Below are 72089 nucleotides of genomic sequence, written 5' to 3' on the forward strand. Positions count from 1 at the left end.
GAGAAACATGGGATGCTCAACCCAAGAAGGAGATACAACACAACACGAAGTAGCCCAGACAAACATGATGCGCAAAAACTCCAAATCCAACACTGGGGACACCGCAAGCCACCAAGACAATGCCTTCATGTAGGGGAACGATGTCGTGACAACGGCGTGATCCGATTCGAAGAACCGTACCCGGGGGTTTCCCCCGGTGCTCGAAGAATGGCATGGAAAGAAAGCCATGACAATGCCTCCAAGAAGGGACGACATCCGTAGGTGTCGCCACTTTCAGCATCGGCGTCGAGCGGGGATTTTTCCCTGGCCTATGTCCAAGCAATCCCACGTTTGCCGGATCAGGATTCGGAGTCAAGGACATGCCATTGGTTGGAACCTGCCATCATAGGAGGGGTGGAGAGCGCCTGTCACCGAAGAAGGATGTGACACTAAGCACCGCAGGAACCACGAGCTTTAGATCTAGTAGGGGAAGGACGAGGCATGGAGGTGGACCGAGTAGGCGAGCTAGGTATCTGGAGGCGAGCATGAGCCGCCGGGATGCGGGCGAGCCAGAGAAGCTGGAGGAACGCAGCTTCAAGATCGTCGAGGCCGGAGCCGCGCCAGCACAAGACATCGACTAGCCATGGACATTGGAGAGGACGCAGAGCCAATGTCGCCTAGGTCGGGGCTGAACCAGCGAGGAAGCCGCCACATAGCCAGTCGCGGACCGCATTGCCCGAGCTTCATCTCCAAGACAGAGGTGCCCCAACCAGCAGACCGGAGGAAAGGCCAGCCCAAGAAGAGGAAGAACCGTTGAGGAGAAAGCTTGGACAGAGGACTCGCGCAGGTAACCCATGTTGTTTAGTGAATCTGTGACCTTGAGGTGACGGGTGTTAGTATCTATGAACAATGAAGATGATATGAGATAACGGGAATACATGAAACCTATGCATTGTTTCGGCCATGCGACCTTAATTGTGTAAACAATCATGTCATGGCAACGTCAAAGTAGGACTGTTGGGGAGAAATTTTTTGGCATGGAGGAGTTCGATCACTCAAGGGTGAACTGCATACAGAACAAACAATATACGCACTAGAATCACAATACAAGGCAACTGGTATTACCGTCGCATTGGCACACTTGTTGTACACCGTAATCCGAAGTTTCTGCGTGCCTAACCTCTCTATTACGGACCATAATTTGTTATTTTCAGCCGCTATACTTTATGGTATTTACATTCAAGCTCTTTATTATTCTCGCTGCAACAATCAACTCTTGTACCATCATGGTATATTTATTTCATGGGACAATAATACATTTTGCAAAATTTTAGACATTTACTTCGCACAATACATGTGACAACTTGTGTGTGACCAAGACGCCACTCACAATACTCCCCTCTGCTCTTCGTTGGGACGATAACTATTGGGATACTTACGTAAATGCGTTACGCTACACTGCGTGTTTTGCAGGCCATCATAGCCCGTAGATGATAAGCAAAATTTGTGGACCTCTTTTCTTTTGCTCATAGGGTCACCTTGAAGCAAAAGGAAACTTAGTGCTTCCTTAAACTTGTGTGTGACCGAAATACCACTCACAATAGTCCGATTTGCTCTTCATTGGGACAATAACTGTTAGGATATACGACACGAATGTGTTACGCTATACTGTGTGTTTTGTAGGCCATCACAGTTCGTAGCTAACAAGCAAAATTTGTGGTCCTTTTCTCTTTTGTTCATATGGTTACCTTGAAGCAAAAGGAAACTTAGTGCTTCCTTAGACTTGAAGGTTAGCCTACTGAAAAATCTGTATGAAGCCCATTCATGCAACTATTGTCAATTTCGTTGGGAAGTCAAAAGGTATGCAACTATGCAAGGATCTCGAGCATAAAAGAAAAGGATGGAGGATCTAGTATCACTGACCAGGGCACCAACTATCTTGTGTGACCCTAATAGCTCCACGAAATGTATGCAAAAGAAAAACGAACGTATGCAAGGATCTAAACCGTCTCCGCCCGAGACATGCACCAAGAAAAAGAGAGCCCCGGGGAGTACATTTGTAAGCACATTATTATTATTATTATCGAAAAGAAAAGAAACCAATGGAAGTTGGAGCAGGGCTGCGACTTGACAATTCAGGGCGCAGTTTGAAACCTAGGCGCATCACCGGCGGCAGGCAGGCCAACCGTGGCGGGCCCGGGCGCGCCGAGTATAAAGCCGACCAGCGCTGCGGGGCAGTCATTAGAAAAAGGGCCCGGTGTGCCCTGCGCCAGGGAACACGACCTCTGCGCTGCATGCCATGCCATGCCATGCCATGCCGACCCCCGTTTGGCCCAAGCTCCTCATTGACGCCCCTCACGTAAAGCACGGAGTGAAGGAAGGACCCACGCAACAACGGAGCAGACCTACTGCTGCTGCCGCTGCTGTGATCTATCCATCCTAGGCTGCGTGCGGGCGAGGCACCGATGGAACCGACGGGGAAGGAAAAGGCGCACCTGGGCGCGAGCCACGTTTTGCCCCTCCTCCTCTCGGTCCTGGGTCTGGGTGGAGTGTTCCTGCGCGCGCGTGCCGTGCCGTGCCGTGCCGAGGCGACGAGAGAGAGAGAGAGGAGAGGAGAGGCTGCTGCGGCGCGTGATTGTGTCCGGGGCTGGCGTGTGCGCCGCGGCTCGGCTTTTTGGCTGCCCTCGATCGATTGATCCTTCGGGTATCGCCCGCCACCTTTTCTCGCCTCGTGCCGCGCGCGCGCCGCCCGAGGCCCGACCCAGCCGAATCATTGTGTGCCGCTGCCGCGCGCACTCGTCGTCCTCAGGAAGAAGAATGTGGCCCCGTTCGTCCGTCCGAGCGCCGTAGCCCGGTACCGCTCTAGTCGGGTCTCCTCCTCCTCCGGCGGGGCGCGCGGCCGTCGGCCTGGCCGGCCGGCGGGGCCGGGTCGGCCTCGCCTCGATGGATGCGGGCCGTGCATGGTCGCGTGGACGGAAAGGGTGGTGATTGGCCGAAGTTGGCCGGGGAGGAAAAGGTGGCTTTGGCCGCGGCTCGTCGTGTTGGTTGGTCTTTTTCACGCTCCTTTTTGTCCCAACTCGTATGTGTGATGCATCATTGCGTCCCTCTGCATGTGCATTTGAAGGCACGTCAGGTACTCCTCCTAGAAAGTTTCCCGTTCAACAGGTTTTCTTTCTTTCTTTCTCAAGATCCGCCACTAGAGCAAAAGCGTGCTGCAGGCCGCTTCATTGCATGCGTGCCGCAGCGAACGCCATTTGACCATTTCTCTCGATCAACATTATGCGTCCAGTGTCCCTAAAAAAAACATTATGCGTCCAGTGCACAAAGCGAGAACGTAGTAATTATTTTACGCAGCTTTGAACGCTAACTAATGGGGTGCGGCGGGAAGGGAGAGGTGGACGTGTGACGGATCATGGACGGGCGGACGGGCGGATCACATCGTCGACGTGAATTGGAGGTGACGAAGGCGCCACCGAGGTTCTTTTTTCTCAAATCCGCCACTGGACCGGATGGGATGGGATGGGGTGGGCCCCGCGTGCGCTTGATATCATCACCACGCCATTATGACGTGAGTACCACACGCCTTTCTTGCCCCTCTGCGCCGGAACAAAAATTCCTAGAAAGCACCCTCGCCTTTCCTCGCCCAGAAAAAGGAGGAAGCATGGGAAATTATGCACGTAGGGTGTACTGGTACCTGGCTAGCCTTTGTTTCTTCTTTCATTTTGGAGGAAGAAGATTTACTTGAGCCGTGCACCGGCTAGGCTACGCAGGCCGCAATCATAATACCGATAAATCCCATCATTACTTCCACTGGGGCGGGGGCTTGGCCGCTACTACTACTTTTGAGAGCTTGTTTGATAATTCGGCATGCTTGGGTTTAAGCTTAGTGCCAAGGGGTATGTGCATTCCGTACGCTTTTATGGGCTAATCTATGGTCATGAACTAGTAAAGTTAATTTGAGAAAATACATATAGTGAAGTTACATGACCCGTACAGTCAAGGTACTTGAACTTCTTCCCCGTTGTGGAATTCATTTGACCATGCGGGATTTTTTTTCTTCCAAAAGATACGAGAATTGCGATCATTTTGTTTAGAAAACATTGAGGACAGCACACACACGCCACACTCATATAATGTGCACCAAAAATCAGAGTCGTCGAGTTTGAAGCTGATCAGGTCAACACGGGCGACTCATTTTGAAAAACCTATATTAATTAATTAAAAAGTTTAATGCAATTGTTTCTCACTTCCTTACAACATTCGCCACACGGGGTGAAAAACTATTAGAAAGAAAAGCCATAAGACCTACTTAGCTATCTGGTGAGCCACCACATTGGCCTTCCTATTGATCTTCGCCAGCTTAAAATTTAGAAGTAGCTTTGTCATTTGCCGCCGAAGCCAATTTCCAACAGGTGATGGTCGCTTTAGATTGCTCATCTGTGTTGTCAAAGTTAATTCTCCTATGCTGGATGCTGAGGGACACGGGTCATTGTTTCTGACATCCAAAAGTTGGCGTCAAAGTTTCTCTCAGTTTCCTTTTTCCATGTTAGTCGTCTATGTATGGGGCTGCTCACGCTCTTGCTAGGTCGGTTGTGCGTGAGGCTTGTGCTGCTTGGATTAATGATGTGCCGAATGTCATTCGGCCATTGTCTGCAATGAACTTTAATCGTGATATTAATGAAGTAGTCCATTACCTCAAAAGAGACTTCCTTCTTCAAATCCACGATTGACGACCTATTAAGGTTATCACGTGTAATTAAGGAGAGAAACCACAAAAGAGCCGTCTATTTCCAAAATATCAAAGACCTGTGAGACACACCCGAAGCTTCACTTCATCGACACTGGTACGCAAACCAATGTAGTCCCAAGAGGAGATAATGATTTCGCCTGCCGAATTTCTGGCAACAATCCCCACACTCGCAGCACAAATGCTCTCCACAAATCTGAAGTCCACACTGATTTTAATATAATCCAAAGGCGAAGGTTTCCATACCTCACAGGTACTCAGAGGAGTATTAGCATGCCTTAACCTCATTCTCAACTCCGTTACCTTTGACGCCAGGGAACAACTCTGCATTGAAATGGCAAGACGAGAACGACGTCCAATAGTTATCCACAAAATTAGCAGAGTTTGAAATAGACTCCTTCCCCTTCGCGAAAATCAGATCACCGCGTAAGTGCCAAGCTCTCTAGAACATGAATAAGTTTGTCTCTTGTACTAGAGGGGTTAACTTATCTAACAAGATATGCATATAATTAGGTCCCGAGAAATTGAAAACCTCCCCCCTCAGAATATTCCGCACTTCCCTCAACTGCCTTAGGACAAGTGACCAAAGCATGAAACATACTTTCACCACTCATTCCACAAATAGAGCACATACCCGAAGTAGTCTGATGGTGCTTAACTCTATTAACCTAGACCACCAGGCTATTAGACGTGACTCATTGTTAACGATAACAATGTGACCCATGTGTTTGGGTACCCATGGGCACCTGGGTCGTGGTCTCTAGCCATGGGTAAGGTATGGGTACAACTTAATACATGTGGGCTACCCGTAGGTTGTCTGATTATTATTAGTATAAAATTATATTTTCCGTTGTACACTTGAGAAACGTGATTAAGTAAGTCATACAAGTATGGCTATATTTACAATCCTTATTTGTCACTTGAAGTTGTTCTAATTGAAGGAAATATGCCCTAGAGGCAGTAATAAAGTTGTTATTTATATTTCCTTATATCATGATAAATGTTTATTATTCATGCTAGAATTGTATTAACCGGAAACTTAGTACATGTGTGGATACATAGACAAACAGAGTGTCCCTAGTATGCCTCTACCTGACTAGCTCGTTAATCAAAGATGGTTAAGTTTTCTTACCATAGACATGTGTTGTCATTTGATGAACGGGATCACATCATTAGAGAATGATGTGATGGACAAGACCCATCCATTAGCTTAGCACTATGATCGTTTAGTTTATTGTTATTGCTTTCTTCATGACTTATACATGTTCCTATGACTATGAGATTATGCAACTCCCGAATACCGAAGGAACACTTAGGGCGTGTTTGGTTGCTCGCATGAGGCCCAACCAGGCCCGCGCGGGAAGGGAACTGGCTGTTTGGTTGCCTGGTTTTCCTGTTGGGCCTACATAGCACGAAACTTAAAGCACCTCTGGGCCTGGCTCACTGGAAACGCTCAGATCGGCAGTTTCTCGCGAGCCAGGCCGAGCCGAGCGCAATTGAGTGGGCCCTTGCACGAGTGGAGACGGGAGGGATGCGAGGTGATTACTTTAGGTCTTCTTCAACCTCCAGTAAGCTTCTATCTAATCTCCTCCCTCTGATCTACACAACGGTGCTTCGATTCGAGGTAAGCTCTACACGAAAAAGATGCACCTCGATGCTACGGTTCCATTCAGGCGATCGGTTCGTAGTTTCGTCGGCCGTACGTTCTTAATCTCGTCTTCCCGTTTGGAGCTATTCTGGACGAATTTTGTCAGATTCATCGCGCACGATCGATCATTTGAAATTTCTTTTGACCAGCAGCCTAATCTCGCAGTGCCTCACAACATTCGTATTGTAGTTTTTGGTTTCGACGATCGTAGCTTCATCTCTCTTTGAACAATAGTCTACTGCACTGACGCCGCCATGTTGAGCTCCTCTATCCTCTGCTCAGAGCCCTCCTATTCATCCCTCTCGACGCCGAAGACCTTCCCCTTGATCTCCTTGCCCGCGTGCTACTACACTAGAGTCGTTTCTGGTGTCGCTCATCTCGGCCTACTCTCTGTCGTCCTCCTACTACACTGACATTGCAATGGCGCACACGCTGCTTTCTTGTGTCCTCTGCCTCCGTGCACACTTCAGTTCGCCACGCCGCTGACGGGGTCGATCATCTTCACCTCCTCTCTTTCGCCCTACTACACTGGAGTTTTTTCCGGCGTCGATCATCTCCACCTCCTCTCTCGTCCACTGCACTGACGATACCATGGCGCGAGCACCGCATTCTCCTCGTCTGTCCATTGTCTTTACGCAAGCACCGCAACTAGTTCGCCGACGGGGTTGCTCGCCGTTCCGCTGACGGGGTCGCTCGTCCATGACTCCATGCTTGTCATGTCGGACACGGCGCCACGGCCACTATCCACCGTAGTCGCCATTGTCCGGCGCACACTGCACTTCTTCTCCCCTTCCCTCTGCTAGCTCTTAACCCTGTCTGCTAAGTGAAGTGCTAGCTCTTAATCATACCTCATGCGTGCAACCAAACACCGAGTTCATGTGCCGCTTGGGCCAATGTAGGCAACAAAACAAAGTGCACTTGTGTATTACCTAATGCAGGGACCCTAGATGCAGGCAACCAAACAACTCGCAGATGTCGCATATGAGGCTGTTTTTCCAGAGCCAGGCTGGGTTGAGATGTGTATGCAATGCAACTACTATTCACTACGGAAACCAAACACGCCCAAAGTGTGCTATCAAACATCACAACATAACTGGGTGATCATAAAGATGCTCTACAGGTGTCTCCGATGGTGTTTGTTGAGTTGTCATAGATCGAGATTAGGATTTGTCACTCCATGTATCGGAGAGGTATCTCTGGGCCCTCTCGGTAATGATCATCATTATAAGCCTTGCAAGCAATGTGACTAATGAGTTAGTTGCGGGATGATGCATTACGGAATGAGTAAAGAGACTTGCTGGTAACAAGATTGAACTAGGTATGAGGATACCGACGATCGAATCTCGGGCAAGTAACATACCGATGACAAAGGGAACAACGTATGTTGTTATGCGGTTTGACCGATAAAGATCTTCGTAGAATATGTAGGAGCCAATATGAGCATACAGGTTCCGCTATTGGTTATTGATCGGAGATGTGTCTCGGTCATGTCTACATAGTTCTCGAACCCGTAGGGTCCGCACGCTTAACGTTCGATGACGATTTGTACTATGAGTTATGTCTTTTGATGACCGAAGTTTGTTCGGAGTCCCGGATGAGATCGCGGACATGACGAGGAGTCTCGAAATGGTCGAGACATAAAGATTGATATATTGGACCTTGTTATTCGGACACCGGAAGTGTTCCGGATAGTTTCGGGTAAAAACGGAGTGCCGGAGGGGTTACCGGAACCCCCGGGAAGTTGATGGGCCTTAGTGGGCCTCAGTGGGAAGGGGAGGTAGCGGCCAGGAGATGGCGCACGCCCCCCAAGCCCGGTCCGATTTGGACAAGGGGTTGGGGCGCCCCTCCTCTCCCTTCCTTCCCCCTTCTCCTTTAGGTGGAAACCTACTAGGACTTGGAGTCCTAGCAGGATTCCCCTTCTCCCGGCGCGCCTAGCTAGGGCTGGCCGGCCTCCCCCTCCCTCCTTTATATACGGGGGCAGGGGGCACCCTAGAACACACAAGTTGATCTTTTAGCCGTGTGCGGTTCCCCCCTCCATAGTTACACACCTCGGTCATATCGTCGTAGTGCTTAGGCGAAGCCCTGCGCCAGAAAATTCATCATCACCGTCACCACACTGTCGTGCTGACGGAACTCTCCCTCGGCCTCAACTGGATCAAGAGCTCGAGGGACGTCATCGATGTGAACGTGTGCTGAATGCGGAGGTGCCCTACATTCGGTACTTGGATCGGTTGGATCGCGAAGACGTTCGACTACATCAACCGCGTTACTTAACGCTTCCGCTTTCGGTCTACGATGGTACGTGGACACACTCTCCCTGCTTGTAGCTATGCTTCTCCTAGATAGATCTTGCGTGATCGTAGATTTTTTTTTGAAATACTACGTCCGCCAACAGTGGTATCAGAGCCAGGTCTATGCGTAGATGTTATATGCATGAGTAGAACACAAAGAGTTGTGGGCGATAATAGCCATACTGCTTACCAGTAGCGTCTTACTTTGATTCGGCGGTATTGTTGGATGAAGCGGCCCAGACCGACATTCATGAGACTGGTTCTACCGACGTGCTTCGCACACAGGTGGATAGTGGGTGTCTGTTTCTCCAAGTTTAGTTGAATCGAGTTTGACTACGCCCGGTCCTGGTTGAAGGTTAAAACAGCACACTTGACGAAAAATCGTTGTGGTTTTGATGCGTAGGTAAGAACGGTTCTTGCTAAGCCTGTAACATTCACGTAAAACTTGCAACAACAAAGTAGAGTATGTCTAACTTGTTTTTGCAGGGCATGTTGTGATGTGATATGGTCAAGACGTGATGATATATAAATTGTTGTATGAGATGATCATGTTTTGGAAAAGTTATCGGCAACTGGCACGAGCCTTATGGTTGTTGCTTTATTGTATGAAATGCAATCGCCATGTAATTGCTTTACTTTATCACTAAGCAGTAGCTATAGTCGTAGAAGCAATAGTTGGCGAGGCGACAACGATGCTACGATGGAGATCAAGGTGTCAAGCCGGTGACGATGGTGATCATGACGGTGCTTTGGAGATGGAGATCAAAGGCACAAGATGATGATGGCCATATCATATCACTTATATCGATTGCATGTGATGTTTATCCTTTATGCATCTTATTCTGCTTAGTACGACAGTAGCATTATAAGATGATCTCTCACTAAATTTCAAGGTACAAGTGTTCTCCCTGAGTATGCACCATTGCTACAGTTCATCGTGCCGAGACACCACGTGATGATCGGGTGTGATAAGCTCTACGTTCACATACAATGGGTGCAAGCCAGTTTCGCACACGCAGAATACTCGGGTTAAACTTGACGAGCCTAGCATATGCAGATATGGCCTCGGAACACTGAGACCGAAAGGTCGAGCGTGAGTCATATAGTAGATATGATCAATATAGTGATGTTCACCATTGAAAGCTACTCCATATCACGTGATGATCGGACATGGTTTAGTTGATATGGATAACATGATCATTTAGATGACTCGAGGGATGTCTATCTAAGTGGGAGTTCTTAAGTAATATGATTAATTGAACTTTAGTTTATCATGAACTTAGTACCTGATAGTATTTTGCATGTCTATATTGTTGTAGATCAATGACCCGTGCTACTATTCCTTATGAATTCGATATGAAGTTTTCAAAGTTGCGGTCAAACGGTCAAAGGGCAAAAGCATAAGAGGAGTAAACGAGCTTGGACAGAAACGAGGGTTTTTTTAATTTAGGGGCAAAACACACGGGTGTGACAGAACTAGGGGCTCAAATGTAATTGTCCCTAGAGAATACATGGATCTTCAAGAAGAAGACTGACGCTGACGGTAATGTTACTGTCTACAAAGCTCGACTTGTTGCGAAAGGTTTTCGACAAGTTCAAGGAATTGACTACGATGGGACCTTCTCACCTGTAGCGATGCTTAAGTCTGTCCGAATCATGTTAGCAATTGCCACATTTTATGATTATGAAATTTGGCAAATGGATGTCAAAACTTCATTCCTTAATGGATATCTTAAAGAAGAGTTGTATATGATGCAACCAGAAGGTTTTGTCGATCCAAAAGGTGCTAACAAAGTGTGCAAGCATCAGCAATCCATTTATGGACTGGTGCAAGCCTCTCGGAGTTGGAATATACGCTTTGATAGTGTGATCAAAGCATATGGTTTTATACAGACTTTTGGAGAATCCTGTATTTACAAGAAAGTGAGTGGGAGCTCTGTAGCATTTCTGATCTTATATGTGGATGACATATTGTTGATCGGAAATGATACATAATTTCTGGATAGCATAAAAGGTTACTTGAATAAGGATTTTTCAATAAAAAGACCTCGGTGAAGCTGCTTATATATTGGGCATCAAAATCTATAGAGATAGATCAAGACGCTTAATTGGACTTTCACAAAGCACATACCTTGATAAAGTTTTGAAGAAGTTCAAAATGGATCAAGAAAAGAAAGGGTTCTTGCCTGTGTTACAAGGTGTGAAGTTGAGTCAGACTCAATGCCCGACCACTGTAGAAGACAGAGAGAAAATGAAAGTCATTCCCTATGCTTCAGCCATAGGTTCTATCATGTATGCAATGCTGTGTACCAGACCTGATGTGTGCTTTGCTATTAGTTTAGCAGGGAGGTACGAAAGTAATCTAGGAGTGGATCACTAGACAGCGGTCAAGAACATCCTGAAATACCTGAAAAGGACTAAGGATATGTTTCTCGTTTATGGAGGTGACAAAGAGCTTGTCGTAAATGGTTACGTCGATGCAAGCTTTGACACTGATCCGGATGACTCTAAGTCACAAACCGGATACGTATTTATATTGAATGGTGGAGCAGTCAGTTGGTGCAGTTCTAAGCAAAGCGTCGTGGCGGGATCTACGTGTGAAGCGGAGTACATAGTTGCTTCGGAAGCAGCAAATGAAGGAGTCTGGATGAAGGAGTTCATATCCGATCTAGGTGTCATACCTAGTGCATCGGGTCCAATGAAAATCTTTTGTGACAATACTGGAGCAATAGCCTTGGCGATGGAATCTAGATTTCACAAGAGAACCAAACACATCAAGAGATGCTTCTATTCCATCCATGATCAAGTCAAGGAGGGAGACATAGAGATTTGAAAAATACATACGGATCTGAATATTGCAGACCCGTTGGCTAAGCCTCTCTCACGAGCAAAACATGATCAGCACCAAGAATCCATGGGTGTTAGAATCATTACTATGTAATCTAGATTATTGACTCAAGTGCAAGTGGGAGACTGAAGGAAATATGCCCCAGAGGCAATAATAAAGTTGTTATTCATATTTCGTTATATCATGAAAAATGTTTATTATTCATGCTAGAATTGTATTAACCGAAAACTTAGTACATGTGTGGATACATAGACAAACACTGTGTCCCTAGTATGCCTCTACCTGACTAGCTCGTTAATCAAAGATGGTTAAGTTTCGTAGCCATAGACATGTGTTGTCATTTGATGAATGGGATCACATCATTAGAGAATGATGTGATGGACAAGACCCATCCATTAGCTTAGCACTATGATCGTTTAGTTTATTGCTATTGCTTTCTTCATGACTTATACATGTTCCTATGACTATGAGATTATGCAACTCCCTAATACCGGAGGAACACTTAGTGTGCTATCAAACGTCACAACATAACTGGGTGATTATAAAGATGCTCTACAGGTGTCTTCGATGGTGTTTGTTGAGTTGGCATAGATCGAGATTAGGCACTACAAAAAAAAGACACATCCGTGACATTTTGGGCCGAACGAATTTTTTTTCTGTCATACTTATGACACTTCTATGACAATAATTGTGACAAAACACGGTATCATCATAGATGTGGTGGGGTCCTACTTCTATGACAAAAAATATGATAGAAAATGGGATTTTCGTCCTGGGCGGGCCGGAGACGCAGCTGCATGACATTCTTTGGGCCGCCCATGACGGAAAAAACCATGGTAGAAGCGAGGGCGAGGAAAATATCGGGGTGTTCCCGGTTACGGTGGGTGGTCGGGGCCGAGCGATGCGTGTTTCTCTCGTACACGCACGCGCGTGGGTGCGAGGCGTTGGGCTCTAACTGAACCCGAGCGAGGCGTTGGGCTCTAACTGAACCCGAGCGATTGCACTGCAGGCTACGCGTTACTGAACCCGAGCGATCGATCGATGGCTGTTAACTGAACCCGATTGAGCGATTCCTTCGCTACTGCTGCTAACTGAAGCCGATCGATGCTGCCTCTGGATGAACAGTGAGCGTTGCTGGGGGGTTTGGATGAACAGGACCCCATGGTGTTGCCTCTGGATGAACAGTGAGCATTGCTGGGGGGTTTGGATGAACAGGACCCCATGGTGTTGCCTCTGGATGAACAGTGAGCGTTGCTGGGGGGGTTTGGATGAACAGTTCCCGGTGGGGGTGGATGAACAGGACCCCGCGGTGTTGCCTCTGGATGAACAGGACCCTGATCAATCGAGCCGGTTGGGGCTGGATGAACAGGACCCCGTGGTGGGCTGGATGAACAGGACCGCCCCGTGGAGGGCTGGATGAACAGTAGACGGTGGAGGGTTGGATGAACAGTAGCCTGTGGAGGGGTGGTTGAACAGGAGCCCGTGGAGAGGGCTGGTTGAACATTAGCCGATGGAGTAGCGCGCGGTGGAGGCTGGATGAACAGGAGCCCGTGGATGAACAGTCGCAGGTGGAGGCTGGAGGAGGTCGACGGTGGATGAACAGTAGCCCGTGGAGGCTGGAGGGGGTCGACGGTGGAGATGAATAGTATCCCGTGAAGTCCCGTTTTGCGGTACGCCACACCCCTCCCGATGAACAGGACCCCCGTTTTGACCGTAGCGCTCCAACGCAAGTCCGTTTCCTCCGTTTTGCGGTACGCCACACCCCTCCCGTTCAACAGGACCCCCGTTTCAACCGTAGGAGGTCTGTTTCCTCCGTTTTGCGGTACGCCAAACCCCTCCCGATGAACAAGATCCCGTTTCGAACGTGGTCGGTCGAACACAAGGCCGTTTCCTCCGTTCTGCGGTACGCCAAGCCTCGTTTCCATCGGCTGTTCCGTCGAAGCCCTCCCGATGAACACGACGACGCATTCCGTTCCGACCCAGCCGGTTGGCTCCCCATGAACACGACGATGGCGCAGTTTCTCTGTTTCGACCCAGCCATGTACACGAGCCCTGGCCGTACGTATGCGCGAGTAGGCATTCGAGACCCTGCCCGTATGTACGTACGTGGCCGTATTTTTTTTCTTGCACACTGGCCATTGTACGTACGTGTAGATGCTACGTGCGCGCCTCTACTACGACACGTGCGCGCCTCTACATCGACCAGTGGGTCCCGACTGTCACGCACTTCCTTGCGTGCGAAGATGTAGCTGGTGGGTCCCAGCAGTCATGGGGGCGAATCGTTTTTTTTCTTGCCCGGACGCACTTCCTTGCATGCGGAGATGTAGCTGGTGGGTCCCAGCAGTCAGGGGGAAACGTTTTTTTTCGCGAAATACGGTGGCCCGTGATACGTCCATTTTGCATCATGCTTTTATATCGATACTTATTACATTATGGGCTGTTATTACACATTATGTCACAATACTTATGCCTATTCTCTCTTATTTTACAAAGTTTACATAAGGAGGGAGAATGCCGGCAGCTGGAATTCTGGGCTGGAAAAGGAGCAAATATTAGAGACCTATTCTGCACAACTCCAAAAGTCCTGAAACTCCACGAAAGTTATTTTTGGAAATAATAAAAAATACTGGAAGAAGAATCCACGTCAGGGGGGCCTCCACCTGTCCACGAGCGTGGGGGGCGCGCCCTACCCCCCTGGGCGCGCCCCTGCCTCGTGGGCCCCCTGTTGGCCCTCCGGTGCCCATATTCTGCTATATGAGGTCTTTCGTCCGAAGAAAAATCATAAGCAAGCTTTCGGGACGAGACTCTGCCGCCACGAGGCGGAACCTTGGCGGAACCAATCTAGGGCTCCGGCAGAGCTGTTCTGCTGGGGACACTTCTCTCCGGGAGGGGGAAATCATCGCCATCGTCATCACCAACGCTCCTCTCATCGGGAGAGGGCAATCTCCATCAAGATCTTCACCAGCACCATCTCCTCTCAAACCCTAGTCCATCTCTTGTATCCAATTCTTGTCTCTAAGTCTGGGATTGGTACCTGTAGGTTGCTAGTAGTGTTGATTACTCCTTGTAGTTGATGCTAGTTGGTTTATTTGGTGGAAGATCATATGTTCGGATCCTATATGCATATTAATACTCCTCTGATTATGAACATGAACATGCTTTGTGAGTAGTTACGTTTGTTCTTGAGGACATGGGAGAAGTCTTGCTATTAGTAGTCATGTGAATTTGGTATTTGTTCGATATTTTGATGAGATGTATGTTGTCTTTCCTCTAGTGGTGTTATGTGAACGTCGACTACATGACACTTCACCATTATTTGGGCCTAGAGGAAGGCATTGGGAAGTAATAAGTAGATGATGGGTTGCTAGAGTGACAGAAGCTTAAACCCTAGTTTATGCGTTGCTTCGTAAGGGGCTGATTTGGATCCACATGTTTCATGCTATGGTTAGGTTTACCTTAATACTTCTTTTGTAGTTGCGGATGCTTGCAATAGGGGTTAATCATAAGTGGGATGCTTGTTCAAGTAAGGGCAGCACCCAAGCACTGGTCCACCCACATATCAAATTATCAAAGTACCGAACGCGAATCATATGAACGTGATGAAAACTAGCTTGACGATAATTCCCATGTGTCCTCGGGAGCGCTTTTCTCTATATAAGAGTTTGTCCAGGCTTGTCCTTTGCTACAAAAAGGATTGGGCCACCTTGCTGCACTTTATTAACTTTTGTTACTTGTTGCTCGTTACAAATTAAACTTTCACAAAACTATATGTGACCTATAATTTCAGTGCTTGCAGAGAATACCTTGTTGAAAACCGCTTATCATTTCCTTCTGCTCCTCGTTGGGTTGATACTCTTACTTATCGAAAGGACTACGATAGATCCCCTATACTTGTGGGTCATCAGCCCGTCCGGTGGGACCCCGCTGTCAGGTGGAGGAATAATTATTTTGCGCGTAATAAGGAGGCACTTCCTTGCTGCGGCCGTGGACCCAGCTGTCAGCCTCTCCACGTATAGTCCACGTCCGATGGAAGCCGTTCCTTGACCACGTTGACCACGCCGCACCGAGAGCACCAGGGCGGTGGACGACGGCGAGGCCTAGGAAGGGGACGACACGGAGCCGGGGAAGACGCGCCAGTGGAAGCCCGCGCGGAGAGGAGTACGAGGGTTCACTGGTTCGGTTGCGGTATGAGGCTGTCGTCGCCACAGAATAACAGGGGGTGTGGGTGAGTAGAGGGATGGCCTGGCCAGCGGTGGGAGTAGTAGGGGGCGGTGAGGCCTCCGCGGCATCACAACCAGCCACAGGAGGCAGGAGCACGCGGCATGACCAGCGCTGCTTTGGGCGGCTGGACCAAGAAGACCAGAGGTTGAAGAAGCACTACGGCCGTTGGATGGACATCGTACGGTCACTGCAGCTAGAATCGTTTATATTGACTAAGTTGACAAAGCCCTTAGTACGCGTCAACTTAGTAGGCCCACAGGTCATCCTCCGAAACGGTGCGCCCCAGATGTCAGGAGGAGGAATCAGTTTTTTGGGCGGCTGAAGCAAGAATATCCGAGATTGAAGAAGAAGCACGACATCCGTTAGATGGACATCCAATGGCCACAGCTGCCAGAACCGTGTGTTGTTGACAAAGCCTTGCATACGCGTCAACTTAGGTTTTTTAGGGGACGCGTCAACTTAGAAGGCCCACAAGTGTGTGGCAGAGAACATATAGCCCATTTGCGATTTGTAAGAATGTACAACCCATTTTTTAATTCTAATGGAATTTACTACAACCCATTTACAGTTTGTTAAAAGTACAACCCATTTTTTTAATTCTAATGGAATTTACTACAGCCCATTTACAGTTTGTTAAAATTACAGCCCATTTTCTAGCTAGGACAACGATTAATAATTTCAACCAACCGCTCAAAACAGAATTCAAAAAAAATTCCCACATTTTTATGGGATCCGAAATATTTTTATCCCAAATTTCTAGTCAGATTAAATATAACTTCAAAATAAAGTTGTATTACGTTAAAATCCAATGAAATATTGCGCGCGCAACAAGTAATGAAATTAAAATTTTCAAATTCAAATAATAATATTTTTTTTAACTAATTACGTGTTTGGTGCATTTTTTATAGTTACTGCCCAGTTATTATAATTACATCCCATTTATTATTTATTCAAGTCCATTTTCTTGTTAAGCCTAATGCATACCTCCTAGGAAAGTTTGCAGCCCAGCGGGGCGGAGAATAACAAGTTGACTCGGATATTGTGTACAACTGTCGGCCCAGCTGCATTGCTGATGTTGAAAAAAAAGGCATGTGTAGTACAGTACAACCTAACATGGCTACTCAGCCCACATTCAGCGACGCCGGAAAGGCCCAAACAAGGCTTCTGTACAACTTTTTGAAGTCACTGAGCTCAATTAAGAACTTAAGAAAAAAGTTAGATTACACTGAAACCTAATTAAAAGTTGTCACGAGCAAAGAAATAATTCAACGGGTCCCACTTGTGTGTGTGTGCATGTGTGTGTGTGTGTGTGAGAGAGAGAGACCCATCGGTCGATGCTCGTAAATACATCTTTCAGCCTATGCATTGCTGATGCTCAGTAAAAACTTATATAGTTGACACAATCATATAGAACATCATAGCACACTGAACTTGCATAAAACAAATTCACGCAGGCGGCACAATCAGGATGGAAGCAGTGGATCGCTATGGGTAGGGCTATGTTGAAACCAACGAACTCGTACATAACGGTTCATCGTCTTTATCAATGACAGGGAAATATCTTGAATGTTGTGCAAAGAAAACAGACAGACAACACAATAAGTTCTGCTAGCACATTAAGTTGACATACAGCCCTTTCTAAAAAAAGTTCAGGTACAAAATTAGAACAGGTCACAATCAAATGTACTGGCACATCAGTGCTTCACACCCATAGCTCAGATTTAACTAGTATCTGACAAGATTCAGTTGTTACCTCAAATTAGAGCACATCCAGGCAGCCAGCCCTGCCTCTTCTCTCAAAGAAGCTGTGGCCTCCGCCGCGTGATGGAGTAGGCCCTATGCTATCCATTGTTCCGAGCAACACGGAGAAAGTCTGACGTTGACTCTTGTAATGGACGTCGTCGACGGACCCTGGCACCAGCGGCGGCGGCAGGACTTCGATTGATGGATTGACCACTTCTTCGACATGCACGAACACTCGATACAGGTACATCCCTAACGTGGTCCGCGGCGGCCTTGGTGGCGACGAATAGTACAACCCCGGTTCCTGCACCGGTATCTCAACACCAATCACCTTCGGTATGGTGGACGGCTTCTTCATCCATGCCATAACCGTCAGGGCCCGGCTGTCTGGAGGAAGAAACATACTTACGAGCTCACCTCCAAGGTCGTGGATAAGCTCATTCATGGACTCGCTGTTCCAAGCACGTCGAGGCATGCCGTGGAAGGTAAGATTTGTTAAAAACTCAAGCTCAGAGGGCACCGAGCCCCATCCTGGGTGCCACCGATCAAAGCTCACCAGCGCGCCATCGCAGAACAAACGCTGGGAAGATTCGAACACACGACTGCAGTCGAAAGTTGTCCAGAACCTGACGAACAAATCAGCCGGTGGCGGACAGACTTCGACGAGCAAGTCACTTATTTGGATGATGTGCGCAATGCCAAGAGCTTTGACAAGGTCGTCCGGCGAGACGGGAGGCCGGTCACCGTTGATGGTTACCATCAGCACTTTGCCGGCAAACTGGTCGTCAAGTGCCGCCATGCCACTATTGAGCGACAGCATGCAGCGACCGGAGGCAGGACGGACCTCAGCATCTCCGGCTCGGAGATCCGCGTTGACCGGCGACATGATAGTGAGCTTGAGTATAGGGAGTACAGGAGGGGGATTTGGGGGAACTGGAGTAGGAATCGAGATTCCAGAGGTGGGGGAGGGGCGGGAGATTGGGGATGAAAAGGTAGCTTGAATTTCGAACACGCGCCAATATGCTCTCGGCGCGCAAGCGCACGAGAACACCGGTGGCGCCCACATGTCGGCCTAAGAGTCCTTATTCTTTCTTTTTTGGAGAGCCCGACCTTTTGTTGAGGATCTTTTGAGAGCCCGGCCTGAGAGTCATAATTGACCTGTTTGGCATTGCATTACTACTCAGCCCATATTCAATGACACCTCACTGGCCCAAACAAGTGTACATCATCGAAAAGACACTAAGCTCAAATTATATAACTTGAAACCAGGAGATACACTCTGAACACTGGAGAATGGTGATGCCCTCATTTAGCCCACCAGTAGTTCGAGACAATAAACAGTTCGAAACAACGATATATACAACATTCAAACACTGACTAGTGACTACTATTGACATAAACAGCAAGGCATGATAGTTCATAAGAAGTCTTGCTACACCACCAAAACGCACCCATCTGCAGCGCTCAGACTCTCGTGATCCAGACGAGAATGACATTCTAAACAGAGCCAACTATTACATAGTAAGAGTGACATAGACGAGGATGACCAAATGACAAGGACTATGCATAACAAAATTAAGAACTACCCATCCAGAACAAGCAGCAAAGACAACAAAGTCATTCGAAGAGATGATCCAACACCATCATAATTTGCAGCCCCGCTTCAGCGACCAATGATCTGGAGACACCAGTACTCCACCCTTTCGACGCAACAACCCAATTACCTATCAACCTGAAGGCTTGAACCACATCACTGCCTGTCGTAATTGAGACATCCAAGGATCAAAGTTAATCCGGATGCCTTTGTCATTCTCACCTTCTTTTGGCTGCAGGCTGTATCATTGACAATCAGGGGAGTTTGCTCCCGAACTCCTAGGGCTCGCCGTGTAGACACAGTTTTCCATAGCAAACAGAGCCTCTCTGCCATCAAGGTCCTTGCCAACGGTGATCTCCTGGTTAATCGGATAATTGAGTCCGAGAAACAGAGAGTGTGAACCAAGGCTGTTTACCGGCCTCCAACTAAAAAATCCTGAAGGCCCCAACAAGCTGGTATCCTGCTCATAGACGTAACATCCATTGTCCGGATACTCACGTATTTCACGGTGCTTGTATACAGTTGGGTTTTTGCAATATAACTTTTCCGGCTCATGTGTCCGAATGATCATCAGTCTTTTGCCATTGTCTGATCGAGCGTGGAACCAGTTGTGCTTCCCTGTTTTTGGCAAAGGTGGTGTGATTACAAAGGGCAGTAACTGTAGGGACACTGCATCATATCAAAAAGGACATGCATTGTTAATGTAAGATCAGCATTGTTCGGAGTATGAGTAGGATAATGCAAGAAACAGCATTGATATGTCCCTGTTGGAACTGGGAGGAAAATATAGGGAAATGTATATTGGGTTCAAAAATATAGAAGTGCCATGCATGGTTATACTCATGTTATCTCGCAATCGATTCTTCACAGGAAACTACCATGTCATGCATGTTATGTAATCATGTTCTGTCCTCACAAACAAATTCTTCAAGGTAACTAACAGACCATGCATTGTTATATACTCGTGTTCTGTGGGCAAAATTTTTGTGAGGATATTATTCTAGCCATTGATTGCTGAAGGGCGAATATAGGTATGTACACATGGTAAGCATTATAGGATTTCACTACTTCCAAATATAGAGTTCTCCATATGCACATTTACTTCCCTAATGTATGGTTAGATGAAACCAATAGTGTGGTGCATGTTTCTACATCATGAAAATGAGGAAACTAACATGGCCATTGATACACACTCATATTTAGTAGTAATATATAGATTACTGTAAAATAAGGAAAATATCCATATATTCCTAACCGTTTGATTATTCAGGGGTACAAATTGGCTGTAATGACATGATCACAATCGCATGAATTAACTCATTCCAAATATAGCTGATTTACGACGTCTCTAATACATTGCCATAGTTCTACTCAAATTATGCTCAAACAGGGATATGCCAATCATCACGAAAAGTTCAAACAGTGTCACGGCGTCATCATTAACATGAGACAGAAACAACTTACACGCGCCGTCCCAGTAATATGTGGTGCCATCTGCTTTGTCGATCACGTAGATGATGCCACTGTGTTCAATAGCATCACAGAAGTGTGTATCAGCTTTGACGATGATCCACTGCGAGCTGAGTTGTCTCCAGCTAAAGAAGGCACCGGCGTAAAGATAGGCGAGTCCGCGGTCGAACAAGGCAATTAGCTTGAAGTCTCCGTAATTTGCATGTCGTGTGGGCACTTGGGAGATTACAATCTTCTGCAAAACAAGGTCCGTCCAACTGACGTGGTAATCTAGATGACTAGGACTGCGATGGTAAAACTCTATATAATCCAACGGAGGAAGGATAATATCATGGGAGGTCTGGAAGTTCACGAGCACCAACTTTTACCGTCTTCTCTGAAGGCAGCCATCTAGTGGGAGTTCATGCCGACCCAGTACATACCTGCCAAGAAGTTTCGGGCGATGGTGATCGGATCGAAGTCGAGGGAAATGATGTACGGCGACCCACTACATACCTGCAAAGAAGTTTCGGCTAATGGAGATCGGATTGAAGTCGAGGGGCATCATGTACGCCTCCGTATCATGGTGAGCCAATCTCGCAAGACCAGATAGCAGCAAGCAGGGTGTCTTGAAAAGCTTTGGCCTCGCTTTGATGATGGCCGTGTGCATGCCCCTCGAGCATGCAGCCAGCCGCAGGGCGCTCAACATATCCATACACGAACAACATAGGTCGAGGACGTCACTGGGGAGATTTCTCCAATCGCTGCTCATATGGATCCTGCGCGGTTCGTGTTCGGCCATGGTGGAGTTTGGAAGGTGGGGTTTTGGGGGGCTTGATTTACGGGGGAGAAGGCTGTCGGTGCTGGAGCGGCTAGCGAGGGAATAGTGGTACTGGGGGAGGCGAGCGAGGCGAGGGTATGCGGGGGCACAGTGAGATAATGAAGAGTGACCTCAGGATCTCCGGCGAGATGGAGATGAAGATGGAGTGGTGCTAGGGGAGAGGGAGACGAGGCGAGGCATGCTATACAGTGGCGGTGACAGTGACTGCACAGTGCACAAGGTGAGGCTGACTTTGGTAACCCGGACACGCCGCCAGGACTGGTGTCACCTCGGGCGCAGGGTCTTGTCACTTCACTGTGAGGACCGGATGAATAATAGTATTTTGACCATCAAGTGTACCACAATTGTACTACTACTACTAGTAGGAGTCGTAGGAACATGAGTACACTCCTGTGCTAGCATGCCTCTGGGTTCACTTCATCCTCCAGCTATCATCCATATTGCGAGCAGAACCAAATTCTCGTTCATGCGGAAGTGCGAAGAAGGACTTTTCTTTTTTGAGGATAACCGCATATTCCTTAACCGTAGTAGGAACATGAGTAGTACTCCCTCCGGTCCTCTTTTGTCTGCGCATAACTTTTTTTAGTATTTCTCTAATTAGTCTGCGTATATACCCTTTTGCATGCGCCCATTTCCCTCCATGCCCCGCATTCATAGCATTAATTAGCGTACGCATGAGCAGCTGAGCCAGACTCCAGCCAATAAACTGCAGCATGCAAGTGGGCCATTCTGTGAGCGTGGGAGAGAGAAAAGGCAACCGAAGAGCCTGTCCAATCCATTGCATGCAACACTCAAACCACCACAGCTCTCCTCATGCATGCGCATAACTTCTCCCATTTACTTCTCCATCGGGAACCGATTTTCCTCGGCTTTTTCACTACTCCTTGATCATCATTTGCATCCAAACCACACTGCATTCACATTGTTTTAACCTCTTCACATCCTCCTGGAGTAATTCCGAAGCCCCTATAAATAATCATCTTCTTCAGTTAGACTAGCCATCTAATCCTAATTCTCCAAACCATAGCCCTCCGGTCTAGGAGTTCCAAATGGCGAAAGAGATCGAGATGCAGGTTTTTAGCATCCAACATGTCCTCGTCAAAGGCTCATTGAGCATAGTTGCCACAGTCACCGACCACCCAAGGGTTGTTCGGAAGTGGATCAACAATGTATCCAACTCCCTCCAAAAGGTGGAGATGAATGTCATCGGTCTCGACGCAGAGTACATGGAGTGTGCCACTGGGAAGATCCAACGCGCCGCTGTCCTTCAGCTGTGCCTCGAAGATGATGTTTTGGTGTACCACATCATACACGCGCCCTCCATACTAGGTGAGCTTCACGATTTCTTGTCTCGGGAGGACATATACTTCTGTGGGAAAGCCATCGCAGGGGACAAACAGAAGTTGGAGCCGTACAACCTTGATTTGAAAAGCATCGCTGACCTACAAACCAAAATAAAAATTCCTGTAGAAGATTGTGATAGACCGACACCATCCCTATTCGACGTAGCAAATTTTGTGCTAGGAACAAATCTTCAGAAGGGTGACGAGACGCTGGCACTAAGGTCGTCTGGATGGGAGAATTATCCCTTGACGTACGAGCGGATAAAATATGCTGCCCTCGATGCCCGTGTGAGTTTTGAGATAGCTGCAAGGTCCAGAGAGCTTGTTGCGAAGCCGTCTCCCACAGAAAATGAGAAGAAGAAGAAGATGCTGCACCAGCAGCAGGGCATTATGGATGGATGAACTATTTCCTCTCTTGTAAAAAAAATTCCCTCTCTATGTATATTGATATAGATGGACTATTTCGATCGTGTGCATGTCTTTGGAACAAGTAGTAGCGTGGGTCCGCTTGACTATAAGGAACTATTTATCCGCCTAGCTTTCTCTACTACTCCTTCCAGTGATCGGTATGCAATGCATGTGTCCGTAGACATGACAGCTTGTCCATGGAAGTTCAACTACGGCGACCATCACGTTTGATCCACTGCCACTCGCGATTCCCACGACGCCGCTCCAACCCACGGCACCACGTCCCCCGACGTGCGCCTCACCCCTCTCGGCCGCACCACCCATCTGCCTTTGTGTGCATGACATGTGGGCCACCTTAAATGCGGCGAGCATCAAGTTTCTACCATAGCCACATGTGATTCCCACGACGCCGCACGAACCCATGACACCACACGTCCCCGACCTGCGGCTCACCCCTCTCGGCCCCACTGCCCCTCTAAATTTGAATTTGAAACTTATAAAATGAAAAGATTCAAAACAAATAAACTGGGAGAGAGGGAGTATATCGTAGGATGTGTCCCATACGAAACAAGTCCCCTGGGTTGTCACCGCGAAGATGCGGTTAGAAAGGAGCACAACGTCTTCGTACTCGTACGGCAACAAATCGGCCGCAGACAGCATGGTCCACCTTTGACCGCCATGTGCAAGGTTCGTGCTACCTTATTCAATATCACCATGGTTCTATCATACCAATTCATGCGGTGGCCCGTTGCATGGCTGATCCCAATGTTGGACAAAGGTTCTACGGGAATAGTGTCACTGTTGTAAATGTTGTGCAAATTGATGTTGGTACCCTCCCGTACATATGCAAGCCAATCTCCACTCGCATCGAGCCTAACCTGTGAAACAATTGTCAGGGGGAGAATTAGTAAATGGACACGGAAGTAGTCTTTAGAATGCATTTACTATGTGACCAAACTCATCTTACCTGCTCATCGGAGGAAATCCGAGTGCCCCTCAACGTCGGCATCTCAAGGGGCGTCAACTTGCAACTACGGCCACGCCACACTGGAGAGACCCCCAAGGAAACATCCTCGTGCATTCCACGGAACATCAAGATGCATTTGTATGAGTAGTTTATGTTGTGAGAGAAAAGGATGAACGAGGGAAGGCCTCTAGAGATAGAGATAGACACTACTACTACCAATGTGCTGGCCCATGCGTTGCAATGGATCCAAAGTAGTAGAATAATACTTGTTCACGTGCTTGAAATATAAACACTCTAGTTTTGATATACATGTGTCAGCAGACATGACAGCTTGTCCATGGAAGTTGAACCACGGCGACCATCACGTTTCTTGTTTCTACCACTGCCACACCCACACGCGATTCCCACGACGCCGCTCCAACCCTACCTGTAAGCACGACGTCCCTCGACGTGGACATGGATCCTCTGACGTGGCTATCACTGCCTTACCCTGCCTTTCCTTCGCTGACTGGTGGGACCCACACTTGCGGGTCCCACATGTCAGTGATAGAATGGTAGGATTGTTCACGTGAGGGGATCCTCATCCCTCGACGTGCGCCTCATCCCTCTCGGCCCCACCGCTCCTCTGCCTTTGTGTGCATGACATGCGGGCCAGCTGAACTGCGGCGACCGTCAACTTTCTACCACAGCCACACCCGATCGGGCGCGGTTTGCCTGCTCCGCTGCTGTGCTCCGATCCGTACTCCCGCACCATCGAATTTTCATCCAGCGGCTGTGACACATTTCGTCCCGGGCATCAATCCTCAGCTGGAGTACTTCTGTACTACAGGTAGTACCCGTCGGTGTGGCCATCTACGCCTCATAACGCCCCGACGCCCAGCTGTGGCACCCTCGCCACGGCCACGCCACCACCGGACGGTTCATCTCGAACGAGTGAGTCGCGAACCACACCACCACCATGAGAATGACATGTGGGCCAGCCGCATTTAAGGTCCGCTTGTCATTGACTCATAGGCCGGGCACTAAGCCACTGAAGTTCGGTCTCGTGGGCCCCGAGAGGGAAATGTAACTCCTGCGGCAGGCCTTGTGGTGCTCCCGCAGTACGAGCTCGTGCCAAACCCGGAATTTGTTTCTTACTGTCTACCAGCTACTACTAGTAAGGTACACATGCATTGCACGCATGAGATTCCGGTGGTTTGTGCATTATGCTTCTACATGTGGAGTCTTCTAGATTCTACATGTGGCAAAATCTGGTGGAATGTAGATGATATCCAACGGCCAGTAGTGCTCGGATTTGCCATCTTTGTACCGTCGGATTGCCTTCATCCAACGACCAACTTTCAAAGTTATGGTTTGGTTTGCGGCCTAAGGTTGCCGCGCCTAAGCTTAGGCGTGCCACAAGTGTGTTTGGTTGCGTTCTCGTCTTAGCATAGTTGTTCCCTCTTCATGCATGCTCAACTCAACACCCCTCTTCATGTATGCTCTCTTCATGCATGCTTCTAGTGTATTTGTGCTAATCTAGTGTGGACTCATGCACCCTCCATACACTCTACCAAACACCCAAAAGTGGGTCGAGAAGGGAACTCTTGGGATCATGCACCCTTCATACACCCTACCAAACACACCAGGCATGTGTTTGGTTCATTGCTACACTTGTGGCTTGCCACACTTTTCTAGCTACATGGTCCACATGTCATAGACTCAACTTCTTGCCAAATCTTGCCACACTTGTGGTGACCATTTTGTTAGCCACATTTTTTGTGGCAGACACACTTTGCCTAAGCTTAGTTGTGGCAAAGTTAGTCATGAATGAATTTCAACCATGGAGTGTTCTAGATTCTACATGTGGCAGAATCTGGTGGAATGTAGATGATATCCAACGGCCAGTAGTGCTCGGATTTGCCATGTTTGTACCGTCGGATTGGCTTCATCCAACGACCAACTTTCAAAGTTATTCACACACTATATAGGGGGTATAGATATAGATGTGACGGCCCGTTGCAATGGATCCAAAGTATATCTGTTTAGTGGAGTGCACTCTAAACACATTATCTATTTATTTTTCTCTAAGCTTTCGTAGCCATGCAACCAAGCCACATAAGCTTCATTTGTGCCCCCCACATCATATTATTCATACTACGTTGACTGAAAAAAAGATAAATCACCCAAAACAAGATCTTCCCATTTTTTGTTCCTACGATGATGTGCCGTGCACGTACCTACTAGTTGTATAGTGGTAGTACTAGTTGTATAGTACAAACTTGGTACTAGTAGGAGTAGAGTAGTACGGAATGCTCCTACTCTATCAACGAGCCCCATCTGACACCAAATTTCTTGGCTTCCGTGCTACAGCTAGATCTTCCCCTCGTTTCTGTTTTCCAACCCAGCGGCGGGCAGGGTGCGGTTTGCCAATAGTCAGTTTGCTCAACGGCGGTCCCACATGAAAGTGAAAATGCTAGGCAACACGCCTTCCCTAAGCTATGTGTCATGCGGGACGGGCCGTGGAGTACTCCCGATTCCCGGGCGTGGGGGGGGGGGGAGTGCGACGCGAACGCGACAGGCCTTTTCCTTTTACTAGCAATGTGCCCGTGCGTTGCGACGGATCCAAAGTAGTAGAATAGTAGTACTTGTTCACAAACTTGAAAGAAATCACTCTTGTTTTGATATACTCCTAATATATTACTCCCTCCATTCCTAAATATTTGTCTTTTTAGAGATTTCAAATGGACTATCACATACGGATTATATAGACATATTTTGAAGTGTAGATTCACTCATTTTGCTCCGTATGTAGTCACTTATTGAAATCTCTAGAAAGACAAATATTTAGGAAGGGAGGGAGTACTTTTCACTCAAAATATATTTCTTAGGCTGTTTTGATGAGGTGAGGGAGGGATGTGGTTGCTTTCAAGATAATAAGGGGTTTTCTACAAATTGGAGCAGAGAAGTGGGCTATTGTTGCAAAAAATGCCACAACTTACTTCATAGCCGTTAGATGTAGATCTAATGGTCAGAAACGACGGATGGCAGACACAGCACCATCACCAACTGAGTCTTTTATAGGAGTAGGAGTAGAAAAACATGTATAAATTGTAACATTTTGGTTCTGCTCCTTGGCACGGTCGATAGATAGAAATAACGATTGGAAACGCTAGGGCGGGGCTATTTCCGCCAGATAAGCAGGGTACGTAGTAGCTAGGTTGGCGCATCGTCGGTTTGGTCACACGCGGTCCGACATGTTCTAGTGTTTCTAGCAAGATGCCCGCGCGTTGCACGAAGTTGATGGAAAAGGTAAGCACAACTTATAAATTGACGGATGGAGTACTAGTTACAGTGATGCATATAATTAAGCAAAGGGATCGCACATGTCGGTATTGACTGGAACGAGAATGCAACAACACAATAAGAATTAAGGCCACGATGATGATGCGATCGCAGTGGTGGTTACAGAAGGCAAGAAGAAAGATGCATCCATCAACGTACGACCTCCTCCTCCTCAACTTAGTGCGCCGGGCCACCGACCGGTGGCTAAGGAGCGGCGGCTTTTGTGGCGAGGTAGAGGTGCTTCTCAGCAATGGCATCCAAGGCTTCCAGCCGGTTGAGGAAGGCCAACGTCGTAGCGTCCTCACTGGCCTTGTAGATACCTATGTACACGATTTGCTCGTACACGTGGATGTGTAGGTCGATGAATTCTTGCAGGGCGAGGCGCCTCGCGGCGAGCGCGACCTCCAGGTGGACATTCTTCGTGGCGTCGGTGGGCAGTCGCAGGGCCACCAGTGCTTGAAAGAGGTTCCGGCCATGGAGGCCGATTAGGGTGGCAGGCAATGAGGAGCCCGGGCGCGCGGGCTAGAGGAGTACGACGATGTCGTCCGCGAGCTTCTTGAGGATGGTGAACTTGTTGGTGGTGGCAACGATCATCTGGTCCAACTGAGAGTCGTAGTTAGCGTTGACGGCGGCCATCCACCAGCCGGTCTCCAACACCGTCTGGAGACGATCCTCGGCGCCATGCCCAGGCCGACGTCGTGGACCATCTGGCACAGCCGCTGGCCGCTCGCGCGCATCGCCGCCATGGGTCTGGAGTGAGCTCTTTTGCGCTTAGTGTAGGTGCTTAGGCAAATGCTTAGGTGTGTACGATGTGGTAGATGCATTGGAATGGAGGGGCGCCTTTATATGAGGGCAAACTGCGTTGCATTCACATTGTGCAGCCTCTTTTCCCGGTCCTCCTCCCATTACTTCTCTCATGCATTAATTGAAGGAGGATGCATTGGCCGTTCAACATTTCGGGAACCGCTACTCCCTCCCTCGTCTGCATTAAAGCCGTATCGGGAACCGCGCCGCCCGTTGTCAAATCGAATAGTACTGTGCCGCCCGCTGCACGCCCGGCTAAACATGCCTCCTCGCCTCCATCAAACCCCTCTGTTAAACCCGCATGCAAACCGAGAAACCTACTCCGGCCACACGTCCGTTCATGAGCGGGCCGGAATTAAACGCAACACCGACCGAGCTCGTCCCGTCCACCCTCAGTTTAAACGAAGCCAGATGATACGTCTCCAACGTATCTATAATTTTTGATTGTTCCATGCTATTATATATTCTGTTTTGGATGATTAATGGGCTTTATTATACACTTTTATATTATTTTTGGGGCTAACCTATTAACCGGAGGCCCATCCCAAATTGCTGTTTTTTTGCCTATTTCAGTGTTTCGCAGAAAAGGAATATCAAACGGAGTCCAAATGGAATGAAACCTTCGGCAACGTGATTTTCGGAACAAACGTGATGCAGAGGACTTGAAGTGGACGTCAAGCAATCAACAAGGAGGCCATGAGGCAGGGGGCGCGCCTACCCCCCTGGGCGCGCCCTCCACCCTCGTAGGCCCCTCGTAGCTCCACCGACCTACTTCTTCCTCCTATATATACCTACGTACCCCCAAACCATCAGCAGAGGAGCCAAAATTCTATTTCCACCGCCGCAACCTTCTGCACCCGTGAGATCCCATCTTGGGGCCTTTTCCGGCGCTCCGTTGGAGGGGGCATTGATCACGCAGGGCTTCTACATCAACACCATAGCCTCTCCGATGATGTGTGAGTAGTTTACTTCAGACCTTCGGGTCCATAGTTATTAGCTAGATGGCTTCTTCTCTCTCTTTGGATCTCAATACAAAGTTCTCCTCGATTCTCTTGGAGATCTATTTGATGTAACTCTTCTTTTTGCGGTGTGTTTGTCGAGATCCGATAATTGTGGGTTTATGATCAAGATTATCTATGAACAATATTTGAATCTTCTCTGAATTCTTTTATGTATGATTGGTTATCTTTGCAAGTCTCTTCGAATTATCAGTTTGGTTTGGCCTACTAGATTGATCTTTCTTGCAATGGGAGAAGTGCTTAGCTTTGGGTTCAATCTTGCGCTGCTCGATCCCAGTGACAGTAGGGGAAACGACACGTATTGTATTGTTGCCATCGAGGATAAAAAGATGGGGTTTATATTATATTGCATGAGTTTATCCCTCTACATCATGTCATCTTGCCTAAAGCGTTACTCTATTCTTATGAACTTAATACTCTAGATGCATGGTGGATAGCGGTCAGTGTGTGGAGTAATAGTAGTAGATGCAGGCAGGAGTCGGTCTAGTTGTCACGGACGTGATGCCTATATACATGATCATACCTAGATATTCTCATAACTATGCTCAATTCTATCAATTGTTCGACAGTAATTCGTTTACCCACCGTAATACTTATGCTATCTTGAGAGAAGCCACTAGTGAAACCTATGGCCCCCGGGCATGGCCGTCTCCAGAAATCCGGGGCCCCGGTGCGAAATGCAAATTTGGGCCCTAAAATTTCTAGAATACACGTTTTCATATGAAAGAAAAATTAAAAATTCAAACAGTACATAAATTATAGGCTTGTCAATATACTAAAACAAAAGACTAAACCTACCATATATCTTCCCTAGATAATTTGATTCATGAACTATGCATAAGCACACAATATACGCACTAATATAATCATTCAATGGAACAAAATAGTCCAACTTAAATAGGGTTTCAGTTTGAGCGCACCTGGTGGACAGATGGGTGATGCCTTCACCTTGGTATCGGCTACCCACTGTTTTTACTTGTGCGCTTTTTTCCTTTTAGAACACGCAAAAGATTTCTGCGTCATTAAATTAAGAATAGAAAAGAGTATTTACAGGATGGTATTATAGCGAAGAAAAACTGGACAACCTACACTGCCGAAACTTGTCATTAAGCAACCTCTTGAAGAAACCTGCCAGATTGGGTCACCCAAACGTCCATTCACCATGACCTTGTAACAGCAACAGAGGAACAGAGTTGTGCATCGAATCCAATTGTTCCCAAAACCGAAACACTGCATAATTTCAACAAGGAACGGCCATCCAACAAAGTCAAAAGCACAAGCTATATCAATAAAATTAGATCATCAGAGAAGGCACCTTCTTTCCATGCACTGTGCAGATGGCTTGCCGTACCATAAGAAAATTCCTCATGTGAGCAGGGCTATGGGCTGTGCCTCCGGGCAGGGAATGAAGCGATCAAACTAGACAACGCCGCTAGCCTCCGTGTCTGTGCAGCGGCGCCGAACTTCCATCAGTTCGTCTCGACCTCTCGGGAAGATGGATAGATCGATCGATCGCCGGCAGGCTATGTCGATCCAGACGAGAAGGCCCAGTTCGGGAGAGCCATGGGCCTGTGCTAGCTGTGAAAAAGGGCTCAAAACAAAAAAACTATAATGGACAGTGGCCCAGCATAGGGGGGCCCTCGAATTTGGGGGCCTTGTGCGGTCGCACAGCCCACACAGGCCCTTGGATGGGCCTGCCCCCGGGTCTATTTTCCATCATATTAATCTCCCGACAACAAGCTATTTCTTTTGCCGTTTATTTTGCTTTCTTTACTTTTACTCTTTATCATAAAAATACCAAAAATATTATCTTATCATCTCTATCAGATCTCACTCTCGTAAGTGACCGTGAAGGGATTGACAACCCCTTTATCGCGTTGGTTGCGAGGTTCTTATTTGTTTGTGTAGGTACGTGGGACTCGAGCGTGGTCTCCTACTGGATTGATAGCTTGGTTCTCAAAAACTAAGGGAAATACTTATGCTACTTTACTGCATCACCCTTTCCTCTTCAAGGGAAAACCAATGCAGTGCTCAAGAGGTAGCAACAAGGATTTCTGGCGCCGTTGCCGGGGAGGCCTATACCAAGTCAAGTCAAGATTTGATTTCCCGTCAATGAGCCATTTCTGGCGCCGTTCCGGGGAGTCTACGCACAAGTCAAGACATACCAAGTACCCATCACAAACTCTTATCCCTCGCATTACATTATTTGCCATTTGCCTCTCGTTTTCCTCTCCCCCACTTCACCCTTGCCGTTTTATTCGCCCTCTCTTTCCCTTCGCCTCTTTTTCGCTTGCCTCTTGTGTTCTGTGTGCCGTCATGGCTAGTCCTTTATCTACTCCTTTGTCTCCTGAGAGTGAAGTTCTTAATTTTAAACAAAGGGAGGGAGAAAATCTAAAAGATGCTTGGTACAGAATTTGCAATGCGCAAAATAGATCTACTAGGAAGCAATCTACTTCCGTTCTTCTTCGCAATTTTTATGTAGGCATCACTCCTTGGAATAGATATATTCTTGATACCATTACCGGAGGAAATTTCTTGGGTAGCCATACTTTTGATTCTTACAATGCTATGATAGATTTGTTTGGCCCACCACCTCTTTTGGTTAATGGAACTATTTTAACTTTGGAACATGTGATGCAACGGCTTGAAATTATTGAAAATAAAGTTGCCACCATAGAGTTGATTGAAAATTTGGATAGAAAGATCCACAACCAAGTTACCCAATACGGATCTAAGGTAGGAGTTGCTCTTAAATTTTTTAAAGAAAAGGAACCTATGGTTAATGAAAAGATAGATCAAGATTCCACTAGAATTGATAAAATTCAGGATATTATTACCAACCTAGGGTCTGCCTTTTATTCCATGAAAAACACTCCTTCTAATGCTAAGATTGCCAAATTAATGTATGTTCCTAAAAATAAGGGTGAAACTTCTAGTAAGGGAAATGCGGACCTCAAATCCATAAGTTTCACCCCAACTTTCTTGCTATCCTTAAGGAACCTTTTGCTACAAATGATTTTCTTGATTTTGTGCCTAGGAGTTTGATAATTAATAAAAATAAAGAGACTCCTAGGGGTTATAGGTGTCTTATTGAAGAATTGCCTACCAAAGATGGCAATACCTAGATCTATCCTTGTTTTTATGCCTAGCTAGGGGCGTTAAAAGATAGCGCTTGTTGGGAGGCAACCCAATTTTTTTTTTTGCTTTTTGCTCCTGTTTAGGAATAAATTTTTGATATAGCCTCTGGTTAGATTTGTTTTTGTGTTTTAATTAGTGTTTGTGCCAAGTTAAACCTATAGGATCTTCTTGGATGATAGTTATTTGATCTTGCTGAAAATTCCAGAAACTTTCTGTTCACGAAAACAATTGTTAAAAATCACCAGAACGTGATAAAATACTGATTCCAATTGCAGCAGATCAATAAACAAATTATTTAGGTCATCCTATTTTGGTAGATTTTTATGAGTTCCAGAAGTTTACGTTAGTTACAGATCACTACAGACTGTTCTGTTTTTGACAGATTCTGTTTTTCGTGTGTTGTTTGCTTATTTTGATGAATATATGGCTAGTAAAAGAGTTTATGAACCATAGAGAAGTTGTAATACAGTAGGTTTAACACCAATATAAATAAATAATGAGTTCAATACAGTACCTTGAAGTGGTGTTTTGTTTTCTTTCGCTAACGGAGCTCACGAGATTTTCTGTTAAGTTTTGTGTTGTGAAGTTTTCAAGTTTTGGGCAAGGATTTGATGGATTATGGAACAAGGAGTGGCAAGAGCCTAAGCTTGGGGATTCCCAAGGCACCCCAAGGTAAATCTAAGGACACCAAAAAGCCAAAGCTTGGGGATGCCCCGGAAGGCATCCCCTCTTTCGTCTTCGTCCATCGGTAACTTTACTTGGAGCTATATTTTTATTCACCACATGATATGTGTTTTGATTGGAGCGTCTTGTATGATTTGAGTCTTGGATTTTTAGTTTACCACAATCATCCTTGCTGTACACACCTTTTGAGAGAGACACACATGATTCGGAATTTATTAGAATACTCTATGTGCTTCACTTATATCTTTTGAGCTATATAATTTTTGCTCTAGTGCTTCACTTATATATTCTAGAGCACGGCGGTGGTTTTGTTTTATAGAAACTATTGTTCTCTCATGCTTCACTTACATCATTTTGAGAGTCCTACAAAACAGCATGGTAATTTGCTTAAATTGAGAAATTAGTCATAATATGATAGGCATCCAAGATTAGTAAAAACTTTCTTATAAGTGCGTTGAATACTAAGAGATGTTTGATGCTTGATGATTGTTTTGAGATATGGAGGTAGTGATATTAAAGTTGTGCTAGTTGAGTAGTTGTGAATTTGAGAAATACTTGTGTTGAAGTTTGCAAGTCCCGTAGCATGCACGTATGGTAAACGTTGTGTACCAAATTTGAAACATGAGGTGTTCTTTGATTGTCCTCCTTATGAGTGGCGGTCGGGGACAAGCGATGGTCTTTTCCTACCAATCTATTCCCCTAGGATCATGCGCGTAGTGCTTGGTTTTTGATGGCTTGTAGATTTTTTCAATAAGTATGTGAGTTCTTTATGACTAATGTTGAGTCCATGGATTATACGCACTCTCACCCTTGCATCATTGCTAGCCTCTTCGGTACCGTGCATTGCCCTTTCTCACCTTGAGAGTTGGTGCAAACTTCGCCGGTGCATGCAAACCCCGTGATACGATACGCTCTATCACACATAAACCTCCTTATATCTTCCTCAGAACAGCCACCATACCTACCTATTATGGCATTTCCATAGCCATTCCGAGATATATTGCCATGCAACTTTCCACCATTCCGTTTATCATGACACGTTTCATCATTTCATATTGCCTTGCATGATCATGTAGTTGACATTGTATTTGTGGCAAAGCCACCATGCATATTATTTCATACATGTCACTCTTGATTCATTGCCCATCCCGGTACACCGCCGGAGGCATTCATATAGAGTCATACTTTGTTCTAGTAACAAGTTGTAATCATTGAGTTGTAAATAAATAGAAGTGTGATGATCATCATTCATAGAGCATTGTCCCCAAAAAAAGAAAAAAAAGAGAAAGGCCAAATAAAAAAAGGAAAGGCCCAAAAAAAGAAGAAAATAAAAAGGGACAGTGCTACTATCCTGTTTTCGACACTTGTGCTTCAAAGTAGCACCATGATTGTTATGATAGAGAGTCTCTTGTTTTGTCATTTTCATATACTAGTGGGAATTTTTCATTATAGAACTTGGCTTGTATATTCCAACAATGGGCTTCCTCAAATGCCCTAGGTCTTCATGAGCAAGCAAGTTGGATGCACACCCACTTAGTTTCTTTTGTTGAGCTTTCATACATTCATAGCTCTAGTGCATCCGTTGCATGGCAATCCCTACTCCTTGCATTGACATCAATTGATGGGAATCACCCTAGCTCATTGATTAGCCGCGTCAATGTGAGACTATCTCCTTTTTTGTCTTCTCACTACTAGAAAAAGGCTTACTAGTGGCGCACCAGTTTTGCCTACTAATGGCGCACTACTAGTGCGCCACTAGCATCACGCCACTAGTAATTTTTACTAATGGCGCACCGCTGGTGCGCCATTAGTATCTGGTACTCTAATGGCGCACCAGGCAGTGCGCCATTAGTATAGGCCACGGTGCGCCATTAGTATGCCTCCCAGGGGGCCATATATACCCATGTGCTTTGCCATACTAATGGCGCACTGCAGTGTGATGCGCCATTAGTATCCTTCGGCATACTAATGGCACACTGCTGGGTGATGCGCCATTAGTACCCTCTGGCATACTAATGGCGCACTGCTCTGGGATGCGCCATTAGTATCCTTTGGCATACTAATGGCGCACGTTGGCGTGATGCGCCATTAGTATGTATATTAGGGATTTTTTTTTCTTTTCTGATTTTTGCACAGATTACAAAATATATTATTGGACAGAAAATAAGCAGCAGGACACAGCAACAGCAGATTCATCGAATACAATAGAAGATTAGTCTCCGAATATAATTCATCATATTAGTCTCCGAATTCAAAAGACCGAACGAAGATAGAACATTACAAGTCTCGAGACCGCGAGTAGCGAGTTTGTATTCACATTACAAGTCGATGCCGATCATCTAAACTACCATCACATAGAAGAGAGATGCGGTCATCACGATGAGCATCATCGCGATGAAACTGGTCTTCATCCGGTTCCTCCAACGCTCCCTCCTCTCTCCCGCTAGATAGCGCGCGTATCTAGATTCCGCCTCCGCCCTAGTGGTGTACCCTTTGTAACTGTTACCGCTGAAACGGTGAACCTGTCTCCGACACTCCTCCCAGTCGTCATAGACTCCGGGAACCTTACCCTTGTACACGACATACGACGGCATCTCTATGCACTAGCCAAACAACAGACAATACATAAGCAATATATAAGTATGCAACAAAAGGATCGGAAGAGAAAAAGCAAGACATTAATAGCACGATTCATGGTCCTACTAACAAATAGCATCGATTACATCTAAGTTGAACGACTGTCCAAACCAAAGAGACATACAAGTTCACTACAGTTTAATTACAACATGAGCTAATGAATGTTTCAGAACTACACATAGCATCACAACTTTCGACTCGACTCATGGGATCGGAGCGTGGATGAAGCCGCCATCTGTCGTGATGGTCATGAAGTCGCGGGCGTTGTCAGCCTGCATTTGTAGCATTGTGTCTATCTCGCTGTTGGACGGTTGAAATTTGAGGTAGAACTGCCCCGAGGTACGAAGGACATCTTGATGGATGATTTCTGCAAACTCCGACTGGATGCGAAAGAATTCTTGTCGGATGTCCGCGTCCTGGATTGCCCCCAAGCTTGCGGCCCAATCTTTGAGATTATTTGGTAGCAGAAGGTGATTATGGTCCCGCACGATCGCCCGCATGTGATGGAGGGCGTAGTAGGCATCCTTCTGACCGCCAGGCGGCTGCTTGACGCAGGGGAACGTCGTATTGTGGGTGAACACATGCCTGCCGTACCTACGAACTGGCCTCTTAAAGGTGCCTCCAGATGCGGCGTAGCCGGGGAAAGCATCATCAAGAACTTTCTTGATATTTGTGTAGTCTATCTTGGAGTCACGGTCCGGGTCGAGATATGTGGCCATGGAATATTTCGGGCTTAAGAGGATGAGTGTGCAATGTGTGTCACTGCACAGAACACGGAATGTTAGAAAAAAAAAGAACGATCGAAATCTAAGAAATCATATGTTACGGGGCGGTTAGGAGATGACTTACTCGGGAAAGTAAGGCACGAGGAAGTTATCCTTATCTGGGTTTGCCAGAATGACGCCTTCGAGGTGTGAACTCGCGACTTGCCGGTCCCCAGCGCTGCCCAAGATCTTGGCACGCATGTAGAAGGGGTCGACTATCACAATGTCCGGGGTCTTGTCTCTAATGATCCGCATCTCCATACTCAGCGAAAACAGTCGAACGAAGGTGTAGTGCAGCGGATGAAGGTTAAGCATAGCAAAGATGTCATCAAATCGCAGGACGATCGTACCCCCGGCGGCGCTATCCACAAAGCCCTTGCCCTCTGGCACCTTGGCCACGAAAACCGGGTATGCCACATCATTCTCTCTGAGACGCCGCTTCTCCAAAGAAAGAACACTGTCATGCAGACTCCGCATAGCACCGGTTGCAGCATTGAGCATATTTGTCGGTAGCATCGGCCTACCCGCCACATGCACCCTCCTCGAGATATCCTTAGGTGAAGGTGGTCCGTCCTGAGCATGGATCGTACTCGGTGCCGGTTGGCTCGCACTGGCGCCCTTGTTATTCTTTCGTTTCCGTCCCTTCTTCTTGATCTGCTGTAATGGGATCGAGTTCTGCTCACAGACCGCCTTCTTGAGCGTGTTGGGGCTGACAATATTTGGCACCTCAGCTATCTGAGGCTCGGTGAAGGCGGCAGCTGGAGGCGTCTCCTGAGAACTGAACGCCAGACGACGCCTGTTGCAATTGGGTTTCTCCGCCGTACCAGCTAGATCGTGGTCGTCTTTTTGAGGATTGGGTTCTTGAGAAGGAGGCCCGCAGAACTCGTCACCGTACCCATGTTCGGCAAAGTACTTATCGACGTTGGTAAATGTACCGTCGTCGTTGTCGTCGTCGTCCGGATCCTGTGCCATATGCATGTTCGGATCCTGTGCCATAGGGATGTCCGGCAGGTCCGGTAGCGTTGCGGCGTTCTTGCCATGGCTTGGCGCTGGCACGACTGGCAGTCTTGTCTGTGGGGTGGTGTCCCCCGCCCCCAAACGAATCTGGCTCTTCGGCCAAAGCAGGGGCCAGCTTACACAGGCGCTGAGGGTCATCACATCATCTTCGTCGGCCCCAGCGGGTCGAATCGGAGGTAACAACTCGTCGCAGCCTGGCAGTACCCGAACCAGTTCAACCCTATAGAAGGTGGGTGGCATCGGATTACCGTGGAACACGCGGTTGCCCGGTTGAACGATTCTGCCCTTGGCGACATCGACCAACTCGCCGCCCACGAAGTGCAGGAGAGTGCAAGGAACATCGGTGGCGCCCTGCGAAAACATGTAGGGCGTCAGGGATGCCCAGTCAAAGGCAAGGAGATGAAGTCATCGGCCGAGAGGCTTAGTTACCATGATGCCGTCGAGCTCGGCTAATGTCGAGGCACCGCCAACGGCAGGCGTGCGCGTGCAACTGACGGAGGGGCCGCTTGCTGGCGAGGTGCCGGCCGGCGTACACCTGGGTGCATTAAGCTCCAATGCCCGTGCCGGCGCCGGAGACACGAATACCGCCTCCGCCGGAGACACCAATGGCGCTGCCTGCGCGTTGTGCGAGTTGCTGGCCGTGAAGCTGGGAACCGGGGGAGGCCCCTGTTGGCCGCCCGCAATCCATGTCGTCAGCCCCTGAATCAAGGTAGGCACAATGGCGGTGAGCGTCGTTCCCAGTTGTTGTTGCACTTGCTCTTGGACAATCTCCGGAATCCGCGCCACTTGTGCCTTGAGTTCTTGAACCTCGCGCGACTGGCTTTCCGAGCTGGTCTTTTTCTCCTTTCGCCCACCAGCGGTATAGTATGACGACCATTTTGTGGACAAGCCTTTGCCGGCCACACGACCAGCTGACGACGGCTTACTGAGCTTATCCTTGTTTTTCATTACGTTCAACGCCCTATTTAAAGGGGTGTCAAAAGGGGAGCTCTGAGATGACCCCGCGCTACTGCTTTCAGCCTCCTGCGGAAGGAATGTGAACCATTTAGAAATTTGGCTTCATTAACTAGAATGCAACCATATATGTAGCTAATTACGCGGGGGTGTATTCCTTACCAGAACTTTCTCAAGCGCCTTGGTCTTCGGATCCGTGGTAAGCTCCTTTGTTACCGGGTCCTCCTTGTACCGGGCCCTGACAAAGTTCCTGGTCTGCTTGTCAGGGAATTTCTCGAAGCGGGGCGGTAGGCCTTGCTCGGCACGCTCCGCGTCCTCCTTGTCCCATATAGGCTCCGCCACTCTATAACCGCCGGGACCGAGTTGGTGGACCCCTAAGTTCAACTGCCGCATTTCTTTCCCCCACTGACTTGATTCGGAGGTTGCGCTGCTCTCGCACTTGATCTTGAACTCCTTGTAGTCATCTTCGCTCATCAAAGGATATTTCGCCTTGATCTTCTCATAACTATCACCTTTTTCAATCATTGCCTTCACCGTGCTTCTCCATGTAGACAGGGCCGTGCTCATCCTCGTGAGGGCGGCACTGTTCACTTTATTCCCTGAAAGGCGTGTGTTTGCAAACTCATTGGGGAACTTGTATCGTTTGTGCAGCTTCGTGAAGAGGAGGCAGTGCAAATTCCCTCGGTCCTTATGCCTTAGGTTCTCGGTGTTGATCGAGACGGTGCTCCGGAGAATGCACCCGAGCTGAACCGAGTACCCCTTGACTACATGTTTGGGCGCCGTTGGATGCCCGTCGGAGTTCACTTCAGTAAATTCCTCCTTGACGGTGCCGAGCACGTTCGGGCGCCGGTCCTTCCGTTGCCTCTTCGGTTGGCTGCCATCTGTGCGTGCGCCGCCATCATCAGTGGTGGCATCCTCGGCGGCACCATCAGTGGTGTCATCCCCGACGCCACTAGGGGTTGTGTAGTCAGGATCGGTGTCTTCCGCGGCGTCCTCATAGCGGTGAGGTTCTTCCTCCATCTCCTGGGACAGCTCCCAGAATTGCTTGCCACCCGAACCGCCGGCCTCATCGTTGTGGGCCATGTTTCGCTCTAAATAGGAAAAAAGTTTGGTCAAAAAGTTGGTTATTGTCAAGGAACAAGATCTCTAAGTTGACCAAATAACCTAATTCTCGAGGAATGTCGCCAAAAAGATGGTTATTGTCAAGGAACAATTGAGAGATGTTTGTGATATTGCCTAGGTGTTTTGGGATGGAACCTGTTAGTGTGTTGTTGCTAGGTGTTGTGGGATGGAACCAGTAGCTTCCTTGCAACCCACAAAAGAGAAAGGAAAAGGGGTGAAAAGGGGGAGATGGTTAGCTTTGATGAGCAGGCAACATCTTCCTAACCCCCTTCTTCTTGTCTCCTCTCACTATCTCTCTCACACACATGGCAAGCAAGGGTGTCTGAGTGTGTGAAAAAATACTAAACTAATCCAACCACTAAAGCACTAGATCACTACTATTGGTTGATGTCAAGATACATGCTGATTAATTTTTGTTTCGGTTGAGAATCGGGCACCTTCTAGGTCAAGAAAATTGGGCATGACCTTTGCTAATTTTCTTGACCTAGGAGGGCCCCAATCTCAACCGAAACGGAAATTAATCAACATTTCAGGAGAAAGGGGTAACGAAGTGATGGGGCAAATGTGCCGGGCACCACAATGTGATCACAGAAACAAAGCAGCACCACTGGTGTTGGATTCACAGTGTAAATAATGGATGAAAAGGCCACAGACCATATGGTCCTCTGCTTTCATATGGACAAAATAAAAGTTCACATGAATGGCTACTTGACTGAATGGTGCCAGGTAAACAAACTCCCAAAGTCCATTAGCAGATCCAAGATCTAATTCTATTACACACAACATAGCAATTTAAGAGAATTAGAATAAGGATAGTAGGAAATGAAAAAGAATTATGCTCAAAGAACAATGGTAACAGCAAAATATTGAAACCTTTGGTAAGCATTATATTACAAAAAAACAAGATATGTAGTACTACACAATATCCATAACGAGAAAACAAGACATGCATATTCTTAGGCAGAGTAAAATAGTCCTGCATTCTTGGCAGTTGTCTGCTAGTGATGTGCCTCATCATCATATCATAAGTAAAATTCTTATTCTTATTCTTATTTACTCCTTGCATTTTCATTCTTCTTCTTACTGTCAAAATTCAGAGTAAATTCTAGCCTTATTTGTACTGCTTGTGCTTGTAGTAGTAAGATTCACGAGTAGGAGATCACAAAAGTACAGTCCACAGGTTACTCCAAGTTTCTGAATTTTCAGTAAATTTTCTGTAAGAAAAGAACTAAAAGAAAAGAAATCCTAGGGTTAAAAAATCTGGAGCAAGTCCTAGCAGAACCACAAAATGTTCATCTACTCCTAGGATGTCCTGTTCATAATTCTAGTTCATGTCCTAGGATGTGCTATTCATAATTGTTAATCCAACAACAGCAGATACACAAGCACTGGATTTTACAAATGTCCAAACAATGTCATATCTGAAAATGTCACATTTTCAGTAGCAGAGATTCAGAGTCATTAGTTTTGAGTGTACATCATGAAAAACCTAGAGGACGCCGGCGGGGAGAGAAACCTAGGGGGAAGGAGGGGAGGAGAGAGGAGGAATCACCTAGAGGACGCCGGCGTCGAGGAGGCTGCGGGCGGCGATCCGGAGGAAGGGGCCCGTGATGTCGTCGGCGTCCTTGGCCGCCTTCTTGACCTTCCGAGCAGAAGAAGGCACGGGTGGTGAGAGGAGGAGGAGGAGGAGAAGCTAGGGGGATGGGGGAAGGGAGGGAGGGACGTACGTGCTGGGGCGGGGGTGGAGTCCGGCGGGGGTCGGGGCGGCGGCGTCGAGGCAGCGCAAGACCACAGCGGCGGACGACGTGCAGGCGCGGCGGACGGAGGGGGCGGAGCAAGCGGGCGGCGGCGTACGGTTGGGGTCGAGGAGTGGGGGATCTGGCGAGCGAGGGAGGGAGGGAGGCGACAGTGCGAGGGGAACAAGCGATTCTAATGGCGCACCTCCCCCTGGTGCGCCATAAGTACGTCGATTCTAATGGCGCACCTCCCCCTGGTGCGACATTAGAATTTTGTTTTACTTACTAGCCCGACTGGTCAGGTTATATTCCACCTAACCCTATCTCCATCAGAACACGCCCACTAGCCCGACTGGTCAGCACGCAACACACACACTAGGAGGTCCTGGGTTCGATTCCCAGGCTCCCCAATTTTTGTTTTTATGCATTTAAAATGCTGTTTGATATTTATTTGTGTTTAAATATGTTCAAACTTGTTTAAATCATAACAGTAATATTTTTTTTATAAAAACAGTAATGATTTTTTAAAAAATATCATCAAATTTGTTATTTGCAAATATAATCAAATTTGCTTTTTTTGCAAATTTAGTCCCATGAACACGGTTTTCGAAGACCCGGGATCTCTATCTAGCTGGCGATACGTTGTGTCATCCATGCACCTGACACATCCAGAAAATCCGTGGACCACCTGCCCCGCGAGATATCCGAAACCGAGATAGTCGTGCACCGTCGTGAGCAGTGCGGCTCTCATAGGGAAATATTCTTTCTCTGCGGCGTCCCACATATTGGCTGGCATTTTCCACAGCGTGTCTAGCTCCTCTTCCAGCAGCCCCAGATACAGATTGATCTCGTTCCCTGGTTGTTTCGGCCCTTCAATTAGCATACTCATGTGAATGTACTTCCTCTTCATGCACAACCAGGGGGAAGGTTGTACATCCACACAAACACAGGCCAGGTGCTATGTGTGCTTCTCTGGCTGCCAAACGGATTGACTCCATCGGTGCTCGCGCCCAGCACGATGTTCCTTGGATCGTTCCCAAATTCTGGGTGTTCGAAGTTCAACGCTTGCCACTGGCTCCCATCCTTAGGGTGACTCAGCATCTTGTCTTTTTTATTTATCTCTGGATCATTTGCGTCATCTTCTCGCTTCTTCTCCTCCCTATCCGCGTGCCAACGCAGGAGCTTTGCTACCTTAGGGTCCGCAAAATACCGCTGCAGACGAGGAGTGATCGGAAAGTACCACACCACTTTTCGAGGAGCTTTCTTCCTCTTCTTGTATCGAGTGACGCCGCACACCGGACATATGGTAGACTCCGTGTGCTCGTCCCGATAAATGATGCAATTGTTCATGCACACATGGTATTTCACGTGCGGTAAATCCAGAGGACACACGATTTTCTTCGCCTCCTCGAAACTGGTCGGGCACTTGTTCCCCTTGGGAAGACGTTCGTGCCAGAATGACATGTTCTCGTCGAAGCATGCGTCGGTCATTTTGTGCTTTACCTTCATCTCCAGAGCCATGAGCGTTACTTTCAGGCGGGTATCCTCGGGCCTGCATCCTTCATACAATGGAGTAACCGCGTCTATCTCCAGTTGATCCAGCTTGGCTTTCTCTCGGGCGGCAGCTCTTGCGTTATCCGTCTGCTTGAGAAGCAGCTCTTGAATATGAGGGTCCTGCACCCAGCCCATTGATGGTCCATCGTCGTCTGCTCCGCTGGCATCTTCATCTTCATGATCATGCCCTTCGTCTGCTCCCGCATCTTCCTCATCATCATGTCCGGCATCTTCTACATGATGACTGTGTACAGCATCACCATCGTGATCATGTCCTGGAGATTCTTCGTCTTCTCGCCCGCCCGAGCCGCGGTGGTTGTCTTGCTGCCCATCCTCATTTCTTGCCCGACCCCCATGGACGACTTCATAGTCATCTTCATCACCTTGCCACCGATAGCCATCCATGAAACCACGCAAGAGCAGGTGGTCCCGCACCTGCCCGGAATCCGGGTCCGCAATAAGGCTCTTCAGCTTGCATCTTCGACACGGACATCTTATCTCCGTCTCGTTCTTTTCAAGCATCTCGGCCTTCGCGGATCTCAAAAACCTAGTCATGATGCCTTCGGTCATCGTGCGGACCATGGTCACCTGCGGGGTAGAGCAAAACGATATTTTAGAACCAAGAAAAAATTTGGCATGACTTTCCCTAAAAATAGGACCAAAAAGAATGCATAGTGCCAAAATTCTCGCCGAAATGGAAATGAATCAACATTCCGGCAAAATATTGGCAACTATCGCATTTCAAATACCGGTACCTGCAAAAACAAACATATATGCAACACCACAAACATATGCAACACCACAAACATACATAGATCTAGCTAGGACATAAAAAGTGCATGTGCACGTTGTTGGAGGGAGAACAACATAAAGATATCTTCCCCCTTACTTACCTATCAAAAAAGGGGCTTTAACCACGTAATTTGGATGAATTTATGGTGCAAATGAGGTGAGGAGGAGGAGGCAGCCGAGACAAGCTTGGAGGAGGGAGGAGAGAATGAAGTGGGGAAAGTGAGTGGGTAGGTGTGGCTATCCAAAATATCTAGCTCGTCCCAGGTTACTAATGGCGCACCACCACATAATGCGCCATTAGTAACCCTGGTTACTAATGGCGCACCTGCTGGTGGTGCGCCATTAGTAGTTTTGCAAAAAAGCACTAATGGCGCACGGGGGAGCAGTGCGCCATTACTAGCTTAAACTAGTAATGGCGCACTGCCCCAGGTGCGCCATTAGTAGTTTTGCAAAAAAGTAAAAAAAATATATTTTAGTGGCGCACTATGTTGCTGGTGCGCCATTACTAGTTACAACTAGTAATGGCGCACTATGTCCTGGTGCGCCATTAGTATGTCTGGCAAAATAAAAAAAAATTGTTACTAATGGCGCACCGCGTGTCTGGTGCGCCATTAGTGTTTTTCACACTAATGGCGCACCAGCACACGGTGCGCCACTGCTACATAGCAATGGCGCACCACATGTCTGGTGCACCATTAGTGGCCATTCCATCTATAGCCCTTTTCCTAGTAGTGTCTCCACATAACCCCCATCATCATATTCTATTCCACCCATAGTGCTATATCCATGGCTCACGCTCATGTATTGCATGAAAGTTGAAAAAAGTTTGAGATTACTAAAGTATGAAACAATTGCTTGGTTTGTCATCGGGGTTGTGCACGATGAGAGCATTCTTGTGTGACGAAAATGGAGCATGACCAAACTATATGATTTTGTAGGGATGAACATTATTTGGCCATGTTATTTTGAGAAGACATAATTGCTTAGTTAGTATGCTTGAAATATTATTACTTTTATGTCAATATTAAACTTTTATCTTGAATCTTTCGGATCTGAATATTCATACCACAAAAAGAGAATTACATTGAAAATTATGCTAAGTAGCATTCCACATCAAAAATTCTATTTTTTATCATTTGCCTACTCGAGGACGAGCAGGAATTAAGCTTGGGATGCTTGGTACGTCTCCAACGTATCTATAATTTTTTATTGTTCCATGCTATTATATATTCTGTTTTGGATGATTAATGGGCTTTATTATACACTTTTATATTATTTTTGGGACTAACCTATTAACCGGAGGCCCAGCCCAAATTGCTGTTTTTTGCCTATTTCAGTGTTTCGCAGAAAAGGAATATCAAACGGAGTCCAAACGGAATAAAACCTTCGGGAATGTGATTTTCGAAACAAACGTGATCCAGAGGACTTGGAGTGGACATCAAGCAATCAACGAGGAGGCCACGAGGCAGGGGGCGAGCCTACCCCCCTGGGCGCGCCCTCCACCCTCGTGGGCCCCTCGTAGCTCCACCGACCTACTTCTTCCTCCTATATATACCTACGTACCCCCAAACCATCAGCAGAGGAGCCAAAACCCTATTTCCAACGCCGCAACCTTCTGTACCCGTGAGATCCCATCTTGGGGCCTTTTCCGGCGCTCTGCCGGAGGGGGCATTGTGAAGGAAATATGCCCTAGAGGCAATAATAAAGTTATTATTTATTTCCTTATTTCATGATAAATGTTTATTATTCATGCTAGAATTGTATTAACCGGAAACTTGATACATGTGTGAATACATAGACAAACATAGTGTCACTAGTATGCCTCTACTTGACTAGCTCGTTAATCAAAGATGGTTGAGTTTCCTAGCCATAGACATGAGTTGTCATTTGATTAACGGGATCACATCATTAGGAGAATGATATGATTGACTTGACCCATTCCGTTAGCTTAGCACTTGATCGTTTAGTATGTTGCTATTGCTTTCTTCATGACTTATACATGTTCCCATGACTATGAGATTATGCAACTCCCGTTTACCGGAGGAACACTTTGTGTGCTACCAAACGTCACAACGTAACTGGGTGATTATAAAGATGCTCTACAGGTGTCTCCGAAGGTACTAGTTGGGTTGGCGTATTTCGAGATTAGGATTTGTCACTCCGATTGTCGGAGAGGTATCTCTGGGCCCACTCGGTAATGCACATCACTTAAGCCTTGCAATCATTGCAACTAATGAGTTAGTTGCGTATGATGTATTACAGAACAAGTAAAGAGACTTGCCGGTAACGAGATTGAACTAGGTATTGAGATACCAACGATCGAATCTCGCGCAAGTAACATACCGATGACAAAGGGAACAACGTATGTTGTTATGCGTCTGACCGATAAAGATCTTCGTAGAATATGTGGGAGCCAACATGAGCATCCAGGTTCCGCTATTGGTTATTGACCGGAGACGTGTCTCGGTCATGTCTACATAGTTCTCGAACCCGTAGGGTCCGCACGCTTAAAGTTCGATGACGGTTATATTATGAGTTTATGTGTTTTGATGTACCGAAGGTAGTTCGGAGTCCCGGATGAGATCGGGGACATGACGAGGAGTCTCGAAATGATCGAGACGTAAAGATCGATATATTGGACGACTATATTCGGACATCGGAAAGGTTCCGAGTGATTCGGGTATTTTTTGGAGTATCGAGGAGTTACGGGAATACGGGAAAGAAGTATTGGGCCTTAATGGGCCTTAGTGGGAAGGAGAGGCAGCAGCCAGGAGGTGGCGCGCGCCCCTCCCGAGCCCAGTCCGAATTGGACAAGGGGTTTGGGGAGCGGCCCCCCTCTCCCTTCCTTCTCCTCTTCCCCCCTTTCCCCCCTTCTCCTAGTTGGACTAGGAAAGGAGGAAACCTACTCCAACTAGGAGTAGGAATCCTACTCCCTTGGCGCGCCCCTCCTAGGGCCGGCCTCCTCCTCCCTTGCTCCTTTATATACGGGGGCAGGGGGCACCCCATAGACACAACAATTGATCGTTTGATCTTTTAGCCGTGTGCGGTGCCCCCCTCCACCATAATCCACCTCGATAATATCGTAGCGGTGCTTAGGCGAAGCCCTGCGTTGGTAGAACATCATCATCGTCACCACGCCGTCGTGCTGACGGAACTCTCCCTCAAAGCTCGGCTGGATCGGTGTTCGAGCGACATCATCGAGTTGAACGTGTGCAGAACTCGGAGGTGCCGTGCGTTCGGTACTTGATCGGTCAGATCGTGAAGACGTACGACTACATCAACCGCGTTGTGCTAACGCTTCCCCTTTCGGTCTACGAGGGTACGTGGACAACACTCTCCCCTCTCGTTGCTATGCATCACCATGATCTTGCGTGTGCGTAGGAAATTTTTGAAATTACTACGTTCCCCAACACATTGATCACGGAGGGCTTCTACATCAACACCATAGCCTCTCCGATGATGTGTGAGTAGTTTACTTCAGACCTTCGGGTCCATAGTTATTAGCTAGATGGCTTCTTCTCTCCCTTTGGATCTCAATACAAAGTTCTCCTCGATTCTCTTGGAGATCTATTTGATGTAACTCTTCTTTTTGCGGTTTGTTTGTCGAGATCCGATGAATTGTGGGTTTATGATCAAGATTATCTATGAACAATATTTGAATCTTCTCTGAATTCTTTTATGTATGATTGGTTATCTTTGCAAGTCTCTTTGAATTATCAGTTTGGTTTGGCCTACTAGATTGATCTTTCTTGCAATGGGAGAAGTGCTTAGCTTTGGGTTCAATCTTGCGGTGCTCGATCCCAATGACAGTAGGGGAAACGGCACGTATTGTATTGTTGCCATCGAGGATAAAAAGATGGGGTTTATATTATATTGCATGAGTTTATCCCTCTACATCATGTCATCTTGCTTAAAGCGTTACTCTATTCTTATGAACTTAATACTCTAGATGCATGCTGGATAGCGGTCGATGTGTGGAGTAATAGTAGTATATGCAGGCAGGAGTTGGTCTACTTGTCACGGACATGATGCCTATATACATGATCATACCTAGATATTCTCATAACTATGCTCAATTCTATCAATTGCTCGACAGTAATTCGTTTACCCACCGCAATACTTATGCTATCTTGAGAGAAGCCACTAGTGAAACCTATGGCCCCCGGGTCTATTTTCCATCATATTAATCTGCCGACAACAAGCTATTTCTTTTGCCGTTTATTTTGCTTTCTTTACTTTTACTCTTTATCATAAAAATACCAAAAATATTATCTTATCATCTCTATCAGATCTCACTCTCGTAAGTGACTGTGAAGGGATTGACAACCCCTTTATCGCGTTGGTTGCGAGGTTCTTATTTGTTTGTGTAGGTGCGTGGGACTCGAGCGTGGTCTCCTACTGGATTGATAGCTTGGTTCTCAAAAACTAAGGGAAATACTTACGCTACTTTACTGCATCACCCTTTCCTCTTCAAGGGAAAACCAACGCAGTGCTCAAGAGGTAGCACCAGACGCCGGCCAAGATCCTACCGTCCGCCCTCTATTTACACGAGGCCAGACAGACAGCGGGCAAGAATCGCACCCCTCCGCCGCTCCCCCATCTCCTCCTTCACCCTTTTCTCCACTCTTTCGATGGCTTCCGAGGAGCCGTTCTCCGGCATATTACCCGGCTGGGTGGCCCGCCGAGCCCTCCGGATACGGGCGAGGCCGCTCGGTGCTTCACCAACCTCGCTTGGCCCGATGGAGCCAGTTGCCGCCCCAAGCAGGTGAGTGGTTCAGCAACTCGCCACTCCAGTTCAGCTCGATGAGGAGTGGCGAGTTGCTCCACGCCAGCATAGCGGCGAGCACATCGATACGGGCATCGTCGCTGCTGATACGTCTCCAACGTATCTATAATTTTTTTTATTGTTCCATGCTATATTATATTCTGTTTTGGACATTAATGGGCTTTATTATACACTTTTATATTATTTTTGGGACTAACCAATTAACCGGAGGCCCAGCCCAGAATTGTTGTTTTTTGCCTATTTCAGAGTTTCGCAGAAAAAGAATATCAAACTGAGTCCAAACGGAATGAAACCTTCGGGAACGTGATTTTCGGAACGAACGTGATCTAGAGGACTTGGACCCTACGTCAAGACATCAACCAGGAAGGCACGAGGTAGGGGGCGCGCCTACCCCTCCAAGGCACGCCCTCCACCCTCATGGGCCCCACGTTGCTCCACCGACATACTTCTTCCTCCTATATATACCTACGTACCCCCAAACTACCAGATACGGAGCCAAAAACCTAATTCCACCGCCGCAACCTTCTGTACCCGTGAGATCCCATCTTGGGGCCTTTTCCGGAGCTCCGCCGGAGGGGGCATCGATCACGGAGGGCTTCTACATCAACACCATAGCCTCTCCGATGATGTGTGAGTAGTTTACCTCAGACCTTCGGGTCCATAGTTATTAGCTAGATGGCTTCTTCTCTCTTTTTGGATCTCAATACAACGTTCTCCCCCTCTCTCGTGGAGATCTATTCGATGTAATCTTCTTTTGCGGTGTGTTTGTTGAGACCGATGAATTGTGGGTTTATGATCAAGTTTATCTATGAACAATATTTGAATCTTCTCTGAATTCTTTTATGTATGATTGGTTATCTTTGCAAGTCTCTTCGAATTATCAGTTTGGTTTCGCCTACTCGATTGATCTTCCTTGCAATGGGAGAAGTGCTTAGCTTTGGGTTCAATCTTGCGGTGTCCTTTCCCAGTGACAGTAGGGGCAGCAAGGCACGTATTGTATTGTTGCCATCGAGGATAACAAGATGGGGTTTATATCATATTTGCCATTTGCCTCTCGTTTTCCTCTCCCCCACTTCACCCTTGCCGTTTTATTCGCTCTCTCTTCTCCGCTTGCCTCCTTGTTTCTTTTTGCTCCTCGCACTTTCTGCTGTTATGTCTAAAATTGGGGAAACTTTTGTCAATATGGACAATAGTAATAACATGGAAAATCCTGATGCTTCTGCTGAAGATCCCCCTATCTTGCATACAAAGAAATTCCGAATTGGTAGTGGTAATATTATTGGAAAAGGGGTTATTCAAGATTTCTTTACTTGTGCCGGCGCTTTGCCTACTATGGGTAGTTCTATTCTTCATAGAACTAGTAGTCTTGCGGACGCTATCACCATGCTTGTAGTTGAACTTGAAAGACAATTTATGCACATGCACCCTTGCATACAAAGGATTTTCCTAGAATTTTCTAATATTGAGCATTCTTCTGTTAAGCGTGCCGCTACTATCTTTTTGGCTCATGAGTTTAGATTTATAATAAAAGAGGCCAAAGAAATCTTTGCGCATTATAGGGTGGACGTTGGCCGTCCTCCCAAAGAAACTATCCTATTTGATCAAGAGGAAATAATGCGTTTTCAATCTCTAGACTATGTTGCTTTTAATGAGAACCTTAGAAAAAAGGTTCTTACCAAAGTTCTAGTTGATAGAATTTCTGGACTTAATAATGATTTTGCTATTCGAAATAATGAGCTAGGATATTCTCTTGAGTATAGGCTCACAAAGTTCTGTCAAAAGAATGCTTATAAAGATGAATTGGTAGTGCAATACGAAGGGCCGAAAGAGGAACCTATACCTCCTAAAATTGATCTTGGCGACTTTTGTCCCATTAAATTTAGCCCTTTTGATTACTTTTGCTTACCTCAAAGAAAACTTGCAGCTGAACGTAGAGAATATGAAATGAGTTTTAATGATCTATCCTATTACTATGGCGATACCTAGATCTATCCTTGCTTTTATGCCTAGCTAGGGGCGTTTAACGATAGCGCTTGTTGGGAGGCAACCCAATTTTATTTTTAGTTTTTTAGTTTTTGCTTCTGTTTAGGAATAAATATTTGCTCTAGCCTCTGGTTATATGTGATTTTATGTTTTAATTAGTGTTTGTGCCAAGTTTAACCTATAGGATCTTCTTGGATGATAGTTATTTGATCTTGCAGAAAATTCTAGAAACTTTCTGTTCACGAAAATAATTGTTAAAAATCACCAGAACGTGATAAATTATTGATTCCAATTGCTGCTGATCAATAAAAAAATGCTAGGTCCTCCTATTTTGGCTGTTTTGAGTTCCAGAAGTTTGCTTTAGTTACAGATTACTACAGACTGTTCTGTTTTTGACAGATTCTGTTTTTCGTGTGTTGTTTGCTTATTTTGATGAATCTATGGCTAGTAAAATAGTTTATAAACAATAGAGAAGTTGGAATACAGTAGGTTTAACACCAATATAAATAAAGAATGAGTTCATTACAGTACCTTAAAGTGGTGTTTTGTTTTCTTTCGCTAACGGAGCTCACGAGATTTTCTGTTAAGTTTTGTGTTGTGAAGTTTTCAAGTTTTGGGTAAAAGATTTGATGGATTATGGAACAAGGAGTGGCAAGAGTCTAAGCTTGGGGATGCCCATGGCACCCCAATATAATCTGAGGACACCAAAAAGCCAAAGCTTGGGGATGCCCCGGAAGGCATCCCCTCTTTTGTCTACTTCCATCGGTAACTTACTTGGAGCTATATTTTTATTCACCACATGATATGTGTTTTGCTTGGACCGTCTTGTATTATTTGAGTCTTTGTTTGTTAGTTTATCACAATCATCTTTGCTGTACACACCTTTTGATGAGAGACACACATGATTCGGAATTGATTAGAATATTCTATGTGCTTCACTTATATCTTTTGAGCTATATAGTTTTTGCTCTAGTGCTTCACTTATATCTTTTGAGCTATATAGTTTTTGCTCTAGTGCTTCACTTATATCTTTTAGAGCACGGTGGTGGATTTGTTTTATAGAAACTATTGTTCTCTCATGCTTCACTTATATTATTTTGAGAGTCTTAAACATCATGGTAATTTTCTTAATCCTAATATGCTAGGTATTCAAGACTAGTAAACACTTTCTTATGAGTGTGTTGAATAGTAAGAGAAGTTTGATGCTTGATGATTGTTTTGAGATATGGAGGTAGTGATATTAAAGTTGTGCTAGTTGAGTAGTTGTGAATTTGAGAAATACTTGTGTTGAAGTTTGCAAGTCCCGTAGCATGCACGTATGGTAAACGTTATGTAACAAATTTGAAACATGAGGTGTTCTTTTATTGTCCTCCTTATGAGTGGCGGTCGGGGACGAGCGATGGTCTTTTCCTACCAATCTATCCCCCTAGGAGCATGCGCGTAGTGCTTGGTTTTTGATGACTTGTAGATTTTTGCAATAAGTATGTGAGTTCTTTATGACTAATGTTGAGTCCATGGATTATACGCACTCTCACCCTTTCATCATTGCTAGCCTCTTCGGTACCGTGCATTGCCCTTTCTCACCTTGAGAGTTGGTGCAAACTTCGCCGGTGCATCCAAATCCCGTGATACGATATGCTCTATCACATATTTGCTCAAGAGGTAGCAGCTGCCGCGTCGTACCGCTCCACAAGTGTCTGCAGTGTCGCGCCTCCCATGTTTGTGGGCGCGGCTCCCGTGCCTGCGGCAGCGCCACGCAGGCAGAGACAGAAGCCGGGTGCGTGGAGAGCGACGAGTCGGTGGCCAGCTTCTCCGTGTCCGCCGCCATCATCGAGGAGAAGTAGAATACGGGAGGCCGCTGCCACTAGGGTCCCATGAAGGCCACCACCGAGGCGACGACTACGCATTCAGGTGGTTTCTTTGCTTCTTCGTCTCTTCCGAGGACCTTCGTCGACCCCGCAAAGTGTCTGCCGGACGTGAGGAAGACAAAGGGATCCGCGGGCGGCCATTTAGATTATGTACTCCCTCTCCAGCTGGCGGGGAAATTTTTGTTCTAAGAATGGATAAATTGTATGTATCTATAACTAAAATAAGTTTAGATACATCCATTTCTAGGACAAGTATTTCCGGACGGAGGGAGTATTAATTATACCAAGAGAGCCGGATTGGCACCGCTTAGTTCATGTAAATGTAATGAAATCCATCATGTTTATATGAAGATTCAGCTTTTTTATACGAAATCCTTCATGCTTATATGAAATCAGTCTGTGTTTGCATGAATTTCATCTGGTTGGTTAGAGTTGTGAAAATGTATGCCGCTGGCGTTTGATGTCGTCCTCCACGGAAGGAAGCGGGAGGAAATTTGCCGGCTGCCGTTGGAGATGCTCTTATGCTGGAAATAATAGAGTGACATCCAATCCATTTGAGTTAATTGCGTGTATGATTGTCCCTCTATAAAAAGTTAATTGCATGTACAGTGTACACGTGACTTGCAGGGTGGCTACAGCTTCGTACAGAAATTTAAAAAGAAACAAGTCCATCCTTAATCTTGTATTCTAAGTACTCTGTGGGTTCCACTGTCAGTACAGTAGCGAAAGAAGTATATATTAAATAAGTAATATATAATATAAAAATCTAAAGTTAAAGACAGAATTCGAACTCATGTCATCGCGTTGCGAGCATCCGACGCTAACCAGTCCAGCACATTTTTGTTGTAGACCATGCTGGAGATATATCTCCATGTCTACTCTTATACTCCATCCGTTCCTAAATATTTGTCTTTTTCAGATTTCAAATGGACTACCACATACGGATGTGTATGTAGACATATTTTAGAGTGTAGATTCACTCATTTTGCTCCATATGTAGTCACTTGTTGAAATCTCTAAAAAGACAAATATTTAGGAACGGAGGGAGTAGAAAACAGAGTTGGTGATGATGGTGTGCGTGCCATCCTGCAATATAGGCCGTCGGATTTATATCTAACGGATAGGAAGAAAACTATGACAATTTTGCAAAAATATACCCACACCCCTCTCCACGTTCGCAACTCGGCCTTCCCTCGTTCATCCTTTTCTCTCACAAGATAAACTACTCATACAAATGCATCTTGATGTTCTGTGCAACGCACGGGCATCTAGCTAGTTTCTTTTAAAATAGTTACTGCGATAATTGGGTTGAAGTGATATATTTTATGTCTGCCCCGAATGATTTCAGATTCACTAGTAGTAACAAAGAAAAGGTTGCCTTGTTAATTAACATAAAACAGGGTGAAAACTATCACATGAGGCCGGTAAAAATGAGGCACACTGGGTTCAGCATCATCGTCACTACAGCTGTGCGCGCGCGAGAAGTCCACATATCAAAGGGGCTACCGAGCAAGGCACAGAGACACAATGTTCGAGAGAGAAACCAATTGTCAGATTATGATCAGATCGAGTTGTCACCCTTCTGCTGTCATTGTTGGGGTGGGGGGAGGGGAGGGAGAGAAAGACGTATCGAGAGTGTGCGCGGTAGGCATAGAGGCACAACTAGCGAGTGTGTGTGTATGTGTGTGTGTGTTTGAAAGAGGAGTAGATAGATTACTATCAAGATCGAGCTACCGCCCTACTCCTTCGGTGTCGAGTAGTGTGTGTGCGTGTGTGTGTGTTTGAGAGAGAAGCCAGTCGATAGATTAGTATCAAGATCGAGGTGTCACCCTACTCCTTCGGTGTTGGGAAGTGTGTGTGTGTGGTTGTGTGGGTGTGGGTGTGGGTGTGTGTGTCGGGGGGGGGGGGGCAGTGACACTTACATATCCCTACTCTTATAAAAAACAGAGTTGGTGATGATGGTGTTCCTGCCATCCTGCAATATAGGCCATCCGATTTATATCCGACGGATAGGAAGGAAACTGTGGCAATTTTGCAAAAAGATACCCACACCACTCTCCACATTTGCAAATAAGGCATTCCCTCGTTCATCCTTTTCTCCCACAAGATAAACTACTCATACAAATGCATCTTGATGTTCGGTGCAATGCATGGGCATCTTGCTAGTAGGGAGAAGGAGTTTGTGTGACACATATCTAGCTATATTAAGGGATAGTTAGATAGCATTTGTGCGAGGCATACTTAAAGCATCACGAAGATAAACAAAATTGTGTGCATGCAAGTGCCGGAAAAATGAAGCGAGAAACAATGTGTGTGTGTGTGAGAGGGAGAGAGCGAAATCTCAAAACAAAAGGTGCTCTGCTGGAATCCAATTGTATGTATTCATATGGTTCCGGAACTCGAGTTAACCTTAGGCATATGTGTGAGAGACATTATTATACTCTGAGACATGAGTGGCTGTGAGTGGGCGGAATTAAAGGGGTGGGCGTGTTCGACAGAGAGAGCATGTGTGTTTCTGTGTGAGAGACTTGTAGGGCGGGGTAGAAAGACAAATTCTAACCTTGACGGAGGGAGAGAAATACACGAAGTGCGCGTGTGTGATTCCGATGCCCACAGGGAAATGAGATATGTATGCGTGTGAGAGAGACTGCACAATTCATTCACGTATAACTATCTAGCGATTGTGGACGTGCATCGCTTGAACATAAATCAATATCTACTTCGTATCGCGGCCAAAGGTACAATATCGATTCAACGCTATAAAGATCGAACACTCACATATCACATTTTTTCTATTTAAATAAACCTTTTCAGTTGTGCATGCCAAAGTTACAGTGATGTTTCTTCAAACAACCAATGTACCTATCATGTACATGCACCATTGTTACTCTTGCATTCAAAATCATTAGTCTTGGATGATTTAAGGTTCTATTATGAAGTAATATATGTAATATTCATATATGAATTCAACGGGTACGCAATTTATGAAATGGAGGCTATGTAATCATATGAGGTAACACTTTTAAGTAGCGGACTACAATATCCATTTCTTTTTGTGCGCCTCTACACTAACACGTCAATGCATTATGTTTAAAGTAAATAACCAATTGCACTAAATTATCTATTTACACGAGAAATACATAGGCTGAGCGTTTGATCCTTTTTTTGTGAACGCGCCACTACACCCGTACGATGGGCCGCGCCCGTGTGAACATCCAAGTTATCGGCGCATCATCCCGAGTTATTGTCTTTTTTCTGGGGTGGACTTCACACCAGTTATTAACTGCTGACGCGTGCCCCGTGTACACAGTCTCGCATGACCTTCCCGCTAGCACGGTCCAAAATTAGTTGAATCTGGATACGAACGATCCCGCGGGCGGCAAAATCTCCCGCATCCTTCTAAAATTTCTGCCACCTTAGTCTTTAGCATGGGAAATTCCCCTTTTGTCCTTGGTGCACGGAGACCAACAATTACAGTACCGCCCTCATCTACTGTTGGGGAACGTAGTAATTTCAAAAAATTTCCTACGCACACGCAAGATCATGGTGATGCATAGCCACGAGAGGGGAGAGTGTTGTCCACGTACCCTCGTAGACCGACAGCGGAAGCGTTATCACAACGCGGTTGATGTAGTCGTACGTCTTCACGATCCGACCGATCAAGTACCGAACGCACGGCACCTCCGAGTTCTACACACGTTCAGCTCGATGACGTTCCTCGAACTCCGATCCAGCCGAGTGTTGAGGGAGAGTTTCGTCAGCACGACGGCGTGGTGACGATGATGATGTTCCACCGACGCAGGGCTTCGCCTAAGCTCCGCAACGGTATTATCGAGGTGTAATATGGTGGAGGGGGGCACCGCACACGGCTAAGAGATCTCAAGGATCAATTGTTGTGTCTCTGGGGTGCCCCCTGCCCCCGTATATAAAGGAGCAAGGGGGAGGCAGCCGGCCAAGGGGAGAGGCGCGCCATAGGGGGGAGTCCTACTCCCACCGGGAGTAGGACTCCTCCTTTCCTTGTGGGAGTAGGAGAAGGGAAGGGGGAAGGAGAAAGAAGGAAGGGTGCGCCCCCCTTCCCTAGTCCAATTCGGACCAGACCATGGGGAGGGGTGCGGCCACCTTTTGAGGCCTTTCTCTCCTTTCCCGTATGGCCCATTAAGGCCCAATACGAATTCCCGTAACTCTCCGGTACTCCGAAAAATACCCGAATCACTCGGAACCTTTCCGAAGTCCGAATATAGTCGTCCAATATATCGATCTTTACGTCTCGGCCATTTCGAGACTCCTCGTCATGTCCCCGATCTCATCCGGGACTCCGAACTCCTTCGGTACATCAAAACTCAATAAAACTGTCATCGTAACGTTAAGCGTGCGGACCCTACGGGTTCGAGAACTATGTAGACATGACCGAGACACGTCTCCGGTCAATAACCAATAGCGGGACCTGGATGCCCATATTGGCTCCCACATATTCTACGAAGATCTTTATCGGTCAGACCGCATAACAACATACGTTGTTCCCTTTGTCACCGGTATGTTACTTGCCCGTGATTTGATCGTCGGTATCTCGATACCTAGTTTAATCTCGTTACCGGCAAGTCTCTTTACTCGTTCCGTAACACATCATCCCGCAACTAACTCATTAGTCACAATGCTTGCAAGGCTTATAGTGATGTGCATTACCGAGTGGGCCCAGAGATACCTCTCCGACAATTGGAGTGACAAATCCTAATCTCGAAATACGCCAACCCAACAAGTACCTTTGGAGACACCTGTAGAGCACCTTTATAATCACCCATTTACGTTGTGACGTTTGGTAGCACACAAAGTGTTCCTCCGGTAAACGGGAGTTGCATAATCTCATAGTCATAGGAACATGTATAAGTCATGAAGAAAGCAATAGCAACATACTAAACGATCGAGTGCTAAGCTAACGGAATGGGTCAAGTCAATCACGTCATTCTCCTAATGAGGTGATCCCGTTAATTAAATGACAACTCATGTCTATGGCAAGGAAACATAACCATCTTTGATTAACGAGCTAGTCAAGTAGAGGCATACTAGTGACACTCTGTTTGTCCATGTATTCACACATGTATTATGTTTCCGGTTAATACAATTCTAGCATGAATAATAAACATTTATCATGATATAAGGAAATAAATAATACTTTATTATTGCCTCTAGGGCATATTTCCTTCAGTCTCCCACTTGCACTAGAGTCAATAATCTAGTTCACATCGCCATTTGATTTAACATCAATAATTCACATCACCATGTGATTAACACTCATAGTTCTCATCTCTATGTGACCAACACTCAAAGGGTTTACTAGAGTCAATAATCTAGTTCACATCGCTATGTGATTAACACCCAAAGAGTACTAAGGTGTGATCATGTTTTGATTGTGAGATAATTTTAGTCAACGGGTCTGTCACATTCACATCCGTAAGTATTTTGCAAATTTCTATGTCTACAATGCTCTGCACGGAGCTACTCTAGCTAATTGCTCCCACTTTCAATATGTATCTAGACCGAGACTTAGAGTCATCTAGATTTAGTGTCACAACTTGCATCGACGTAACCCTTTACGACGAACCTTTTGTCACTTCCATAATCGAGAAACATATCCTTATTCCACTAAGGATAATTTTGACCGCTGTCTAGTGATCTACTCCTAGATCACTATTGTACTCCCTTGCCAAAATCAGTGTAGGGTATACAATAGATCTGGTACACAGCATGGCATACTTTATAGAACCTATGGCCAAGGCATAGGGAATGACTTTCATTCTCTTTCTATCTTCTGCCGTGGTCGGGTTTTGAGTCTTACTCAATTTCACACCTTGTAACACAAGCAAGAACTCTTTCTTTGACTGTTCTATTTTGAACTACTTCAAAATCTTGTTAAGGTATGTACTCATTGAAAAAACTTATCAAGCATCTTGATCTATCTCTATAGATCTTGATGCTCAATATGTAAGCAGCTTCACCGAGGTCTTTCTTTGAAAAACTCCTTTCAAACACTCCTTTATGCTTTGCAGAATAATTCTACATTATTTCCGATCAACAATATGTCATTCACATATACTTATCAGAAATGCTGTAGTGCTCCCACTCACTTTCTTGTAAATACAGGCTTCACCGCAAGTCTGTATAACACTATATCCTTTGATCAACTTATCAAAGTGTACATTCCAACTCCGAGATGCTTGCACCAGTCCATAGATGGATCGCTGGAGCTTGCATATTTTGTTAGCACCTTTAGGATTGACAAAACCTTCTGGTTGCATCATATACAACTCTTCTTTAATAAATCCATTAAGGAATGCAGTTTTGTTTATCCATTTGCCAGATTTCATAAAATGCGGCAATTGCTAACATGATTCGGACAGACTTAAGCATAGATACGAGTGAGAAACTCTCATCGTAGTCAACATCTTGAACTTGTCGAAAACCTTTTTGCGACAATTCTAGCTTTGTAGATAGTGACACTACTATCAGCGTCCGTCTTCCTCTTGAAGATCCATTTAATCTCAATGGCTCGCCGATCATTGGGCAAGTCAATCAAAGTCCATACTTTGTTCTCATACATGGATCTCATCTCAGATTTCATGGCCTCAAGCCATTTTGCGGAATCTGGGCTCACCATCGCTTCTTCATAGTTCGTAGGTTTGTCATGGTCTAGTAACATAACCTCCAGAACAGGATTACCGTACCACTCTGGTGCGGATCTTACTCTGGTTGACCTACAAGGTTTAGTAACAACTTGATCTGAAGTTTCATGATCATCATCATTAACTTCCTCACTAATTGGTATAGGCGTCACAGGAACCGTTTCTTGTGATGAACCACTTTCCAATAAGGGAGCAGGTACAGTTACCTTATCAAGTGCTACTTTCCTCCCACTCACTTCTTTCGAGAAAAACTCCTTCTCTAGAAAGGATCCATTCCTAGCAACGAATGTCTTGCCTTCGGATCTGTGATAGAAGATGTACCCAACTGTCTCCTCTGGGTATCCTATGAAGACACATTTCTCCGATTTGGGTTTGAGCTTATCAGGATGAAACTTTTTCACATGAGCATCGCAACCCCAAACTTTAAGAAACGACAACTTTGGTTTCTTGCTAAACCACAGTTCATAAGGCGTCGTCTTAACGGATTTTGATGGTGCCCTATTTAACGTGAATGCAGCTGTCTGTAATGCATAACCCCAAAACGATAGTGGTAGATCGGTAAGATTCATCATATATCGCACCATATCTAATAAAGTACGATTACGACGTTCGGACACACCATTACACCGTGGTGTTCCAGGTGGCATGAATTTGTGAAATTATTCCACATTGTTTTAATCGAAGACCAAACTCGTAACTCAAATATTTGTCTCCGCGATCAAATCATAGAAACCTTATTTTCTCATCACGATGATTTTCTACTTCACTCTGAAATTCTTTGAACTTTTCAAATGCTTCAGACTTATGTTTCATCAAGTAGATATACCCATATCTGCTCAAATCATCTGTGAAGGTCAGAAAATAATGATACCTGCTACGAGCCTCAATATTCATCGGACCACATACATCTGTATGTATGATTTCCAACAAATCCGTTGCTCTCTCCATAGTCCCGGAGAACGGCGTTTTTAGTCATCTTGCCCATGAGGCACGGTTCGCAAGCATCAAGTGATTCATAATCAAGTGATTCCAAAATCCCATCAGTATGGAGTTTCTTCATGCGCTTTACACCAATATGACCTAAACGGCAGTGCCACAAATAAGTTGCACTATCATTATTAATTTTGCATCTTTTGGCTTCATTATTATGAATATGTGTATCACTACGATCGAGATCCAACAAACCATTTTCGTTGGTGTGTATGACCATAGAAGGTTTTTATTCATGTAAACAGAACAACAATTGTTCTCTAACTTAAATGAATAACTGTATTGCAATAAACATGATCAAATCATATTCATGCTCAACGCAAACACCAAATAACACTTATTTAGTTTCAACACTAATCCCGAAAGTATAGGGAGTGTGCGATGATGATCATATCAATCTTGGAACTGCTTCCAACACACATCGTCACCTCGCCTTTTACTAGTCTCTGTTTATTCTGCTACTCCCGTTTTCGAGTTACTACTCTTTAGCAAACTGAACCAGTATCAAATATTGAGGGGATGCTATAAACACTAGTAAGTACACATCAATAACATGTATATCCAATATACCTTTGTTCACTTTGCCATCTTTCTTATCCACCAAATACTTGGGGTAGTTCCGCTTCCAGTGACCAGTCCCTTTGCAGTAGAAGCACTTAGTCTCAGGCTTAGGTACAGACTTGGGCTTCTTCACTTGAGTAGCAACTTGCTTGCCGTTCTTTTGAAGTTCCCCTTCTTCCCTTTGCCCTTTTCTTGAAACTAGTGGTGTTGTCAACCATCAACACTTGAAGTGGTCTCGTCAACCATCAACACTTGATGTTTTTCTTGATTTCTACCTTCGTCGATTTCAGCATCACGAAGTGCTCGGGAATTACTTTCGTCATCCCTTGCATATTATAGTTCATCACGAAGTTCTACTAACTTGGTGATGGTGACTAGAGAATTCTGTCAATCACTATTTTATCTGGAAGATTAACTCCCACTTGATTCAAGCGATTATAGTACCCAGACAATCTGAGCACATGCTCACTAGTTGAGCGATTCTCCTCCATCTTTTAGCTATAGAACTTGTTGGAGACTTCATATCTCTCAACTCGGGTATTTGCTTGAAATATTAACTTCAACTCCTGGAACATCTCATATGGTCCATGACGTTCAAAACATCTTTGAGGTCCCGATTCTAAGCCGTTAAGCATGGTGCACTAAACTATCAAGTAGTCATCATATTGAGCTAGCCAAACATTCATAACGTCTGCATCTGCTCCTGCAATAGGTCTGTCACCTAGCGGTGCATCAAGGACATAATTCTTCTGTGCAGCAATGAGGATAATCCTCAGATCACGGATCCAATCCGCATCATTGCTACTAACATCTTTCAACATAATTTTTCTCTAGGAACATATCAAAATAAACATAGGGAAGCAACAACGCGAGCTATTGATCTACAACATAATTTGCAAAATACTATCAGGACTAAGTTCATGATAAATTTAAGTTCAATTAATCATATTACTTAAGAACTCCCACTTAGATAGACATCCCTCTAATCCTCTAAGTTATCACGTGATCCATATCAACTAAACCATGTCCGATTAACACGTGAGATGGAGTAGTTTCAATGGTGAACATCACTATGTTGATCATATCTACTATATGATTCACGCTCGACCTTTCGGTCTCTGTGTTCCGAGGCCATATCTGTATATGCTAGGCTCGTCAAGTTTAACCTGAGTATTCCGCGTGTGCAACTGTTTTGCACCCGTTGTATTTGAACGTAGAGCCTATCACACCCGATTAACACGTAGTGTCTCAGCATGAAGAACTTTTGCAACGGTGCATACTCAGGGAGAACACTTATACTTTGATAATTTAGTGAAGGATCATCTTATAATGCTACCGTCAAACAAAGCAAGATAAGATGCATAAAGGATTAACATCACATGCAATCAATATAAGTGATATGATATGGCCATCATCATCTTGTGCTTGTGATCTCCATCTCCGAAGCACCGTGCTTGTGATCTCCATCTCCGAAGCACCGTCATGATCACCATCGTCTCCGGCTCGACACCTTGATCTCCATCGTAGTATCGTTGTCGTCTCGCCAACTTATTGCTTTTACGACTATCGCTACCGCTTAGTGATAAAGTAAACTATTACATGGCGATTGCATCTCATACAATAAAGCGACAACCATATGGTTCCTACCAGTTGCCGATAACTCGGTTACAAAACATGATCATCTCATACAACACATTATATCACATCATGTCTTGACCATATCACATCACAACATGCCCTACAAAAACAATTTAGACGTCCTCTACTTTGTTGTTGCAAGTTTTACGTGGCTGCTACGGGCTTAGCAAGAACCGTTCTTACCTACGCATCAAAACCACAACGATAGTTTGTCAAGTTGGTGCTGTTTTAACCTTCGCAAGGACCGGGCGTAGCCACACTCGGTTCAACTAAAGTGAGAGAGACAGACACCCGTCAGTCACCTTTAAGCAACGAGTGCTCCGAACGGTGAAACCAGTCTCGCGTAAGCGTACGCGTAATGTCGGTCCGGGCCGCTTCATCTCACAATACCGCTGAACCAAAGTATGACATGCTGGTAAGCAGTATGACTTATATCGCCCACAACTCACCTGTGTTCTACTCGTGCATAGCATCAACGCATAAAACCAGGCTCGGATGCCACTGTTGGGGAACGTAGTAATTTCAAAAAAATTCCTACACACACGCAAGATCATGGTGATGCATAGCAACGAGAGGGGAGAGTGTTGTCCACGTACCCTCGTAGACCGACAGCGGAAGCGTTATCACAACGCGGTTGATGTAGTCGTACGTCTTCACGATCCGACCGATCAAGTACCGAACGCACGACACCTCCGAGTTCTACACACGTTCAGCTCGATGACGTCCCTCGAACTCCGATCCAGCCGAGTGTTGAGGGAGAGTTTCATCAGCACGACGGCGTGGTGACGATGATGATGTTCCACCGACGCAGGGCTTCGCCTAAGCTCCGCAACGGTATTATCGAGGTGTAATATGGTGGAGGGGGGCACCGCACACGGCTAAAAGATCTCAAGGATCAATTGTTGTGTCTCTGGGGTGCCCCCCTGCCCCCGTATATAAAGGAGCAAGGGGGAGGCAGCCGGCCAAGGGGAGAGGCGCGCCATAGGGGGGAGTCCTACTCCCACCGGGAGTAGGACTCCTCCTTTCCTTGTGGGAGTAGGAGAAGGGAAGGGGGAAGGAGAAAGAAGGAAGGGTGCGCCCCCCTTCCCTAGTCCAATTCGGACCAGACCATGGGGAGGGGTGCGGCCACCTTTTGAGGCCTTTCTCTCCTTTCCCGTATGGCCCATTAAGGCCCAATACGAATTCCCGTAACTCTCCGGTACTCCGAAAAATACCCGAATCACTCGGAACCTTTCCGAAGTCCGAATATAGTCGTCCAATATATCGATCTTTACGTCTCGGCCATTTCGAGACTCCTCGTCATGTCCCCGATCTCATCCGGGACTCCGAACTCCTTCAGTACATCAAAACTCAATAAAACTGTCATCGTAATGTTAAGCGTGCGGACCCTACGGGTTCGAGAACTATGTAGACATGACCGAGACACGTCTCCGGTCAATAACCAATAGCGGGACCTGGATGCCCATATTGGCTCCCACATATTCTACGAAGATCTTTATCGGTCAGACCGCATAACAACATACGTTGTTCCCTTTGTCACCGGTATGTTACTTGCCCGAGATTTGATCGTCGGTATCTCGATACCTAGTTCAATCTCGTTACCGGCAAGTCTCTTTACTCGTTCTGTAACACATCATCCCGCAACTAACTCATTAGTCACAATGCTTGCAAGGCTTATAGTGATGTGCATTACCGAGTGGGCCCAGAGATACCTCTCCGACAATTGGAGTGACAAATCCTAATCTCGAAATACGCCAACCCAACAAGTACCTTTGGAGACACCTGTAGAGCACCTTTATAATCACCCATTTACGTTGTGACGTTTGGTAGCACACAAAGTGTTCCTCCGGTAAACGGGAGTTGCATAATCTCATAGTCATAGGAACATGTATAAGTCATGAAGAAAGCAATAGCAACATACTAAACGATCGAGTGCTAAGCTAACGGAATGGGTCAAGTCAATCACGTCATTCTCCTAATGAGGTGATCCCGTTAATCAAATGACAACTCATGTCTATGGCTAGGAAACATAACCATCTTTGATTAACGAGCTAGTCAAGTAGAGGCATACTAGTGACACTCTGTTTGTCTATGTATTCACACATGTATTATGTTTCCGGTTAATACAATTCTAGCATGAATAATAAACATTTATCATGATATAAGGAAATAAATAATACTTTATTATTGCCTCTAGGGCATATTTCCTTCATCTACATAATAGGTCGGGGCTGCTTTGGTAACTTCCGGTTCCCCCACTACACGGCACCCCCATTTCCTCTCCCCCTCCCGCAAAAACGACTAACTCCACAACATCAGAGCATCTCACATCACGCCGTCCGTACTTCATCGGCCTTTCTCCCCTCCCCTCTCGAAACCCTAGACTGCTCATCCACCGGCGTACCAGAGCCCATTCACTGCCAGCGGCATCCACCTCACCGGATCTGCTTCTGCGGCCGCATCTACCCCTCCCACCTCCCCTAGAAACAAGTAGACTGCTCATGCACCACTGTACCACAGCCCATTCAGTGCCGGCCTTGTCCACGGCGCCGGATCTGCTTCGCCGGTACTCTCGTCAACCGCAGCGCATCTACAGCGTCTCATTCGTACTCCCCACCAGAGACGCTTCGTCCACACACCCCCGGAGCCGCCCCACCGACGCCCCCGTCGACGGCCTCTGATCCTCTTCGCCGACACCTTCCTCAACCCTACCGGAGCCGCTTCACCGACACCATTGTCAACCCCACTGGAGTAGCTTCGCCTATACCATTTTCAACCCTATCGGGGCCGCTTTGCCAACTCACAAGTCCACGGCCTCAGATCCGCTTCCTCGCACCCTCATCCAACCTACCGGAGCAGCTTCTGACGCCCCGTCCACGGCCACAAATCCGCATCGTCACCACCATCCTTAACCCAACCACCGGAGCAGCTTCACCTACACCCTTGTCCACAGCCACAGATCCGCTTCGCCCACACCGTAGTCCACCCTACCGGAGCCGCTCCACAAACACCCTACTCGACGGTTCTAGATCTCCTTACCGGACCCCGACAGCCAGCGCAGCGTCATCACCCTTGACATTTCTAACTTGATTCCCACCGTCTGGCAAGATGCCAAGCACCCGCCACGGCCTAGGTACTTGTCACCTTTAAACCCGTCCAGCATCACCTGCCCGATGTACTTCAAATATACTAATAGGTCGCTGTTACCTGTTATGCAGCTGGCAAAAACTACAAGGACGATGTTTCTTCTGGATCTAACAGCTTGGCCAACCAAGATCCTGGACCGAGGCATTGCTATGATCTTGTAAGTGTCTCTCTCTCTCTTGTATTGTTCTGTGCCTGCCAGCGTGCTTTGCTAGGATTTTCGACCAGTAATCCCTTTGTGCAGACAATGATTTATACTACTAGCTGCTAAATTAGATATGTAGATGTCATACATGATACTACCTCGTACCTCCGTTCCTAAATATAAGTCTTTGTAGAGATTCCACTATAGGCTACATACGGAGCAAAATGAGTGAATCTACACTCGAAAATGCATCTATATACATCTGTATGTGGTCCATACTGGAATCTTTACATAGACATATATTCAGGAACAGAGGCAGTACATTACACAAAATCGTAGGTGGCATGTAGGAATTCAAGTACACTACATTAGGCTCCCTTAGAGTGCCTGCTAGTCCAGCACACAGAGTCATGGCTAGTTTATGCTACACACACAATCATTAGTTGGTGGTTTAAATATGCGCAAGGGATATGCAATGTATTATCATGTAGAGATGTCTGAAATTAGCCGTGTCAACTTGCAGATAGGGTTACACAATGAAAAAGTACAAGATGTATGTGGCAATTTCATGGAATATCGTAAAAAAAGGAGAGCCAGCGGTGAGCCTATACAGTGTGCTATGGTACGTCACTCCTCCATTGCAATCATCGTGAAATGTTATTTGTATGTCAGTTCTATTGGCCAAGTTTCTTAGGACAGTTATTACGAGTTATCCTAAGAAAATAAGCATATGTGAATATAAGCTCCATGTAATAAGCCAACCAATTCTTTTCATTGCGTTTTCAGCTTATCTTTGGTATGATCAGTGAAAAGTCTAGATTGCATTATATTTTTTCATTTTGCTGCCCATATGAAAATTAATTTGACTTGCAAACATCACAAATTGAACCCAGTGCAGTAATTAATATGATAGGAAAACATACCATCACTATTTGCTCAAAATGCAAATACAAAGATACCATCTACTTGGCACAATCTACTTTGGTCAATGTTTTCCATAGAGATCCCATTGCCTAATTTAAACGAAAACGCATGACCCACATTTAAATGAAGAACAATTATTTATTGACATTCGATGGTCCAAGTGGCTGGTTATTATCATATAGTAGCACCACCTGAAAGCATCATATAGCAGTAGCAGCAGCTCATAGCAACTCATCATACAGCAGCAACAGCAGTGTGTAATTCATCATATACCAGCAGCAGCTCATAGCAATTCATCATATAGCAGTAGCAGGAGCAGCTCATAGCAATTCATCATATAGCAGCAGCAGGAACAGCTCATAGCAATTCATCATATAGCATCAGCAGGAGCAGCTCATAGCAATTCATCATACAACAGCAGTAGGAGCAGCTTATAGCAACTCATCATATAGCAGCAACAGCTCATAGCAATTCATCATATAGCAGCAGCAGCTCATAGCAATTCATCATATAGCAGCAGCAGCTCATAGAAATTCATCATATAGCAGTAGCAGCTCATAGCAATTCATCATATAGCAGCAGCAAGAGCAGCTCATAGTAATGCATCATATAGTAGCAGCAGAAGCAGCTCATAGCAATTCATCATATAGTGGATCAGAATGAAAATTTGGCAAAAAATCAGAGGAGATCCTCACCTTGTTGGATGAGCTCATCCTTCAACAGCACCTCAAGGCCATGGCCTGGGAGGTGGGGAGGGGGAATAAGGTGCCTTCTGCCGCAGTGTGGCATCAGCCGTAGTTGTGCAGCACCTGCCAGAGTAGTGCATTGGACGAACCACAGTGGAGCAGCTGCTGGAGACCATGAGAATGAGGGGCGGCGCCAGAGGGAGGAGCAGCCAGGGAGATTTGCCCCTACCCGCCGGCCATGTAGCCTAGCTGGACAGAGCATCGTCGAGGACCAGGCCAGATGGGACCAGTGGCGACGGCTTGCCGGAGGAACCCTAGTGCTGCAGGCAGGGGATCGAGGTAGAGGGAAAGGGGAGAGGAGATGCAAGAGGGCAGGGCAATGAACGCTTGCGTGTTTGTTTTTACTTGAGGGTGAGGTGTGGCGCGGGCATCACCAGTTGCATTTTGAGTGTATATAATATAGGCAGACAACAGAGTCATTTCACTATTCCCCTTCCCTTCAATTTTTACTGAGGTTCTACCCGAAACACCCCCCTCCAAAGCGAAATTAGTTAAGCCCAAGCCCATAACTCAAAAATGACTTCTTTACATCTTTTATGGCTTATTTTGACAATAAGCCCTGAAAAGGCGGAATAGAACTGGCCCTTAACCTGCAATTCAATTGTGCATGCAATGATGAATCACTCCTGCCTGCTATAGTGTACATTTAGGCATCATCATACATGGCATAACCTAATACATGTGCATTCCATTGTAGAATCCGGAATATGCAATGTTTATGTTAGTTCATACGTTGCACATGATGTTTAAATGCCCCTTAAATCTGGTCAGTCAAGTAATGGTCTTTAAGCCTCCTTCTTTGCTTCTTTTCTTGATATGTAAGCTTTGCTCACACATCTATTCAATTGCTTGTTTGCATCAGCCAGCCATACTAGGACTGTTTGCTTTGATTACTTGCTGTTCTTGACCTAACACTCTAACAGAGCTTGTCAACGATTTAAATACTAAGGGCTGCTGTAGTGGGGCCTTTTCTAACTCATAGGTGACATAAAGGTTTGGCTGTACACTAAAGTAGGCTCTCCAAGAGTACCCGGAGATCCAGTTCAAAGGTATGCCTAGTTTTTACATAGTGCAGACATAGTAAATGCTCATTTCATTGTGTGCAAGTGCAAGAGATGCGACATGTTTAATTATGTGGTGTTGTTTTGTTATAATCTCATCCTTTTGTGTTCACAGACTGGAAAGTATGCATATTTATCTTCCAAGGAGACGAGTAACTAGTTTGTGTCACCTTGCAGAGGGGGTGCAATGAAGATAAGATTGAGGATTTCCAAGTACAAGATGTTAGGAAGGAGCCTTGCAAGAGAAGTAGGAGCTGCGCTGAGCCTCTTCAACCTGTTAAGGTAAGGCACTGTATCCAACTCAACAGTTCAATTCCTTGTTTGTTTCAGGCATAGTTAATTTGCTCTTTTCAGTTGCTTTATTTGTCCTTAGTTAATGAGATGCCCAAAGAATGATGCCTGATGTTGGGTACTTGTATAACTATTAGTTGACATAATTAAAGGCCTTACCATTTAATTACTCTGCCTAAGTGTGCCTGAAGCTTTGAAGTCTATTAACCAACTATTATTGCATGAGGCTCACAATCTAGTTTATACTAGGCTAATGATTGCATAGTTTTGCTTGCTATAGTATGCTTGTATGAAACCCTCTGCTGTTCATTATGCTCCCTAAGATTTTAATTGAGCTACAGAATGGCCAACTGCTTGCTTACTTCTACGCAACGTGCTGTCTAAATGTGTAACTTGTCTGTGTTTTCGATTGGGCCCCAACATCATGCTCCTCTGGTGAGCTAAGACAGATTTCTGTATGCAGACTGCACAGACTACCTTTTTTTATAATTTTTAAAATATCACCTGCTTATGCTTCATGACGTGTAACATTATTGTTAGTCCTATTTTGCCATGTACAAAATAGTCTGTCTTGCTCGCTTCACTGTTGTAACTATATTTTTGCCCTAGTCATGTGTACTTACAAAAACATTTCAGGATGAAGTGACATCAACACAAAGATCTGCAAGCAGTGCGGCATGGCCGTTACCGAATGATTATGGATTGGAATTGGAATGTGCTGATGTTCTCGAGCATCAACTAGAGGTGGCAAGACAACGTGTACATGATTCTGAACGTACAATCAACAAGTTGAGACTGGACATGCAGGTATTAGATGCAGGAATCAAAAAAATGAAACAAGACACTGAGGTAACAACGAAGGAATTGGAGATTTTGCAGACTGAAATTTGTGCTATCTAAATCCGGCCAATCCTATTTTCTGAAGAGATTATAGTTCAAATGGTAAGTTATGTTGATGCGCGTCCATGATGTATGAGCTGTATTTGCCCAGTGTATGTAATTTGCTGTTTGTGTATGCTTTATTATCACTGGTGCCGAACCATAATGCCCAGTGGGTATAATCGGCTGTAATTTCTTTATTGTATAGTGTAGGATTATTCTACGTTTCTATGCCTTAGTCTCTTTATTGTATAGTGTATGTTTTTTAGAGGTGATAGTATAGAGTAGGATAATTCTTTAAATATGCTATATCGTTCAAACGGGGGCCAACTCGCCCAAATGTTGTAGTGACCATGGCCCTCCACAGGCCGTACGATCCATGGGCCATCTACGGGACGGACGATCCATGGCCTTCTATGGCCGTCGAATCCGTGGGCCTTCTATCGGCTGTCGGGTCCATGGGCCTTCTATGGGCCATCGGATCCATGGGCCTTCTATGGGCCGTCGGATCAATGGGCCTTCTATGGGCCGTTGGGTCAATGGGCCTTCTACGTCCCGTAGGATCCATGGGTCGTCGAGTCAACAGGCCGTCTCATCTATGGGCCTTGTACGGGCCCTATAAGGGGCCGTAAACGGGCTAGAGTGGAAATCATACATTTTATGGGCTGACCATAACGGGCCGTTAATAGGCCGTATTTGATGATGCTATGAAAATGGCCCAGCAGATTAACGGGCCGACTGTATCCACGGGTTGAATTTGGCCCACAAGCAGAAAAGGCCAGTAACGGGCCGTAAGTAACCGAATGCTGGAAATGAGCCCAAGAATAAATGGGCCCTCAGAAGGCCGAAAGGTAACACGGGCTGGAAAGGACCCAATGGAATAATGGGCCGCTAATGGGTATAAAGCGATACACTATTCATTACGGGCCGATTTCACCACGGGCCATTAATGGGCCAAGAGTTACAAAGGGACTCATATGGGCCGAAATACGTCATGGGCCATACATGGGCCGGAAGTTAAAATGGGCTGGAATTATATTGGACGGCCCAGATGACGCTACTGGGCCTAATTCGGATAGGTCGTAAACGGGCCCTGGGTTAGCAGGCTGTAAATGGGCTATATGCGAACAGGCCATTAACAGGCTTGCCGTGGGCCGGCCCTCCACCTTTTGACCATGTCAAACGGGCCGGCCTTTTCACAGGAATGGGCCTCTGTTGGGCTGTGCCACGTGTCGACGTATCATAGGCGCTTTGGGTCCAATGAGTGGATGACATCTGTCCAAACAGTGAGCCAACACGTGTTTCCTCCAGCCAATGATGATTTTACACATGGAAAATCCCCATTGGTCGGGGCTGTTAACGGGTTATCGGATCCAAAACCGGACCCGATAGCTTAACGGCGTTCCGTTACGGTGGATGCCACGTGTCGGTCACCCTTGATGAAAGCACTTCTGTGACGCGCGATTTATCGTCATGGAAGTGGACACTTCCGTGATGATAATTTTGGTAATGTCATGGAACACTTCTACGACAGCACAGGTATGACTGTCTTGATTCTATCATAAATTTGTCATGGATGTACATGCATGACAGAAAACGTGACCTACTGTGACAAACACGTATCATCACGGAAGTGTATTTTTTTAGTGAGGATTTGTCACTCCGTGTATCGGAGAGGTATCTCTAGGCCCTCTCGGTAATGATCATCACTATAAGCCTTGCAAGCAATGTGACTAATGAGTTAGTTGCGGGATGATGCATTATGGAATGAGTAAAGAGACTTGCCGGTAACAAGATTGAACTAGGTATGAGGATACCGACGATCGAATCTCGGGCAAGTAACATACCAATGACAAAGGGAACAACGTATGTAATATGAGCATCCCGGTTCCGCTATTGGTTATTGACCGGAGATGTGTCTCGGTCATGTCTACATAGTTCTCGAACATGTAGGGTCCGCACGCTTAACGTTCGATGACGATTTGTATTATGAGTTATGTGTTTTGATGATCGAAGTTTGTTCGGAGTCCCGGATGAGATCACGGACATGACGAGGAGTCTTGAAATGGTCGAGACATAAATATTGATATATTGGACCATGTTATTCGGACACCGGAAGTGTTCCGGATAGTTTCGGGTAAAAACGGAGTGCCGGAGGGGTTACTGGAACCCCCCCCCCCCGGGAGTTGATGGGCCTTAGTGGGCCTCAATGGGAAGGAGAGGCAGCGGCCAGGAGGTGGCGCGCCCCCCCCCAAACCCAGTCCGAATTGGACAAGGGGTTGGGGGCGCCCCCCCCCCCTCTCCCTTCCTTCCCCCTTCTTTAGGTGGAAACCTACTAGGACTTGGAGTCCTAGTAGGATTCCCCTTCTCCCGACGCGCCTAGCTAGGGCCGGCCGGCCTCCCCCTCCCTCCTTTATATACGGGGACAGGGGGGCACCCTAGAACACACAAGTTGATCTTTTAGCCATGTGCGGTGCCCCCCTCCACAGTTACACACCTCGGTCATATCGTCGTAGTGCTTAGGCGAAGCCCTGAGCCGGTAACTTCATCATCACCGTCGCCACGTCGTCGTGCTGACGGAACTCTCCCTCGGCCTCAACTGGATCAAGATCTCGAGGGACGTCATCGAGCTGAACGTGTGTGTTGAATGCGGAGGTGCCATACGTTCGGTACTTGGATCGGTTGGATCGCGAAGACGTTCGACTACATCAACCGCGTTACTTAAGACTTCCGCTTTCGGTCTACGAGGGTACGTGGACACACTCTCCCCGC

At 46.2% G+C, this 72089-nt stretch overlaps 1 protein-coding gene across 1 annotated transcript; it reads right to left on the bottom strand.

Moving 5' to 3' along the window:
* Positions 1–1030: 1030 nt before the first annotated feature.
* On the bottom strand, positions 1031–38414 carry LOC141022866 (uncharacterized). Its single transcript, XM_073499140.1, has 6 exons — positions 38052–38414; positions 37176–37412; positions 36535–37022; positions 36284–36447; positions 35015–35076; positions 1031–1045 (listed from the first exon to the last, which is right to left on the bottom strand). Exons 1-6 carry the CDS (start codon positions 38412–38414, stop codon positions 1031–1033), a joined length of 1329 nt encoding a protein of 442 aa, XP_073355241.1.
* Between the last annotated feature and the right edge of the window lie 33675 nt (positions 38415–72089).

Source organism: Aegilops tauschii, chromosome 5 (assembly GCF_002575655.3).
Source record: "Aegilops tauschii subsp. strangulata cultivar AL8/78 chromosome 5, Aet v6.0, whole genome shotgun sequence".
Lineage (NCBI taxonomy): Eukaryota > Viridiplantae > Streptophyta > Magnoliopsida > Poales > Poaceae > Aegilops > Aegilops tauschii.

What these genes read in the sequence shown, in the direction of transcription:
- LOC141022866 (XM_073499140.1), bottom strand. Translation starts at nt 38,414, where the DNA reads ATGAAAAACAAGGATAAGCTCAGTAAGCCGTCGTCAGCTGGTCGTGTG. An exon ending in CCGAGCCTCAGATAGCTGAG is followed by an intron (nt 37,023 to 37,175) that starts GTGCCAAATATT and finishes ATCCATGCTCAG; the next exon opens with GACGGACCACCTTCACCTAA. An exon ending in CTCGTGCCTTACTTTCCCGA is followed by an intron (nt 36,448 to 36,534) that starts GTAAGTCATCTC and finishes TGTTCTGTGCAG; the next exon opens with TGACACACATTGCACACTCA.